The sequence below is a fragment of the Odontesthes bonariensis genome, chromosome 11 (genome assembly GCF_027942865.1).
Source record: "Odontesthes bonariensis isolate fOdoBon6 chromosome 11, fOdoBon6.hap1, whole genome shotgun sequence".
Classification (NCBI taxonomy): domain Eukaryota; kingdom Metazoa; phylum Chordata; class Actinopteri; order Atheriniformes; family Atherinopsidae; genus Odontesthes; species Odontesthes bonariensis.
In genome coordinates this window covers 8,062,172-8,133,425 of record NC_134516.1, presented here as the reverse complement: position 1 = coordinate 8,133,425, position 71,254 = coordinate 8,062,172, and the positions used below count along the sequence as shown (strand labels likewise).

Sequence of the window (71,254 nt, the reverse complement as noted above, 5' to 3'; positions counted from 1 at the left end):
TGTATTTTACTTTTTGTCAGATGAAAAGATTCTTTTGAAATTAATCAAATCTTCCTTCGACCGGTCGCTCTTAAAGGACACACAGCTGGGTCCAGGTTCGGTTTCAGGTTCTGGTTCAGGCTCTGGTTGGTTCCTGTGAATAAAGGTGGTTTGGTGATGTGAGCGCTGAGCTGGGACATGGAGAAGAGTCATGGACAGTTAGAGATGGTCACCTCACCTCTGAGCTTTGCTCTGGCTCTCATGTTCCCCACACAGAGAGGTTTTAGTGTCCTCACTCTGATCCATGCTGCTGAATTCATATCAGCTCACACACACTTTCTACCTTCTTCTGCAGAGGAAACACAGATCATTCATCTGCACATCAACTCACATCCTCCTCTCCACCTTTTCTTCTGTAAAAAGACCAGCTGCTCCTCCACTGATTGGCTTTTATTCTCTGTTTCATATCAGTGTCGGTTTCATGCAGTCAGACAGCAGAGTGAGGCAGAAGAAGCTGCCATCAGCTGCTGTACTTCTACTATCAGTCCACTAGATGGAGGCACGGAGCAGCAGCCCAGCACACATGATCCTGATGATGGAGCAACATTTCCTGATTCAGTCCAGCTGGAAGCTTCAGTCAGCTGAACATTTGAACCATTTCAGCTGATAGATGATGCAGCAGAGGTTCATCAGTGATAAAAGTCTCAGATGGAATCTTCCGGTTTAGTTTCCAGAGGACTTTTTAACAGGAAATACAAACAGTGACAGATGTCAGATCTCAGCTGCTGTCAGGTGACAGGATTCAAAGTATCAGCTGAATTTAATTAAAGGTAAACACAAGAAACTTGTCCTAAAGAAAAAAACGGACCAGACTCAGTGAATAATTCCCTATAATCCCTATAATATAGATCAGTGAGCAGTGCTGACATGTCATTGGGGCCATCAGGTGGGAACCTGCTTTATGTTTATGTTTATGCATTTAGCAGACGCGTTTATCCAAAGCGACTTACAATTGAAAAAATATACAACATTACAGCTAACATCAAAGCTAACAATAAGCTACCGAGAAGGAAACCACCAGTCAGACCCTGTCAGAGGTAACAGTGTAGCGATAGAGAGCAGGCATAGAGGGAAGTACAGGCTAAGTGCTAGGATAGGAGATGCTCTCTGAAGAGCTGGGTCTTCAAGAGTTTCTTGAAGATATTCAGGGACGCCCCTGTTCTGGTAGTGCTCGGTAGGTCATTCCACCATCATGGAATGACACATGAAAAGAGTCCGGATGGTCTTAAGCGTGGTGTAGGCACCGCTCGACGTCACTGCATCAGTGTTTTGTCTAGTTGGGCCCACGACACCTCTAGGAGGCTAGACAGTGATCACTGGTGTCCCACAGTCCATCACAAGCTACCCCAGCCTCTCACCAACTGCACACCAGTCACAGCAGGGTGGGGATTCAAACCCTGGTTTGGGTAGGGGGTAATGAAAGTATAGAGGGTGCATGAGGTGGAGGCAGGACAAGACACACTAGCAGATTCAGCAGACAAACTCACCTAAACAGTCCTACAATCACTAAAAATGCCATCAAAAACAAGGCCATACAGGCCAACTCACCCAAAATGGCCGCCTGGTTTCCAAAGGCTCACATGGGCCACACCCTCCACTTAAAAATCCTGGATTTCTTCTTTGCTTCTTCAAAGAGTCTGTTTACCCTAAGTGCTCCCCCTGCTGGGCCCCAGCTACTATTGCTTCTTTTAATCCAAATCCACTGACTGGACTTTACTGCCTCATCTGACACTTCCTTCACTATTTTCCTCACACTCTGTCCACTTACACCCAGCTCCCTCAACAATGAGACAACAGACTTTGCAACAAATCCTCTGCATCCTACTTCCACTGGACTGATTCTAACTTTCCATCCTCGCTGCTCTGCTTTTGCCCCCAACTCCACATACCTAAGCCTTTTCCTTTCATATGCTTCTGCTACTAATTCCTCCCAAGGAACAGTAATAAATGAATGAAGTGCACATAAACAGCTACACTGTAGATAAGTAGCAGCAGGACTCCATAAATCCATCCTGCAGGATCACTGCAGACTGACAGCAACCACCAGGGGGCGCTCACTGCTCTCTCTTAAATATTATTCACCCGCTGATGAGTCTACATGATCACACTTTGACCCACATGAATTATGATCCTTTATAAAACAGGTTGAGTATCCAACAGGATCAGAGTCCAGGACTAATCTGCATCTCATATCAGGACTCAGAGTTTTACTGTGAGTGTGTTCAGAGAGCAGTGATGAACAGAGTGTGAGTGAACAGCACATTGCAGTCAGAGTTCCTCTGTTGGAGGAGAAAACAGCCGCATAAATCAGGTCAGGAATCATTTATCAACAAATCCTTCTGTAAATATCTTCAGAATACTGCTAAGTGTATAACTGGAAGGTTTGGTGTTAGTAGGTGCTCCATAGGCTGAGATATTGATACTGGAAAAATACAAAATACTGATTTTGAGAAAACGGCATTTAAAAATTTAAATAGGGGAATTCATTTTGGTAAATTTGGGCAAAATGTACCGCCGCGATTAAACAAAATGTGATGAAATAAACATTTTGATTTATGTTTTTAAATAACACATATTGAAGGAATAGACTGGCCCAAAATCTAAAAATTGGCCACTGCATGAAAAATCACTGTTTTTGCCCGCCGTGTCTCGCCTTAAATAAATCAAAGGGTCACTTACTCAGCTTCTTCCACGAACTTCTTCCCTCTGCAGCTCTCTGCTGTGTGGACCAGATATGTGTAGAAGAAGAGGAAATCCTCTGCTTCCTCTCCGACATCAGTCCTCTGTCTGCAGGCTGCCGTCACTCTGAAACTATTCAAACCCTGAAAGAGTCATAAAGTGATCAAAGGTCAGCTGCTTTAGCAGCTTTATATGACTTTAATTCATCAATAATTAACCCGCAGCAGCTTCCTGCTGCCACTCTGAGAAAAGCTGAGAGCAAACAGCTTTATTTTCCTCCTCTCTGGCAGCACCAACAGTTTCTTTAAGTGGAATCTGGAAGTTTCTGCTGCTCACACTCAGATGTTGATGTCATGGAGGCGTTCAGGCGTCAGCTTCCACTCTTCTATATCCAGTCAGAGCATGCAGTGGCAGCCGCTCCAATAATCCAACATGGATCGTGTGGCCTTGTGAGGTCATGATGTGATCACGTGTTCATCATTCTTAATGTGCACACACCTTATGAAAGCTATCTGAATGAAGAACAACTCTTAAACAGACCTGCTTTGAACAAGCCTTCTTCTCCAAATCACGTTGCTTTGAGTGTTTCCATTATTGTGGACATTAATGCAGATCTATCTGATTACAACTAATTCTGACTATTAATCACACATTATCAGTTAAAAGGGCTTTTACCCACAGACTCTTATATTACTGGATTGGACTGGGACTGGATAGTGTAGTGGTAAGATTGCATTTCATCTGGGTTCAAATCCCCTTTATGAAAGGTACCACCTCCAGTAGGGGTCCTGAGGCAAGACCTCCTTACCCTACCCACCTACCAGTGGTTCCAGTGTAGGATAAAAGCGTCGGCCAAATGCATAAACATATTAGTGAGGCCTGGCTCTCTACCTCACAGCTGGAACATTGTATTAGTACAACAAATCTGCATGTTTCATAGAGAGTTTGAGTATTTTATGAGGTGGTGACAGCTGATCATAAACAGCTGCAATGTCAATAAATGCTGAAAATATACCAAAGTTATTCCTAAATGAAAATGTTTTCCATGTAGAGAAAGTGGACGGCCTGCCATGCTCCTACAGATGAACCTTCAGGTGGTGTCTGTTTACCAAGAGATGATGCTGTGTGTACTGAAGAAGACGTGAAGCTCAGACAGGAGATCTGCTTGTTGTATGAGGACAGAGTGTCTGTCTTATATGGAGGTGGGAAGCCTGGTTTAAATATAGAAACAATGTCTTTGAATTGTATTGATTTAAAAGTGTCCTCTCAGTAGCTGTGAAGTTCTGTCCGTGATACTGAGCGGGACTCTGCAGTGATGGAGATGTGTCACCCTCTGGTGGTGAACGGATGAACTGCACGATGTCAGTTTAATGAGCCCAGAAGTGTTCAACTATAAAAACTATCAAGCTGATGTCAGCAGTGAGAATGTTTTTCATCATTCAGTAAAAAATTTGTAGTTCTCCTGTTCATTGTGCAGAATGAAAAGACAGGATGTTCTCTGCTTTGTAGCTTTGATTAAAATATTACAGCCAAGTAAAAACATCCTGCTCACACATGCAAAGACAGAACAAGCTGGAGTGAAGTCAGAGTTAAAGATAAAGTCTGAGTTAATAAAGCTGAACAGCAGCTGATGGGTACTGCACATGTGCTGCCTTTGTTTCTGTCAGTTAGTGACTCACATTTGAAAATGTCTTGTGCTGTTATCAGGAAGTAAAGATGGAGAAGACTGTAAAGCTGCAGCTGCTGGAGACTTTGGAGGATCTGGGAGAGGAGGAAACGGGAGCTTTAACAAATTAGCAAGCCTGGACGATCTTCTCCCACTTCACTTTCAACATCTGAGATGTCTTCTATGTTCTGCTGTGAATAAAATATTAGTTTATGAGATTTACAAATTACTGCATTCTGTTTTTATTTAATGTTACACGGCATCCCAACTTTTTCCCACATTCCTTATTCCGAACCTCACTAATCATCTCCCTCCTCTCTCAGAGTTACACGTCTACCCGGGTCCTCCCTTTGGCTTTCAACACCCACCGCTTTTAAATAAACTCTGTTCCAACTCTGATTCTCCCCGAGTCCTGTGTCTGCTCTTGGGCCAGTTTTTGTGAGGCGGTTCGACACAACAAAAATATTCTAAAAGAAACCCTGATGGCTAAATATGTTCAGAAAAAAAACTATTTAAAAAAGAATCTGAGAAAAGAAATCTGAGATTTTAGAAATGTATATATTTTAATGAACAAAGTGAAAGTAATCAGATAAAACAATGTATACACCAAAAAGTCTGGGACCATTTAAAAATCTAAATGTTCAGATATGAAGAACAAATTTAATACAGTGTCGGACAATGTCGGACTCCGTAGTTTTCTCTGGACCCCTGCCAAATCTGACCAGTGATGACATGTTTAGCCGCATGTCGTCCTACAATCGCTGGTTGTCTAGATGGTGTCCAGCAAACAACGTGGGCTACAGAGATAATTGGCAATCTTTCTGGAGAAAACCTGGTCTGATGAGGAGAGACGGCATCCATCCCACTTTGGAAGGAGCAGCTCTCATTTCTAGAAATATGGATGAATTTATTTGCCACCCTAAAACATGACAACCCAGGGCTCAGACCAGGATGCAGAGTTGTAGTCTTACACACTTCTCTGCAGCTTCCCACCTGCTGCTACCCACCCAATCGATTAACACAAAAGGAGCAAATCCTCTTGTGCAAAAAGAAATTATTAAAACAAAAACTTTAACTGAACAAAAACATCAAACTATTAAATGTGGTTTGCTGAATATCAGATCTCTCCTTTCCAAGTCTCTGTTAGTGAATGAGTTGATGTGTGATCATCATATTGATATATTTAGTCTTACAGAAACCTGGCTGAAACAGGAGGATCATGTTAGCATTAATGAAGCAACTCCCTCTGACTGTTTAAATGTTCACGTTCCTCGAACCACAGGCAGAGGAGGAGGAGTAGCAGCTATCTTCAGATCAGGGTTACTAATCAGTCCCAGACCCAAGATTAGTTTGAGCTCTTTTGAATCTCTGATTCTCAGTTTTTCCCACGCAAAGTGGAAATCCCAGAAACCTCTTGTGTTTGTTGTTGTGTATCGTCCACCTGGCCCTTATTCTGAGTTTCTGTCTGAATTCTCAGAGTTTTTATCCCAGTTAGTGCTGAGTACAGATAAAGTCATTGTAGTGGGTGACTTTAATATTCATGTAGATGTTGAAAATGATAGCCTGAATATGAACTTTAATTCTATATTGGACTCTATTGGATTTTCTCAGAGTGTTCACAGACCGACTCACTGCCTTAATCACACCCTTGATCTTGTGCTGACTTATGGCATTGAGAGTGAACAGTTAACAGTGTTCCCTCATAACCCTGTCTTATCTGACCATTTTCTGATAACCTTTGAGTTTACATTACTTGACTATACAGTTTCTGAGAAGAAATTTACATATAGAAGGTGTCTATCAGAGGATGCTGTAACCAGATTTAAAGAATTAATTCCATCATCCTTTTCTTCACTGCCATGTGCAGATATGACAGAGGACGACTACCTAAACTTTACTCCAGCAGCACTTGACTCTCTTGTTGACAGCACTATAGTTTCAATGCGTACAGCACTGGACAATGTTGCCCCTCTGAAAAGGAAGGTAATCAGTCAGAAGAGGTTGGCTCCTTGGTATAATTCACAGCTGCTTTAAAGCAGACTGCAAGAAAGCTGGAGAGACAGTGGCGTTCCTCTAATTTAGAAGAGTCTCAGTTAGTCTGGAAAGATAGTTTAATAACGTATAAGAAAGCCCTTCGTAAAGCTAGAACTGCTTATTATTCATCATTGATAGAAGAGAATAAGAACAATCCCAGGTTTCTTTTCAGCACTGTAGCCCGTCTGACAAAGAGTCCGAGCTCTGCTGAGCCAGTTATTCCTTTAACTCTCAGCAGTGATGATTTCATGAGCTTCTTTATTAATAAAATTGTTTCTATCAGAGAGAAGATTGATGGAGTCCTTCCCACTATTATCAGTGATGTATCATCAAGTACAGCAGCTTTAGAAGTATCTTTAGAACCTGATTTATATTTAGACGGCTTCTGCCCAGTTGATCTCTCTGAGCTAACAACAGCAATAGTCTCTTCTAAACCATCAACTTGTGTTTTAGACCCAATCCCAACCAGACTGTTCAAGGAGGTTTTCCCATTAATTGACACTTCCATATTGGATTTGATCAATCTGTCTTTGTTGACAGGATATGTACCTCAGACTTTTATGGTTGCTGTAATTAAACCTTTACTTAAAAAACCTACTCTTGATTCAGAAGTGTTGGCTCATTATAGACCTATATCCAATCTCCCTTTTATGTCTAAAGTTCTTGAAAAAATAGTTGCAGCTCAGCTTTGTGATCACTTACACAGAAATAATCTGTTTGAAGAGTTTCAGTCAGGATTCAGAGTGCATCATAGCACAGAAACTGCGCTGCTGAAAGTCACCAATGATCTCCTCTTAGCCTCTGATAGCGGACTTGTGTCTGTGCTTGTCCTGTTGGATCTCAGTGCTGCATTTGATACGGTCGATCACAGTATCTTATTACACAGACTTGAACATGTTATTGGGATTAAAGGAACTGCATTAGGCTGGTTTAAGTCATATTTATCTGATAGATTTCAGTTTGTTCTTGTAAATGAAGAATCTTCCTCACACACCAGAGTAAGTCATGGAGTTCCCCAGGGTTCTGTGCTTGGACCGATTCTTTTTACTTTATACATGCTTCCATTAGGTAACATTATTAGACGGCATAAATTTCCATTGCTATGCTGATGATACTCAGCTGTACTTATCTATAAAACCAGATGAACCCAATAGGTTGGTCAGACTACAAGCATGTCTTAAAGACATAAAGACCTGGATGACTCAGAACTGTCTGCTTCTAAATTCAGACAAAACTGAAGTCGTTATCTTTGGACCTGAGCGTTTCAGGGAGAAATTGTCTAGCTATATAGTTACTCTAGATGGTATTTCCTTGGCTTCTAGTTCTACAGTGAGGAACCTTGGAGTTATTTTTGACCAGAACTTATCATTTGACTCGCATATAAAACAGGTTTCTCGGACTGCCTTCTTTCATCTTCGTAATATTGTTAAAATCAGGAACATCTTGTCTCAGAGTGATGCAGAAAAACTAGTCCATGCATTTGTTTCTTCAAGATTGGACTACTGTAATTCTTTATTATTGGGCTGTCCCACATATTCTCTGAAAAGCCTTCAGTTGATCCAAAATGCTGCAGCCAGAGTTTTGATGAGAACTAACAGGAGAGATCATATTTCTCCAGTTTTAGCTTCTCTTCATTGGCTCCCTGTTAAATTCAGAATAGAATTTAAGATTCTTCTCCTTACATATAAAGCTCTTAATGACCGAGCTCCATCATATCTTAAAGATCTCATTGTAAGATATTTTCCTAACAGAGCACTTCGTTCCCAAACTGCAGGTTTACTTGAGGTTCCCAGAGTTTCTAAAAGTAGAATGGGAGGCAGAGCCTTCAGTTATCAGGCCCCTCTCTTGTGGAATAAGCTGCCAGTAAATGTCCGGGAAGCAGACACCCTTTCCACTTTTAAGACCAGGCTTAAAACTTTCCTTTTTTATAAAGCTTATAGTTAGGTCTGTTGAATCTGATAGTGTGTCTGCTAGTGTGTCTTGTTCTGCCTCCACCTCTGGCACCCTCTATACTTTCATTACCCCCTACCCGAACCAGGGTTTGAATCCCATTCCCGCTTATCTTACCTCTTTTATTTCTCCCCCTACCCGAACCAGGGTTTGCATCCCCACCCCGCTGTGACTGGTGTGCAGTTGGTGAGAGGCTGAGGTAGCTTGTGGCTGTAAAAAGATGGTTGTTGTGGTGTGAGGAGCAGATCTATATAGGGAGTATAGGGAATTACTCACTGAGTCTGGTCCTTTATTTATTTATTTATTTATTTTTTCGTTAGCACAACTTTCTTGTGTTTACCTTGAATAGGGATGGCTCAGGTAATCCTGAAACATCCCATAGTTAAGCTGCTATAGGCCTAGACTGCTGGGGGGCCTCATCTGTCACACCTTTCCTCACTTTACTCTCTTTATGTATATGTGATATTATTGTGGTCATTAACTCGTGTTTCCCTGTTCCAACAGATATCCTTTGAATGGTGTTACAGTGCCGCCGCCGCGGCCCCCTTCCCCCCCCCTCCCCCCCTTTCTGTCTTCTCAAACCCCAGCTGGTCGAGGCGGATGGCCACCCTTCCTGAGTCTGGTTCTGCCAGAGGTTTCTTCCTGTTAAAAGGGAGTCGTTTCTCTCCACAGTCGCCTCAGGCACGCCGCTCAGGCCGGGAGATTGGACCGAAAAACTAAAAGTTTTCAGTGCAATCTGTTGGTTTTCTTAGCTAGGAAATTGTTTTTGAATTGGCTCTATATGAACGAATTTGATTATTTTATGAATTATGATTATTATTAATTAATTGAATTCCAATTGGCTTGAATTGGACTTACTATCTAAGTGCCTTGAGATGACATTTGTTGTATTTGGCGCTATATAAATAAAAATGAATTGAATTGAATTGAATATAGAAGAGAAGTTTTCATCAAAAAAAAATCTGAATGTTGATTAAAAGTCCACATTTCACATGTAAAATATTTGAGACAGAATTAAAAAAAAATGAACATTGTGGTGAATAATGAGGCAAAAAGTCAATTTTCTGAGATGAAAAATCAATAATTCAACATGTAAAAATGTCAGGAAGTCCAAATAAAGACAGAATGAACCAAACAAACGAACAGTGAAATACTGGGAGGATTTTCATGTTGAAAATCAGGAACTTTCAGTCCAAAGCAGATGTTGTTAAAGTCCAAATATTGTTTGTAAATAATCATTTCAGTCCTGTTTGTGAGCGTTCAACAGCAACATTCAGCAACATTGTGCCATCAGGAACCAGCTCCAGTCCAGGTGTCCTTTCATCATCTAACAGGAAGTGAATGTGAGAAACATCAGGATGAACCCCGGCTGCTCACCAGACCTCTGCTCATTGGAGCAGAATCAGTGAACATCTGTCAGCAGGTTTGAATCCATCTGGGCTGATGGCAGCTCAGTGATTCTTCTCTGATGTCACAGTTTGTCACATGTGCAGCAAACTAACTGCAGCTGACTTCAGCTGAATGGTCTCAGTTGAGCTGCAGAGAAACACAACCTGCTGATACTCAGTGTGAAGCTTTGACTGGAAACACACAGAAAAACAACATCCTGGAAGAATGGCAGCTTCCATCTTTAAAGGACTGGAAGAGGAAGAAGTTTCCAAGGAATCATTCAGAAAAGTTTCAAACAGAAACTGACTGAGTCCATGAATCTGAAAAGGTGTTTCTGAGTGAAAGAGACAGACATGAACAGACTGAACTATCTGTTCAGCAGGGATTCTCTGACAGGAGGACACTCTGTATACTCAGCACAGAGACACTGAGGAACCAGGTGAACTGAACCAGAACCCAAATCCAGGATACAGAGTGTCTTCAGTGAATGTGGTGCTGAAGGTGTGGAGGTGGATCAGTGTGTCAGAGGAGACTCTGTAGAAGGACAGAGTGCCAGCAGGACGGTCCACATACACTGCTGCTCTGTTACAGACAGAGGAGGAGGAGGAGGAGGAGGAGGAGATGTGTGTTTCTCTGTTATTGTGACAGACATAGTATTTACCTACACCAGAGCAGCTCAGACTCCAGGACTGATCATTCCATCCAAACAATCTGTCTCCTCCTCTCCTGCTGATTCCTCTGTAACTCACTGATATAACAACTCTTCCTCTCCACTCGACCTCCCAGTAACAGCGACCAGTCAGAACATTTCTACACAGCAGCTGAGGACACCTGTCATCAAATCTGTCTGGATGATCAGGATATGACTGAACCTCCTTCACACGTGTCACCTTCCTGTTGTTGTCAGACAGTTTCAGGTTCCTGCTCACTGTGTTTGTGTCGATTGTGAGTTGACAGGAATCTGAAGGAGAGAACAAACAAAGTCCAGCTGCAGTTATTGATCTATCATCTGTTCACTTTGATCAATGAGTGATGTGACAGTGTGACGATGGCTGGATGTCATGAATCAGATGAAGAACACACTCACACTTCCTCAGCCCTGGTGTCAGCCATCGTTCTCCAGCAGGCTCCACCCTGAAAGGAGGAGGGGGGTCAGAGCAGCACCGTCTCTTTCAGCATCAAACATGGACATTACATGGCTCTCACACACATTGTTCTACACTGAGAAAGGAACAGTCCAACATCTGGACACATCCACTGGAGTGGAGCATCTGGAAACTACAATGAGCAGAATCAACACTGACGCGTACAAAACTGCTTTGTGGAAGTCACAATTTCTTCTTTCAGCCATCTCCTCCTTTTCATCTCTTCACATATGAAGAACTCTGTAAAAACTCCTGATCTGACCCAGAGCTGCAACCTTCTATCTGCCCTAAAGTCTGACTGATCTGCTTCTGACAGGAACATCCTCTGCACAGCAGCCTGCCTCAGATTCTTCACATTGTTTTCACTGTTGCTCTTTTTTCTGACTCAGCTGGGAAATGTTAAAGTGACTTCTTTTCCGTGCACATGAAGCTAAGTGACTGTCAGAGACACAGGGGATCTGTGTGCTCTGTCTGCAAGTCATATATCAAGACAGAGTTTTCACTGGTGGCTTTATCTTTACTATCAGGGTCACATGACCAAAATATGTCTCTTGAAAATGACAGACTGTTCCTTTAATATGCAGCGATCTGTCCAAACTGGATCGACCAACGAAAGTTACGTATGTAACTACGGTTCTATGAATCCCGGATGACCGCCAGAGGCGGTGCTGAAAGCACTGAATGTCCCTTCGCGCATGTGCCGTTCGAGTCACACCTGTGACATGACGGATGATCAAACAGAGGCTATATAGCCTGATGTCATCCGTCACTCTGTTCCTACAGAATCTTCTCGCGGAATGCAAGGATTCTGAGTGACAGAAGCTCTGGCGGTCATCCGGGATTCATAGAACCATAGTTACATACGTAACTTTCGTTCTATTTCATCCCTACTGACCGCCAGAGGCGGTGCTGAAAGCACTGAATGACTAATACCAGCGGCGTCACGAGGAATCCAGAGCAAATACCTCATTGAGAAGGCTCAGAGGACCCTCGCCGCCGAACCTGATCCAGAGGATGAGGGGAGGCCACATTAACCCCGTAAAATCGGGTGAACGTGCTCGGGGAAGCCCATGATGCCACCGCACATATTGCTTCCATCAGACCCCTCTCAAGGCTGCCCAGGAAGTGGCGACGCTCCTGGTAGAGTGCGCCTTCACGCCAACGAGTGGGGAGCAGCGTCCCGCAGCGTAGGTGTGGCAGATGACGCCCACGATCCAATGGGAGAGGCGTTGCTTGGAAGGAGGACAACCCAACCCAGGGCCTCCGTAACACAAGAACAGTTGATCTGAGCGTTGTATAGCAGCAGTGGCTGCAATGTATGCCTCCAGTGCCTTCACTGGGCACAACGACTGAGACCCATCGGCCGTTCCCTCTGACACAGGCTGAAATCGTGCCAATCTCAATGGCCGGTTGCAATGAGAACGAGATAACACTTTAGGCAGGAGTGCAGTGTTTGGCCACAAGGTAACACCAGAGCCAACAGTACCCCATCTGAAACAGGAGGGGCTGACAGAAAGAGCATGTAGCTCGCTGACTCCCTTAGAGAAGACAGCAGCCGACAAAAAGGCAGTCTGACATGAGAGCCACCTGAGGTCTGCCTGTGCCAAAGGCTCGAATGGAGAGTGGCACAGAGCTTTAAGAACCAAGGGCAGATCCAAAACTGGTGCCCGCGGAACCATCGGCGGGTGCAACCTACGCGCACCACGCAAGAAAAGAGAAACTGGAATAGGGCTCCCCATGGCACAGCCCTCAAAGCCAGCATGAGTAGATGATGTCGCCGCTACCTACACCTTAAGTGTTGAAGGAGAGCGGCCCCTATCAAGAAGAGACTGGAGAAACTCCAGGATAGTGGGCACTGCACAGGTGAGTGGATCACCATTGCGGGCAGAACACCACTGGGAAAACAGCCGCCACCTGTCTTCACATCACTGGCGAGTCGAGGGTGCCCAGGCACTCAAAAGGGTGCGTCTACCGGAACCCAAATATCCTGTCAGCAGCTGCACAGGCCGTCCAGCGGCCACACCCACAGTCGGAGGCGTTGAGGACTGGGGTGCCATAGCAGTCCCAACTGGGACAGCAAAATCCCTTCTGGTCGGAAGACACCACGGGCTGCCGTGACAGACCCTGCCGGAGCGGGAACCATGGCCGTGCTGGCCAACACGGAGCCCCTAGCAACCTCTCGTGGCCCTCCACGGCAACCCGCCGAAGAGTAGGCCAATCAGAGACAGGGGTGGAAAAGCATACAGGAGGACCCTTGGCCAGGGATGAGCCAATGCACCTGTAGCCCCCTTAAGGGAATACCATCGAGAACATCGAGTCGATTCCTCTGTGGCGAAGAGGTCCCAGATCCTGAGCACTAAGTCGCTGTGAAGGGACCACTCTTCCCGGAGCAGTCGCCTGGCGGGAAAGAGAGTCTGTGACGTGGTTGTGCCGCCCTGGTAAGAACACTGCCTGCAGGGTGGACAGGCGAGGAGAGGCCCATTCCAGGAGATCTCTGGACACTTCCAGAAGCCGCGCTGACCTGGTGCCACCTCGATGGTTGAGGTGGTAGACCGCAGAGGCGTTGTCTGACCGAATCAGAACATAATTCCCCTTCAGGTGGGCAAAAAGTTGTCAGAGCCAGATGCACAGCACGCAGCTCCAGTACATTTATGTGTTAGGGCGCAGTGACAGCAGACCTAAGGGCACAACCCGAGCGACCGGCACCAGTTGCCCAGTAGCCGCAGGGAGGCGACGTACGGAAACTGCCGGCCCAGCCTGAATCGACTGACCCACCGGAGTATATCGTTCACCCTTGAGCAGATGGGTACGCCCTCATGGAAGGTGAATCCGGAGACACCCCAAGAAAAGTGGTTGTCTGAGATGGGGTCAGGCAGCTCGTCTCCAAGGTGGCCTGGAGGCCCAACTGGGACACATGACCAAGCAGACGACTCGTATCACGAGAAGCATGCGCCCGGGATGGGGTGCAGAAGCCAATCATCGAGGTATGGAAGAGCCTTCATTCCGCAGAGGGGAAAGGACTGCTTTTACACTCCGAGTGAACACCCTCGGGGAGAGAGAGAGGCCAAACGGGGGCATCGGAGAAAAACGGCGATGTTCTGCCGCAAGAGGTACATGAAAAGTACTCGTCCGTCAGGTCTGTTGAGGGAAACCATTTGTCCCTCGTAACAGTCTGAAGAACCTCTGCCGTCGTGAGCCTGTGAAAAGGCAGCACCTTTAGATATCGATTCAGTCCCCCGGGACCCAAAATAGTAGCCTCTGGGTTGCTGCAGAGGATCAATTGTCTCTATTGCATCCTTGGCCAGGAGGGCAGAAAGCTCCTGGTCCAGTGCTTGAGCTTACACCGGGTCTGTGATTATGGTCACCCTGACCCGGCGTGACATGCGAGGCCGCCGTTGGGATTGTAGCCGGTAACCCGAGGTAAGGGTGGGAACCACCCATGGATCCCCAGCATGAGCAGCCCAATACTGAGCTGCTGATTGGAAAAAAATTCGACGATTGGCCTGGTGGCCTCATCGTCCGTCCCCATGGCCCTTGGGCCCAATCCCAATTCTATTTTCTACCCCTTCGCCTACCCCTCGCCCCTACCCCTCGCCCCTTCAAACGTAGGGGTAGGCGAAGGGCTAAGAATGTCACCCCTTCGAATTGGGACAGCACTTCACACTCACGAACGTAATAAGTCCGCGCCGTCAGTTGTTATGTAACCAAAAGCGACAGCTTTAGCCAGAAGTAAACAAACATGCTTGCTGCTGTGGTGTTCGCGCTGTCCTGGGCTACTCGGATATATTTTAGAAATATCTGCGTCGAATCGACGGAGTGCCATCAGGCGAAGGCGTCTTCGACATCTGGGAGCATTGGTGGATCTTGTTACGGTATGTAGAATGATCAATTAATTTAAAGAACGCGTGTGAGTGAGCAGCTGGTAGCTTCCAGAGCCGGCGTGTGAATATGATAATGTATGTGTGTGTATATGAAAGTGCTTCTAACCGTACATTTGTGATATCGTGTAATATAGAAACAATTTGCTTGTCTCGTTGGATTTGCTGATTTATTGACTGGAGTAGTATCCTAACCTGGCTAACCTAGCTGAAAACATAAGCTAACGTTTAGCCTTTGTTACTCGCCTCGTTCCGTTTGGGATAAACATGCACCTCATGCGTTTTTGAAGCGGTTTTCTTTGTACCAGGTTCAGATTTGATGACATAAATAAATGCACTGCATTGTGTGTGCTATCAATGTGTTGGTTTGGGAGGATGAAAGCCTGATCTTTCCATGTTTTTCTTTCCAGCAGACGGGTCATCCTACAAATTATTGCCGATTGGACCCAATAATGTACCCCAATTTTTTTTTTTATCCCTTGTATAATAAATCTCTTCATACCAATATCCGTTCCAGTCGTTAATATGATGTTGATGTGATAATCATGCTCACAAACCTTTTGTCTTTAATTTCTTTTATTAGGCTCACATTACAGACTGGTAAGGCAGCTTATTTTCAGAAATAACAGCTTAAAGTGTCTGCTGTAAAGTGTGGGGTGAAAATATGGACAATAAACAGTATGAATATAAACATTATGAACATAAACGGGCAACAGTGCAATCATCGAGAACGAGATGACCGGAGCAGGAACAGCGAAGGTGCATGGTGCATCGGAGGTGCTGCTCAGTGATGTTCTGGGGGGAACAAGACATGACATTATAGCATGCACCAACATCCATTGTAAAAAAAAAAAAAAAAAGGTGTTTCAGAATGCGGTAGTGGTGGCTGTGTGTACAATAGGTGCATGGCGCATCAACTCACCTTAAAGTTTGTCTATCATGCGCTCAAACAGAGCTAAAAAGCGCTCCGTTTTCTGCTCGTGGCGCTTCTGCTCCTTCAGGCTCTCGTGTATCAGGTAATCCATTATGGGATTGGACTTCCTACTTCTTTTTGGGGATGGGGATGACTTTAGAAACCGATCTTCATTTTCGGCGCTAAACCTGATCAGGCTCTTTGTTTGTGCTTGAGTCCCTGTGAATCAGTCACGTATATGAATACTTGTGATAATAGATAGCGAAATGACGCTCATGTCACTCAAAAGGAACTTCTCTATGGTTAACCAACTACATTGCTTGTAAATACTCGTGTTACAATTTAAAAAAACAACTCTTTCGCAGCACCTTCACATGCATTGACCGATTACTCCATGTAAATAGCGACTTTTCCCATGTGTGTTTATATCAGAAAATAACTACACATTGCCACCATGTTAAACTCACACAATAAACCAGTTATCACAACCTAAAATGATTAAAACAGTTTAATTTTGGCAAAAAAAATAGAAGAACTTACATTTGTGTGGTGCTCTTGCCTCTGCCATTTTTAAAAAGACTCGCGATCTCCCGGTAGTCGCGTTGTACTCTGGGAAATATATCATACCCCTCCAAACGGAGTCTGCCTGGCCGAAGCCCTCCGTTTCAAGGGCTACAACGGAGGGGTAGGGCTAAGGGGTAGGGCTTTGGAAAAGTATTGGGACAACACTACCTCTTCGCGTGAACGCGCAAAACGGAGGGGAAGGGGTAAGGGGTAGGGCCAAGGGGTGAATTGGGATTGGGCCCAAATGGGGCGGCGGGCAGAGTTTGTGGCACATCACGATGCAGAGCCTCATCTGGTGACACCATAGTGTGGCCACCTCAGGTACAACCGCAGGCATAAGATCCGAGCCTGCCTTAACCGACTCATGTAAAGCCGCCGACACACGACCATCTGTGGAGGGGCGTGAAAGGCTCTAGTTCCGCCAACAAGCGCGTAACTCAGAGACAGAAGGGGCCCGTCTGCGCCTGAAAAAGGCACTTCCAGGAGCGGACTCCTCCACCTGCGGGACGTCCAACTGCAGCTGCCTCAATGCCATATGCATGACGTCCCGCATAGAGCTGCCACTCAACCCACCAGCTGCACTATGAGACGAAGAGAGTGAGTCAGTCTCTCACGACTGCGCCCCTTCCTCACTCTTAAAGTGAGGGGCAGAGGCAGCCAAAGACGACACGTCCACCTCCGAAGCCAACTCTGGCATGGGTGGAGAAGAGAATCCAACCAGCGAAGGATCCAGCTGGCGTGCCTGAAGAAGGGATTTCACTTCTGTCAGTTCTGCAGACAAACGCTCAACTCTCGTGGAAAGGCCCTGATCAGACTTGGCTCGACTCTTCTTAGGAGGAGCCACAGAGGCTGTGGCCTCATTCCGGCGCTTCAAACGCCTAGGGAGGGTCACCTTCCCAGAAGGTGGAAGGTCATTGCCAACCTCGGGGCGCAATCAGGCCAGCCGAGTCACCCACACAGCACGGGGCATGTAACCACAGTTCATGCAGGAATTCTCTGATAGGGTCCCCACCAGGTGATCACGTCAAAGGCAGGCAGGGCACAGGTTGCCATCATCTGCCTGAAGCACGGTCCCACAATCCACACAACAGTGGGAGCCATCCTTGTTCGAAACTGACCCGAGTCCAACTGCAGGCAGAAAGAACAGAGGAGCTGACACAGTCAGCTACGTCCAGAACACCGGACGACAATCCAAACTCCAAGACTGGGAGAGGGGGCGAAAACGCAGCCGTCACCAATCAGGGCAGTCAAAACCGAATAGGTGGCTAGCTAAAACTGGGAGAGGGGGCGAAAACGCTGCCTTCACCAGATAAAGCTCAGCGCAAAACAGAGTGAGCCGTCCGCGAAAGTTGGGAGAGGGGGCGACAACGCAGCCTTCACCAAATAACGCTCAATGCCAATCAAAGCAGCCAGAACCGAATAGGCGGCTAGCTAAAATTGGGAGAGGGGGCGAAAACGCTGCCTTCACCAGTTAAAGCAACCAAAACTGAGTAAGCGGCTGGCTAGAACGGGGAGAGGGGGCGAAAACGCAGCCGTCACCAATTAAAGCTCAGCGCAAAATAGTGAGATATTAGCTAAAATCGGGAGAGGGGGCGAAAACGCAGCCGTCACCAATTAACGCAATCAAACTTAGGTGCTACCACAGGTAGCTCAATCTGAGACAGAATAAGCGGCCGGCTAAAATTGGGAGAGGGGGCGAGACGCTGCCTTCACCAATTAAAGCTCAGCACAAAATAATGAGATATAAGCTAAAATCGGGAGAGGGGGCGAAAACGCAGCCGTCACCAATTAAAGCTCAGCACAAAATAATGAGACGTTAGCTAAAATCGGGAGAGGGGGCGAAAACGCAGCCGTCACCAATTAAAGTAATCAAACTTAGATGCCACCACAGGTAGCCCAGTCTAACTGGATAAGCCTTTGGCTAAAATTGGGAGAGGGGGCGAGACGCCACCGTCACCAAATAAGAAATAAAACTGAGAAGCTACAAGAGGTAGCTCAGTTCAGAACCAAATAATCAGCTGTGTAATATAGGGAGAGGGGGCGAGATGCAACCGTCACCAATAAAGAAAACTGAGGAACTGCAACAGGTAGCTCAGTTCAGAACCAAATAAGCAGCTGTTTAGTATCGGGAGAGAGGGGGCGAGACGCCACCGCAACCGATTAAGCAGACAAAGCAAACAAAGCTCAGATGCTACCGCAGTTAGCTCAGTTCAGAGCTAAACAATCGGCTGTTAAATATCGGGAGAGGGGGGGCGAAACGCCACCATCGCCGATTACAGCAAACAGAACTCAGATGCTACCGCAGGCAGCTCCGTTCAGAACTAAACAATCAGCTGTTTCAACTGAAAAAACGGTAGGTTAAGGCGCTACCGTTACAAATCAAAGTGCAACAACAGCCGGAGAGGCTAAGCTTAAGTAGCCAAGCTGAAGTGTGCGTATCATACCACCAACCTGAAGCTGTGAGTCGGGAGGGGGGGCGCAAACGCGACCATCCCCAGCACACAGAAGATCGGTCAAGGATCAACTCGTCGCAGCCCCTAGGAGGGCGAAATATCGCTGCTCCAGCCAACATGCAAATGGGGCGTCAAATGACGGTGAAATGACCAAGAAAGGTTGATGCTATGTAAGCGAACCGCACGCGAGAAGAAAAAGGAACAGAGTGCCGGATGACATCAGGCTATATAGCCTCTGATTGATCACCCGACATGTCACAGGTGTGTATTACTACTCGAACGGCGCATGCGCGAAGGGACATTCAGTGCTTTCAGCACCGCCTCTGGCGGTCAGTAGGGATGAAATAGAACCAACATACTCTTTTTTTTTCCTCCCTCAGACATTGTGAGGCTGCAGCAGGCCTCTCCATACCTGAGTGTGTGTGGATCCTTCAGTGCAGCCCTCAGCAGCTTCTCTCCTGAGGCTCCTGGATGGTTGTAGCTCAGGTCCAGCTCTCTCAGATGGGAGGGGTTGGAGGTCACAGCTTCAGCCAGAGAAGCACAGCCTTCCTCTGTGATCAGACAGCCTGACAGGCTGCAGACACACAGAACAACAGAAACTCTGAGAGAACTGCTCTGAAACTCAAGCTGAATGTCATCCAATGGTAACAACATTCTTAGAGAAAGATTCTTTTCATCATTTTGCTCCAGTAACAGTTTCAGATAAAATATTAACAATCTTCTGTGACAAACAAAGAGGAAACATGGCAGCAGTTAATGAAAAACCTGGATGAAAAGAAAACCTCTGAGAATAAAAACTTTAGATTATTGTGAATATTTCAACATTTCACTCTTCACTGAACTCTGCACACCTCAGACTTCCAGCACACCCCAGAGTCCTGTCATCTCCTCAAATATTCTGATGACTCTGCAGCTGTTGGCTGTATCATGCACAGTTCCTCCACATTTGAGTTGAGCTTTGCTCACAGCCCGACTGGAGCATTAACTGGAACACCTTCCTTATAACTGTTCACATACAGAGGAGCAGAATCCAGTTACTGACTGAAGTCTGTCTGACGCTGCAACTCTGCGGCCTGAGTGAGAACATCTCATTGTTGGATATGTTCCCAACAGAGCACTTTGCTCTCAGGCTGCAGGTTTACTTGTGGTTCCCAGAGTTTCTAAAAGCAGAATGGGAGGCAGAGCCTTCAGTTATCAGGCCCCTCTCTGTGGAACCAGCTGCCAGTTTGGCTTCAGGGTACATGTAAGTACAGCTGAACTCACTGTACACCTGTTGCCTTTAAGTTACTTGAATGGTGATTTTATTACATGCTTTAAGTGACCACCAGCTGACATGTAGTCTTAATGGGCTGATTTTCAGTCGCACTTTCAAACTGTGACAAAAACCCCAGAAAAATCCTTGAATGTGAGCAGCTTTGTTGGGAATTCAGCTGGATTAATATACACCTACACTTTACTGTTTTTGCTAAAAGAAACAACAAGAAGGAACATCCACAGAGCACCTCGGTCCATCTGAGCCCAGCTGAGCGTACACGTGATTTCATCCTCATCTACATTATCTGGAGTGTTAGTGTAGTTTGGAGAAGCTTGTTTTCATACAGTCCTTACCTGAGAGTTTCCAGTCTGCAGTTTGGACTCTTCAGTCCATCAGAAAGCTGCTTCACTCCTGAATCCTGCAGGTTGTTGTTACTCAGGCCCAGTTCTGTCAGGCTGGAGGACTGGGAGCTGAGAGCTGAGGACAGAGCTGCACAGCTTCTCTCTGAGAGGTCACAGCCACTCAGGCTGAGGAGGGAGAAAATACATTAATTAATCAATAAGTCAAATAACCTTTATAGAACTCTTTCCCATTTGGTTTTGTTTATTTGTCCGTGGAAATAAAGTAAAAAATGACAGAATAAAAGAAGTTAAACAGTTTTTTAGAGTTTCTCATCCTCCAACATGACAAAACAGACATTAAAATAAATCCACACTTCAGTTCAGAGTGAAGACATGCAGCTGTCTGTGTGGAGCTGTTTTTCAAGAGCTTCTAGCTGTAAAATGTTATTTTTTGTGCCATATTAAAAGTTAGAGTCAGACTTGGTGAGGAGCTGGGACTTGGAGATCCAGATTGTAGTCACCTAAAGGCATCTATTTATAAAAATCACACTTTTCAATGAGTTCAAACATGTCTTATTTACTTCCAGTAACACTTAAAAGCTGAATTTATTTCCCAAACAGACAGAATCCTTCTGATTTCACTAAAGGATGATGTGGCTTTGTCGCCACACATCTGTCTAATTCACAGTCGCCTTCACAAAGGAGGTTCACCTCAAACTAAATAACCAACCAAATATCATCCCTTTGCCCCAGTGCAGTGCGTCCACATTTAAAGGTTTTATGCACTATTTTAAAGGAAAAAACTGCTCATATAGCTGTAAAGTAGTTTACTTTGGGTATGTGATGGGTCTGTGTTTTAGGACAAATCTACAGGAATGGAAAGGAGTTAAAGTAAAAGAGCAGTTTAGCATTTTTCTTTAAACTGTGTGTGTTATATTTCATTATCAGAGTTATAAGAGTTATTTAAGCCAGATAATCAAAGGGCAGAACAGATCAACCTGTTTCATTGATCAAGGTACCTGGAAGCTGCTTTTTCATCTAATAACCCAGAATTATATCAGCTCTCACCTGGAAAGTTCATGAATCCTTACCTGAGAGTTTCCAGTCTGCAGTTTGGACTCTTCAGTCCATCAGAAAGCTGCTTCACTCCTGAATCCTGCAGGTTGTTGTTACTCAGGCCCAGTTCTGTCAGGCTGGAGGACTGGGAGCTGAGAGCTGAGGACAGAGCTGCACAGCTTCTCTCTGAGAGGTTACAGCCACTCAGGCTGAGGAGGGAATGAGATGGAAGGAAATAACTTGATCCATTAATCAATCAAACTACATTCATATTTGATAAGTGGAAGAATTCTGTTTCCCTGTTTGTTTCTGTTTATTTGTTAAAGACATTAAAGTGTGATGGAAGATGTCTACATGTGCCGTCTTAGCTCAGTAGATGGAGAAACTAAAAGATGTATCTGCTGCTGTTATTGGCTCATCCTGTGATCAGATCAGCTCAGCAAAGAACACCATGTGAGCAAAGCATCTTCTCACACTAACAGTCAGCTGTTTCTCCAGCACCAAAGTGTTATCTGGCCCAGCTCAGCTGTGGCTCTGTAGCTGCAGCCTTTGTCTGTCACTCTGCAGACTGACATGCTTTCTGTAGGACTGACGGACCTTTCTACCAAGAAATTAATACATGAATGACAACATGTTTTTCTCTTTCTTAGACTCAAGACTTAAAACGTTTCCACAGAAGAGTAAGTTAAAAAGCACAAACTGAATTTTGGTTACTTTGTTAAAGTTTCTCATGTTGAAAACAGACAGTAAAACTAAATCTACACTTCAGGACGTACTGAACACATGCAGTCAGTGTGAGTCTGACGAGTCTGGGGAGGAAACATCAGATAAAAACAACATATCCAGAGTCAGAGAAGCTTTATTGACTTATTGTTAGAGTTAGTTAAGCCAGATAACTACTGTAACTAATAAGATGGGAGCAAATAAAATTATTAATTAATCCATTAAATAAACTGAAGTTCATTTGAAACTGAGTTCAACACTGATTCTGCTGTTTTTCTCCAGTTAATAAGTAAACAATGTATTTATAAAGAAATATATCTGTGTTTGTACTCACAGAGCTTTGTTGGAGGCTTTGACCACTGGCAGCAGCCTCAGAAGAGCCTCCTCTGAAGCAGAGTACTTCTTCAGGTCAAACACATCCAGATGTTTTCCTGATGACAGTAAGATGAAGACCAGAGCTGACCACTGAGCAGGAGACAGTTCATCTGTGGAGAGACTTCCTGAACTCAGGGCCTGTTGGATCTCCTCCACCAGAGAACGATCATTCAGTTCATTCAGACAGTGGAACAGATTGATGCTTCTCTCTGCAGAGAGATTCTTACTGATCATATCCTTGATGTAATCGACTGTTTCCTGATTGGTCTGTGAGCTACTTCCTGTCTGTGTCAGCAGGCCTCGTAGGAGCCTCTGATTGGTCTGCAGGGAAAGACCCAGGAGGAAGCGGAGGAACAGGTCCAGGTGTCCATTTGGACTCTCTAAGGCCTTTTTCACAGCACTCTGATGGAGATGTTTTAGTTTTGGTTTCTTAAAAAATGAAGGCCTCTTGGGTCGTTCATCTTCTCCCATCAGGTTGAGTCCAGAGTTGATGAAGGTCAGATGCACATGAAGAGCAGCCAGAAACTCCTGAACACTCAGATGGATGAAGCAGAACACCTTCTCCTGGTACAGCCCTCTCTCCTCTCTAAACATCTGTGTGAACACTCCTGAGTACACTGAGGCTGTTGAGATATCGATGCCACACTCTGTCAGGTCTGATTCATAGAAGATCAGGTTTCCTTTCTCCAGCTGCTCAAAAGCCAGTTTTCCCAGAGACTCAATCATCTTCCTGCTCTCTGGACTCCAGTGTGGATCTGTCGCAGCTCCTCCATCATACTTGAGCTTCTTCACTTTGGCCTGAACCACCAGGAAGTGGATGTACATCTCAGTCAGGGTGCTGGGCAGCTCTGCTCCCTCTCTGGTTTCCAACACATCCTCCAGAACTGTAGCAGTGATCCAGCAGAAGACCGGGATGTGGCACATGATGTGGAGGCTTCGGGATGTGGGAGATGATCCTGCTGGCCTGCTCCTCATCTCTGAATCTCTTCCTGAAGTACTCCTCCTTCTGTGGGTCAGTGAACCCTCTGACCTCTGTCACCATGCCAACACAGCCAGCAGGGATCTGATTGGCTGCTGCAGGTCGTGTGGTTATCCAGAGGCGAGCAGAGGGAAGCAGCTTCCCCCTGATGAGGTTTGTCAGCAGCACATCCACTGAGGTGGGCTCTGTAGCATCAGTCAGGGGCTCCTTGCTGTGGAAGTCCAGAGGAAGTCGACACTCATCCAGACCGTCAAAGATGAACACAACCTGGAACTGTTCAAAGCTGCAGATTCCTGCTGCTTTGGTCTCAGTAAAGAAGTGATGAACAAGTTCCACCAAGCTGAACTTTCTCTCTTTCAGCACATTCAGCTCTCTGAAAGTGAATGGAAACATGAAGTGGATGTCCTGGTTGGCTTTACCTTCAGCCCAGTCCAGAGTGAACTTCTGTGTTAAGACTGTTTTCCCAATGCCAGCCACTCCCTTTGTCATCACTGTTCTGATTGGTTCATCTCTTCCAGGTGGGCCTTTAAAGATGTCTTCTTGTCTGATGGATGTTTCTGCTCTGCCTGCTTTCCTGGATGCTGCTTCAATCTGTCTGACCTCATGTTCATCATTGACCTCTCCGGTCCCTCCCTCTGTGATGTAGAGCTCTGTGTAGATCTGATTCAGAAGGGTTGGCTTTCCTGCTTTAGGAATCCCCTCAAACACACACTGGAACTTCTTCTTCAGAGCACATTTAACTTTACGTCCACAAACTGCAGCAACAAGTTCTGAATGAAGACAAGAAATAACATCAGTAAAGAGACATTTCAACCCTGTAAAGAATGAGTATCTGAACATCTGCTGTTCTGTGTGCTGAGACATCAGTAAATGTGTCATTTATCCAGCAGGTTAAACCTTTAGAGAAATCCTCTTACTGCTCTGCAGACGGTCAGCCAGCTCCTCCTGCTTCATTCTCCTCAGGAAGTGAGCTGTGATCTTCACTAATGCCTCTCTGCTGCTCCTCTGCTCTTCATCCTCACCCTCCCTCTGACTCTCTAAGCATTCTGGGTAATCTGGACTCAGAGCCTTCTGCATCTTCTTCAGCTCCTCCTTCACAAAAGTGAGCATGTTGTCCTCCAGCAGCTGGAACAGAAAACTATATGAATGAGCCGATCAGACTGAAACCATGGAGCCAAACATCAGATCCATGTTGGACACACTGACAACCCACTGGTCTACAGAGTGCAGCATGGAGATGGCTGTGAGCAGAACAGATGGGAAAGTAGTTGTTGTACATGTACAGACCATAAATATGGAGTCCAGCTGTGTTTGATGCTGCTGGGCAGACGGACCACTGGGACCCTCTGAGCTCTGCTGGTCCACTCTGTGGAGGAATCATGAAGAATGAGCTCACATTGTGTCTGTCCACACAGAGAGCAACACAAGGTGAAGGTCCATGAAGGGATGTGTGGATGTGAGCAGTGGGTCAGAGGACTCCCTGTAGTGGGAAAGCTTTACTGGTCCTGCTGATCCCACTGAGAACCAACAGCTCAGTCTGCAGCTGCTTGGAGCTTTCAGCTCACTTTGGTTGGGTCCCAGCAGCTCTCACCAACCCCTTCAGAAAGCTTTCCCTCCCTGCTGAAGTGCCCTGGAGCAAGGCAGCCAGAGCCAGTGTGTGCTGGGATCAGACTGGTTGTACTGGGCAGCTCCCAGTGTGAAGGCCTCAGACGATGACTGTTCAACATCATCTGATGATTATTTCCCAAAGACGGGAGACAAACTTTCATTGCAGCTTCCAAAGCTGTGTTCAGTTAACTGGAAGAAGCAGAGTTCCTGTCTGTTTACCAAGTTTCATTTCAGCCTCTCAGGACAAACTTTAGTTCTGTTGCTCACTAATCTGAACTTGTCAAAGCTTTAAGCAGCTAACCAGCACCCTGCTGACTGTTCCTCTGCTGAACCTGGAACACATCACACCTCCATCAGCTCCATGTGGTTCAGACGTTCAGCTTTGTAATTCTAAATGAATCTGTCTGTCCTCCTCCATCCAGCAGCACCGGCCCCCTGAGGGGAAGCTCCTGCCTCCACCGTGTTAGAGCCAAAGCACAAAGGCGCCCCCTGCTGGACCAGCTGCAGACCCTCAGAAACACCTCCTCCAACATCATTCTGCTGTGATGGTGGAAAACATCCAACACACACCGCTTCACATATGAACATAGAAATGGATGAAGCAGAGCTGAGCTCACATTAAACACATGTTGGAGTAAAAACTGTTCAAACTGACTCTGCTGCATATTACTCTGTTACAGCATTTACACTCAGCTCACCTCTGAGGGGATGGATGTTGGTCTGATTTGAAGTCAAAAGGACGACCCATCGACCGGTCGCTCTTCATGGACACACAGCTGGGTTCAGGCTCAGCTCCAGGTTCAGGTCCAGGTCCGAGTCTCTGATGGATCCTGAAAGAGAAACACTTGTTTCATTCAAACTAAAGTATCAGTGATGGTGTTTGAGTCTGCAGTGAGACGGCCTGTCAGAGAGTCAGTGTGGCTGCTGTGGAACAATGTTACAGCTCCCCCTGGTGGCAGCTCTGTGATCTTACAGAGCTCAATGCTGATAAACACACGCACTCTGAAGCTTTTAACCCTCAGATTCAGACCAGTCACCAGCGACCCTCAGATGCTGCATTTTACTCTGTTACAGCATTTACACTCAGCTCACCTCTTAGAGGATTGATGTGGGGCTGATTTGAAGTCAAAAGGATGACCCATTGACCGGTCGCTCTTAAAGGACACACAGCTGGGTTCAGGTTCTGGTTCAGGTTCTGGTTCAGGTCTCTGGTGGATCCTGATGGGAAAAAAATGCTTTTCAGCCTGCATGCATGATATACTTAATAACCTCTAAATCAATGACCTGATGTTAACTTACTCTGCTTTCGAGGCCTGTAAGTTGAAAAGTGGGAGATCCTTCTGCAGTTCGCTCTGTGAGGACCCCCTCCTGGATCCAGGTCTCTGTCCCTTCCTGTGAATAAAGGTGGTTTGGTGATGTGAGCGCTGAGCTGGGACATGGAGAAGAGTCATGGACAGTTAGAGATGGTCACCTCACCTCTGAGCTTTGCTCTGGCTCTCATGTTCCCCACACAGAGAGGTTTCAGTGTCCTCACTCTGATCCATGCTGCTGAACTCACATCAGCTCACACACACTTTCTACCTTCTTCTGCAGAGGAAACACAGATCATTCATCTGCACAGCAGCTCACATCCTCTCCATCGTTGATGTAAAAAGATCAGCAGCTTATCTGATTGGCTCAGATTCTCTGTTTCACATCAGTCTCTATGTGTGCACGGCGTGTACGGCAATATTTAACCCTTATTCTAAATGAGATGCGTCCTGTATTAATATTCCCTGTTCCAGAGCATAGTCCGTTCAGTGACTCACTCCCAGCATTAGCATCCTCAGGCCAAACCGTTCTAAACCAACAAAACCCTGATCTGTAAAACAAGCTGGAAGCAAGAGATGGCCTTCTTAAAGAAGCCAGAAATGCTTGTGGTGAGCAGACCCGTCCTCTGTGGAGCATTGAGTTAGCTCAGAACGGACCCTAAATAAAACCAGCAGAAGATCATCATTACATTCAGCAATAACCAAATAAAGCTGATCTCATGAACACCATCACACTCCTTCCTACCGGAGCTCTCATGGACTTGTGTGACACGCACGACTGCTTCACAATAAATGATTAGTCTCCACATTCCAGGTCTTTCTTTAGGGTTCGGGTGGTTTGTTTTGGGCCTGTTTCTGTCTCCAGACCTGGAAACACCAGCTCCAGCAGAGGCCAGAAGACACACTTTAGGGCAAAGGAGAACACAGTTTGTAATGCTTCCTGTTTGAAGGGAACAGGATGCAATCAAGATTTTAAATGAGTGAAAACATTACAGTTGCTTCGGGGATGTAACGGCATATCAGACTGCTCTGTAGCATCCAAACACAATATGGATCAGATGTCCTAAAACGGAATATATCCTGATTTAATCTGAGAATAATTCTGCACAGAAACCAAGAGCATGAAAAGGATGAAGGAAGGATGGCAGCGGAAGGCGGGTCAGGAACTGGGAATGGACAAAGAAACCGAGGACTTTCTGAAGCGGGAGAGCTGATGAGCAGAATGGATGCAGGTGAGTGACATCGGACAGGTGAAGCCCAGGTATGGGTAAAGCCAACAGAGACCAACAATACAGGACGCCAACATTCAAGAAACCAAGGAACCAAATCCAAACACACCGAAAGCCACTGACCATCCGGCTGTTACAAGATGACAGTTCGATGGCAAACTCAACGGATTCACAGTTTTACTGTTTCCCTTGAGCCTGTTTTCTTCATCCTCTACATTTCTGATGTGTCGTGATGTCGTGACACATTGAATGTTCCAGAAACCAAAAAAGATCAGGAGTGTCCCTCATTGATCCATGGCTGCCTGAATCCCGTTTAACTCACTCATGCTGCCCAAAGAGAGATTTCTGGCTCTAAACAGCTGTTTGGAAACAGTCCTACAAGTTAATATTTCAATTAATAATCAGTGACAATCATCGTGAATTCTCGTTTGGTTTGACAGACATTACGTAAACAAAGCATACAACACAACCTATTGATAGTATATATATATATATATACATATATACACACACACACACACATACTATTCATTAAAACGATATGACCAAAAACATGAACCTTAAAACAAACAGGAGATGCGTTGAATATGGGTGGTTATATAAAACACTTAGTGAATTGAAAATAAAACATGGGGAATGGAGAGGTACCGTATTTACTCAAATAGTTTAGGTTTGCTTACTATTTGAAGCTAAAGACTGACATCTTGGATTCATTTATCATTCTAACAGTGAAAGTCTGGAGACACCCATCTAACCGTCTGTAAGATGGAAACGGGTCGACCTTACTTTACTGAAGTCCTGTTTAGTCAGCTGGGAACACAGCAGGTGGTGGCCACACAGGGTCCGAGGGGATTTCTCTGGGTTCCACTCTCAGGGCTTTCCTTGGTTGTGGATGACTTCAGCGGACTTTTAAGTTGCCTGGACGGTCGCTTCTTTCCACCAGGAAACGGGAACTGTCAGGTATCGAGGACTTCACCGTACAGAATGACAAAATCGTCCAAGTGTCAGAGTTGGTTGGTTGCTGATTACTCTGATGAGGTGAACTTAGGTTCACAGAATGTTAACAAAAAGTTGCTTGACGCTGGCTTTCTTGGTAGGAAAACTATGTGATGACGTGCAGCAGCGGAGGTTACGTGCAACGTAAAAAGACATGGATGACGATGGAAAAACAGAAAGCGTGTATCTTTAGACTACTTCATTCTGTTTCTATCTTTGTTCGGATTTTCTTCTTCTTCCTCATCTTTCTATCCTGTCTGAGTCCTTTCATCTTCTTCTGCATCGTTCATCCTCTCCGCATCATTCTATTGTTTTCTGTCTCATTTCTCTGGCTCATGGATGCATGGCTTTACTCCATGGTTTACTCTTTCTGCTCTCTCATGTTTCAAAGGGAAGAGTCCAAAGTAGATAAAACTGATTTTAGATCGCGGGTTCCGTGGTTTGACTGGCGGAGGCGGGCGTGACGTAGGCTTACGCTACACTTTCAGCCAATGATATGCCTGGAACTGTTGTGCCGTCTGCCTGGGTGTGTTTGTAAGGCGATCTGTTCTAACGTTTATAGAGATTTAGGATAAAACAAAGAAACTCTATTTCTCCATTCTTTCGTCTCATAAAACATTTGTCTCGAGGATTCTGAAAACACCACAACTTGTTAAGATATGCGGATTAAAGATATAACATAGACTTATGATATAAAGACATCAAATAAAACATAACATGACATAGACGATGATTATGAGTCTCAAATTTCAGATGAATATCTGTAAAGTTATGACATATGAATAGCAAACCAAACAATGTTATTTTCCTGTGTTAACCATGGAGTACAAAAAGATACAGAAGGGACATCGTTTAACAGTTGCATTACTGCATACAACTTTCCAGTTTACTGACTCCGTGCGGATTTAACTATTCAAAACTACAGACCACTAGGGGGCAATGTGGTTCCATAGGCGGGTTAGTCACTTTTCCAACAGGGTTATTTCTTCGTCATATTTTCAGTTACGATCATGAAAATCGTCTTTACATGCACCCTGTGACTTAACTGAGAACCTGAAAGAACTTGTTCAAAGATATCAAACACATTTAACACAGTTTTAAGATTCGGCTGAAAGTGACTCTAAGTAAAGGCATCTGGTTCTCTTATCTGGGGGAATGAGGGTACAATGTCAACTTTGATTTATTGGTCCAGATAAGATAGGGAATGGGTGAGTCTCCCATTTCTTCAAAAATGGTTCTTTGTTTGTTCCATTTAACTTGTCAATGCATCCCTCAACTTTATGGCAAATGTCTGTTGCTAAATCCACTCCCAAAAGCTTTCATAGGCCGAAGGTTGTTGTAAATTAGGCGATTTCAGTCTCTTTCCTTTGTGTAGACTTCCCACATCTGGTCTTTACCCAGAAAAACCTCCCCCACAGGAATGCTTGTATCGTCCAAAGGTTTAAGGTATATTAATTCCACACTGGAGCTTGCTACAATTATTACATGATCAGTGCAGAGGTCAGTTTTTATGATGCTGGGAGGTAAAAACTGACCTTTTCCCATCTTACTGTGACAACTGTGAGCTGTCAGGACCAGCGATCTGATGAATAACTGTACTTTACATTATGTATAAAGTTATATATTATATGTATAATTTCCCCCGAGTCCGGTATCAGAGCCCAGTCAAACATCTGGATCAGAGCTCTAGTTTTCCGGTTTTATTCTGTTCAGAGCGCGGTGATCAACCGAGTGTGACTGAGCACATTACACTCAGAGTTCCTCTGTCAGAAGGGAAAACAGCATCGAATGCTGAAATTAGAATGAATCAAAGTGTAACTTACTCAGCTTCTTCCACAAACTTCTTCCCTCTGCAGCTGTCTGGACCAGGTCTGTGTAGAAGAAGAGGAAATCCTCTGCTTCTTCTCCGACATCAGTCCTCTGTGTGTGCAGGCTGCTGTCACTCTGAAACTCTGCACACCATAAAAGAGTCTTAAAGCGATCAGAGGTCAGCTGCTACAGCTTTATATGACTTTAACATCATCAATAATTAACCTGAGTAAGTTCTGAGTGAACCTGAAAACAAGCAAGTCTCTTTGTGTGGAATCTGTACCTTTTATTTAAATGAGGTTCAGGAATCAGTTTGTCTGTTTCTGAATACTTCAGGAAAGTTCTTCTAATTGTAATAATGTCTGCTGGAAACTCTAAGACAGGGCTATTCAATTACAAATTCAGTTGGGCCAGATTTTAAAACTGAGACCTTAAGCTGGGCCGGACATTTTCAGCGGCAGTAAGGAGGAGGTAATGACAAATTTCATACCAACACAAATATAATGAAATAACATGTGATGTTTATTCATCATTTCCCCTCTTCGTATTTTTGTAAAACACAGCCACTTCAAAAAGTGCATAAAAACACCTTTCAAAACTTTTAAATGAACTGTGAGCAAAGCTCACTGAGGTAGTTGCAATACTCTGACTCCTGAAATAACCCAGGCATTAAAACAAAAAGTGCACATCCATGGCGATGAAACGGTTTTCCCCTATAAAAGCTAACAATTAGACATCCCATAGTCCAACCATTCATCAGCCCTGTTCTGCACTGGATGTTTTCATGAGATCTGCTTTGCTGAGAATTGTTTCGCTGTCACCTCATGAGTCTTTCCACGAACATGTCGTGCTGCCCATCATCCGGGTATTAATGGATCTACTGTATCTACAGCCTCATCACAACAATTCTGTCCCGGTCTGAGCAGTCCAACTATTGAAGGCCCGAAGTTATGTGAACTTTATCAGCTTCGTTCACGACTTACTGACACCGGAAGTGACAACATGGCGGACAGGCCGAGCCGCGCCGAGCCGAGCCGAGCGGCTACCTCCTCCGCCTCCGGACTCACAGCTGGTACCGTGAAGTTTGGAGCGCAGGTTTCTGCCGGAACTGACCTGCCCACCGCTGATGTTAACGCGTCACACATTAAAAACAGCTGGAATTACCTTCAGGAGCTTCACGCGGAGAAAAGCAGCTGCGCCACAACGGGACGGGAAGTGAAAGTAAACTGAGAGGAAACACCCAGAGAGGGAGTTCTGATCCAGTGAGAGATCAGTTCCACTTTATTCTCCCTGTCTGCTCCTCCAGAACAGGATTTATTGAAGTCAGATGAAAAATGTGTTTCCATGTCCAACAGTTTCTCTGGTAGATCTGATGCTGGTGATCAAAGCTCCCTGATGTCAGACTTTAACAGCACGGCACGTGGAACTGAATAAAAAGAGAAGCACAGTGAAGATGCAACACTGAGCAGCACGCATGGAACTGCGGTGTAAAGACTGCCAACAAGACGAAATAAAGAGGAAAAAAGGAGCTTTTTACTGTCTGACTGTGCTGCCAGAAAAGTTCATGAACTCAGAAAAGCAGGAGGCTCCTTCTCTAAACTGAGAGCTTCACTTTTGGGAACATTTCTCCACATTGTGAAGAATCAGAGCTGAATGAGTTCAGGTGTTGATGCTGATCACTGATTGGTCTCACTGAGGTCACATGACGGTCATACAGGGTTAAAGGTGATGAATGAGCGTGCCACAGGTGGCTGTGAGCAGTGTGCACAGCAGGAGACGGTGGGCCGTGTGTTTTTAGAATGTCCCAAATATCAAGCAGAAAGGCAGCCGCTAAAAACTCCAAAAGAGCAACCGGCTGATGGAGAGATGTTACAGAGAAGCTCGGCTGATGGAGGCGATGGAGCTGGTTTTAGATTTGGGAAGAGAGCAGAGATTAATTAGGAGGGCTTGGAGAGAGAGTCGCCATCCTGATGCACACTCCAGTCCGGCAGGTGGCGCTAATGCGCCTACAAGCTGCTGAGTAACCGCCGCTGACAGAGAAGAAGAAGAACAGCAGCCGGCAGTAGTTCAAACGTAACATCGCTCATAACTTTCTCTCTCAGGGAGCATTTTCCATGGGAATGAAGCCGAATTAACCGCACAGACGTGCTTTTTAACGGACTTTGATGTTGATCTTATTGGACAACGTCGCTGCTGTAAAATCAGGATTTTATAGGCCGGTGCAGAGCTGAAGCCGGAAAATGACTTCCTGAAGATTTATTTAGTGTTAACGTGGACGTAACGGACCACATTTGTGTCAGTATGTCAGAGTTGGTCTGGATTCAAACAAGAAAAGCAGAAGAATATTTCAATAAGAGAGAGATTTATTGATAATTCGGTTATATTGCACACAGAGAAGCAATCTGATGTAAAATGCTGACAAAAAACATTCCGTGTTTTACTAAAGGGAAATAAAACGATATAAAAACACAGCGGCTGCATGGAGGGGTTAGTCTGGATCCCTTTACGGCTAAACTTACACTATTTTCACCCATATATTTGTTCATTTAGTGGTTGTGGCCGCGGTTAGCAGACTGTAGAGGAAACCAGCTGTTTCACCTTCCAAAGTTCCGCTTTGGTCGTTGGTCTGCAGCTGCCTCAGTGGGTAGTTTTCCTGCTAATGTGGGACTCTGGAGTTTTACCCAACATGTGAAACACCAGAGTCCCACAAACGGACCAACGACTGCGGTGTCCGGGGAGCTAAAATGAGGGTTTTTCTCAATGGAGTCTGGTGGCTGAGAGCGAAGGCGTCAGTTGCTGCTTTAAGCGGCTGCTCGACACCAAGTACAGCAGAGGAAACATCCCAAATGTAGCGGACACTTGAGTTTCTGTAGGTTGCCTTTTAGGCGTGTTGAATGGGTTTTTTGGGGTTCACTCCTCAGCTGCTGGACTCCTGTCTGCTCCTCCAAAGCGCTGAAACTTTCTGCTGTAGCTAACCCTTAAAAACATGGAGCCTCTTGTGTTGGTTCTTGTGGACAACTTTCCTGTTAGCTGGAACATTTCAGAGTTCTCCTCAGACTGGATTCAGTGGACATAAAGGTGTCTTTAACAGAGGGAACGAGGCTGCTCTGCTCTCTGGATTCATCTCTGTGCTTCAGCCCGGCAGGAGCAGCCAATCAGGAGGCGGGGCTTGTTCCAAACTCTCCCATTGGTTATTGCTTGTGACGTCAGAGACGGACAAAGCTCCTACTGGCTCCTGAAGCCGGAGCAGCGGAAGTGTTTCTGGAGGAATGGCAGCAGAGCCGCTTGTAATGTTCACAGCTTCTGTTTGACACCTCAGACTTTATAAAACTCATACAACACCATCAGAACACATGGTCACCACATGGACCTTTAGAAGTTCAGGCTTTCTAAACACACACATCAGTTCAATCCAGATGTTTTCCACATCTTTTCACGGTTTCCTGCTTTGGCTTCATAACTCAGATGGAATCAGTCAGTGAGAAACACAGCAGGCTGTGAGAGAAAGTAAAGGTGTTCACCGAGGCTGAACCTGAGGGACGCATCACTGAAATGACTGAGTGTTACTCCCTTCAGTTGGAATCACCAACACAAGTCCTTCCTCTCATGCACGGGCATTTATTTGCACATGGCTGTGGTCAGTCATGCTGTGAGAACTAGAGAAATGAAAACAAACAAATCATAAACTGAACTTCACAGGATACAAAGCCTTTCCAAAGAGAATAAACATTAAAGAAACATCTGGAGCACAAACAGCTTCCATAATGCGCTCCATTTGCTTGCAATGTGCCGTGTTTGCATGCAGTGAAACAGGTGATGTGAAAGCGTCGGTGCAGCATCTTAAACACGTGGGAACATCATGTGAACACCACTCTGCAGACCTCATTGGCCGCGTTAACTCAAGGGCAGCAAGAAAGGAAACTTCAAGCGTTGGGTCTCATCCAAATCTCCGAAGCCTTATTCAGCAGCTTCATGACGTCATCTTCTGAGTAACACGCCAGCTGAGGAGCTCTGCTGCTCGTGGGCTGAGTGCGTCTGAATAACGCCCCGCCCCTCTACAACACAACAACACTCCTTCCACTATTGGAACATCTCTCCGGGACGTGGTTTACAACTCAAAAATATAAACTCAACAAGCAAATAACACAGATGTAACTTTTCTTTGTCCTCTGCTGCTTCTCCTGCTCTGGTAAAAAACCACAGGCCCCAGCCCAACCCATCCTGGTCCTATACCAGTCCCTGTACTTACAGGAAATGGACCCACAGTTCTTCCTGTCTAACAAAGAAACAAAGAAACACAAAACAAACAATTATTAACCTACAAATAAACTCTGTCAATAACTCCCCAAAAATACAAAGTAAACTAAGAATACATTTGAACAAAATTCAAAGTAATGAAGATCAGGAATAAATAGCTCCAACAGTATTTATATTTCCATGATTTATTTTACCCGACTCACAGCTCACAGCTCTCTCTCCCTCTCGGCTTTATTTTGAAGGAAGCGGGAGTTCCTTCATTGTGTACATAATTATTTTATTCTAATGGTGCAGTGTTGAATGTTAGAATATTATTACTTTTAGCCTTTTTCACAATGATTTGGGACGTGGTTTGGAACTTGTTTGTACATTCCTGCGCACACTCTGGGTGACTGATTCAAGTGACTCGAGAACCCGATTCACTTTAGTGAGTGACTCGAGTCAGTAAAAGGAATCGAGTATCCCATCACTACATTGAAATGTGGGAAATCTTTATAAAATTAAGTTTTATGATGGAAGAGAGCTGTCATATTAATACTTTAACAACACTGTCATAGATAGATAGATCAGTTTCAAACTAAACTTCTCCTAAAGATTGTTGTACTTTGTCAGTTTGAATGTTTTACTGACAGCATTGTTGTCCCGTTGTGTCTGAAATGGAGGGAAATCTGTTCCAAAGTCATTTTGTTCATGATGCAGGCAGCCAGCTGCAGTCTGCAGATTCAGTCTTTATGCTGTGAGCAGGGCGTTTCTGCCCTCTAGTGGCCACAGATGGTATCTACAGAAAAGGTAAAGCTCAAGATGTTACAACTGACTAGCACTTCCGGTAAGACCTTTCACAATAAAATGCTGTTAACGCTGTGCTGCACCTCACAGACGTAATATAAAGCTGTTTGATCTGTTAACAGCTGAAACTTGTTTTACTCAGGAGTGACTGAATGTAAATAAGTTGGTGGCCTCTTTGTGTGAAAGGCGCAGGTTTCTTCTTCAAGTGTAAACTAAGCTACAGTTAACGCTAGCTAGTAGTTAGCAGCCGTTAGCTAGCATCTTTGTTCGCTCCGGTTATATTTAGTTTAAAAGTTAAGTACAGAATGAGTGAATGTGGTGCTAAAACGTGGCTACTTCATGTGACAGTAAATGTAAACAGAGCAGACTTTATAGTTCTCGCTGTACCATGGTACTGGTGATCTGACTTCCGGTTAAATCATGAAGCATTGATTGATGTAGCTGTGCGGTTTAACCGCTAGAGGGCAGTAATAACGGCCATTTCATTTCCCAGCGCTTCTTCATGGCAGATATGAATGAATAAACACACACAATAAGGTCTGTGGAACACAAACATGATGCATGATGAACTTCTCGACTGTAACATGTGTTTAGGTAGAATTAAGACTCTTCTGAGGCTCCAACAACTTTCTGCTTTCAGCCTTTCTGCTGCTCAGGATGCAGAAGCTGCAAACTCTCCTGAAAAACCTTGTTTTTAAAATGGAATTATGATTTTTCAGTGGTTTTGACAGTTCGGACTCTTTGATTATAAGGTCACTCAGACATATTGCATCATAATCACACCTCTACGTGATGAAGGACACTGCTTGGCCACAGAGTTAGAAACATGGCTGCTGATGGAAACTGAAGTCTCAGCTTTTAACTCAACATGACACTTTTCTTTGGACACATTTCCCCTCCTGTGGGCTCATTCACTCCTTCAGGCACTAAGCTGCTGCGCTGCCAACATCTGGACACAATACAGATGCAGATGACTCTGAGAGCGTGTCCGAGGGCTCAAATGAAAAGTTGATCTGTATGGATGGGGAACACTTTGCTCAGTTTAACTGAACGCTCACATGTAAGGTAGAAACACACAGTCTCATGTGAGGGAAAGTAAATAAGTGTCCCAGTTAGAATTCATTTGGACAAATAAAAATCATGGTATGAATGAATAACCACTAAAGGCGTTGATCTGATACGTGATTGATAACAGTCGAGACTGATGGACAATCCCTGCACTTACACACATCTCAAGTAGTTTGTAAAAGGGGAATGAAAGGAACTTTAATACTTTTCAATTCTCATATTGTTATGTTTCCATGTTGTTGTAGTGGCTCAGGTTTCTAGTATCTAATAATTAAGCTTTTATTTAACTTTATTTCTCCCTGTCTCCAGCCTGTGAGCTTGTATTTGGGCCTTCCTTCATTTCTTACGAGACTCTTGGGCTTCCAACAGAAGAATGGGTCTAACGCTGCCGTGGCCGCCTGTGGTCAACAGGATGCTGAGCTGGATCAGTAACACCAGGAACTTTAACCACTCTGAAGCTGTGAAGGAGCTTTTCTTCTTTTCACACACTGAGTTAGCGACTCCACCAGCTAAAGCTGACATTTTCAGCAGGTTGTTCAGTAAACAGAGGACCAAAGCAGAAGCCACTTTAAATAAACTCCCTCATTTCAGCTCCACATTCAGTCAGTTTGATGTCATCAGAGATTCAAAGTCCCTGTTACTGAGTGGCATCAGAGTGCAGTTACCCAAACGTTTGCTCCATGTGCTCCATCCATCCATCCATCCAAACAGCTGCAGACTGACAAACAGGAAGTGGAAGATTCCAACCACATCTATAGAGGAGGGGTCCAGATTGGACCAAGAGCAGCTTCACTGGCAGCTGGAAAACCAGCTTAAAGGTGGATTGTTGCCTCCAGGTGGACTAGAGTGAGGGACATGAGCTGAGGCAGGAAAAGGAAAAGGAGATTATTTTATCTCCACTTGTCTTCTAAAAGTGATCTAGAAGTAAATATGTCTTCTGATGCTTTTTGCAGTGATGTCAGATTGATTTCTCTCCCCTGTGGTGTCCCACCGATGTGTCTCCTGCTCCAAAAGTCTCTGATCCAGTTAAAAGCTGTTCTCTGACTGCTGCTCAGTATTCTGCTGTGTCCACATGAGGGACTTTAAGCCAACGGCTCTGTAATCTGCAGGATTACCTCTGTCTTTGCCTCCGTTTTATTAGAACAATCAGTGTTTACAGGTTATTAAAGATGGATGCCATCACAAAAGTCTGGAACAACAACTAAAAACAGCCCCTTCCAGTGGTTATTGATGTATAAGTTCACCCACTGGAGTTGGTCTGTACTCATAAACACTCTGTGATCAGACTGTCTCTGCAGTTAGGTGAAAACAGAGATTAAATACACACACCAATAAATACAGAGTAAAAGAACTGAAGCAAAACAACCAGCTGACTGTCACAGGAAGACACGATGAGGGGAGAAGAAGAAAAGCACGAGTTAGCAGCTGTTAGCTGCTGTTTATTTCCATAATGAATATTTTTAATTGAAAAAAACAAAACAACCAAAATCATGACTCAGCATATGTGAACAGGGAATATTTTCAAATACAGAAAATATCAAATTTCTTAAGAAAAATACATTATTATACACATAAATATAGGATTGAATGTACCTTCATTAATAGAAATGTAGAGTATTATGGTAATATATTCTGTTCCAGCACTTAGACTGATCCACTGGAGAAGTTTACTCATATTAAAATAAAACTAAATCATTAAAAATGTATCTGATACTTTGGGAGTCTTTGCTTGTTTGTCTTGACAATTATTTATTTGTGAAGCTTTTATTTTATGTCCTCACCGGAAGTGATATCTAATTGCGTCTCTGCTAACTTAACAACCTCTTTGCATCTGTCTCTACCTCTCTTTTTTTGTATTTATTTAGTAATTTATTATTATTAGTTAGTAGTAGTATTTTTTATTAGAATTTGTATTATTATTGTTGTTGTTAATATACAATAATTGTAAATATTAATATTTTTTTGAGCTACTTGACTAATTTGAATTTCCCCCCATTGGGGTAAAGTATTTTTCTATTCTATTTCTATTTCTTCTATGCATCCCTCTATAAGCTGTAACTACACCCTCAGTCAGGATGAACATTGAAATGTGGGAAATCTTTCTAAAATGAGGTTTTATGATGGGAGAGAGCAGTCATATTAATACTTTAACAACACTGTCATATTTAGTTAATGCTGGAGTTTTACCACAGCTCACATTTCTCATCATAACTCAGTGAAGATGGAAAGGAGGAGCAGTTTCAAACCTGCACAGTAACTGGTAAAAACCTTTAAGGATGAAACTTCTCCTAAAGATTGTTGTACTTTGTCAGTTTGAATGTTTTACTGACAGCATTGTTGTCCCGTTGTGTCTGAAATGGAGGGAAATCTGTTCCAAAGTCATTTTGTTCATATTATGAGAATCAAGAATCAAGAATCTTTATTGTCACTATGCAGGCATAGTGAAATTTAGTTCAGGAGCTCTTGGCTTTGGATACACAAAAGATATAAGGCACACAGTATAAAGATATCTAAATAATATACAAAAGAATACAAATAGTAAGCCAAGGCAAGGCAATTTTATTTGTAGAGCACAATTCATACACAAGGCAATTCAAAGTGCTTTACAGCTACATAAAATCACAAGAAGGCAATGAAATCATTAAAAAAACATAAAAAAAAAAATCATTAATTAATTAATTTAAAAGTGAAGAGAGCAGATAAAATAATTTTCAGGTGTCGTAAAAGTTAAAGTAAAAAGTTACAGTGAAGGCAGCCAGCTGCAGTCTGCAGATTCAGTCTTTATGCTGTGAGCAGGGCGTTTCTGCACTCTAGTGGCCACAGATGGTATCTACAGAAAAGGTCAAGCTGGAGATTTACAAATGACTGACACTTCCGGTGGTACCTTTCACAATAAAATACTATTAACAGACGTAATATAAAGCTGTTTGATCTGATAACAGCGGAAACTTGTTTTACTTAGGAGTGGCTGAATGTAAATAAGTTGGTGGCGTATTTGGTGATCTAACTTCCGGTTAAATCATGAAGCATTGATTGATGTAGCTGTGCGGTTTAACCGCTAGAGGGCAGTAATAACGGCCATCTAATTTTCCAGCGCTTCTTCATGGCAGATATGAATGAATAAACACACTGTAGCGAACCCAGCCTGACAATGGTGAAGCTTACTGATGTTTCCAGAAGAATTTATTGATATTCAGCTGTTCGTTTCTTATTTTGCACAAATGCTTTCCTAACTGGAACACCGTAAGAGCTAAGGACAGACACATTAAACAAAATGAGCTCCTACAAACAAATAAACCATCTTAAATGACATGACTCCAAGGCTCATTTTAGCTTAACATCCCCATCCCCAGTCATTTGTAACTCCAGCTTTACCGTTTCTGTAGATACCATCTGTGGCCACTAGAGGGCAGACACGCCCTGCTCACAGCATAAAGACTGAATCTGCGGACTGCAGCTGGCTGCCTTCATCATATGAACAAAATGACTTTGGAACAGATTTCCCTCCATTTCAGACACAACGGGACAACAATGCTGTCAGTAAAACATTCAAACTGATAAAGTACAACAATCTTTAGGAGAAGTTTCATTCTTAAAGATTTTTACCAGTTACTGTGCAGGTTTGAAACTGCTCCTACTTTCCATCTTCACTGAGTAATGATGAGAAAAGTGAGCTGGTAAAACTCCAGCATTAACTAAATATGACAGTGTTGTTAAAGTATTAATATGACTGCTCTCTTCCATCATAAAACCTCATTTTAGAAAGATTTCCCACATTTCAATGTTCATCCTGACTGATGGTGTAGTTACAGATTATGGCCACTAGAGGGAAGCACAGAGACAGATGCAAAGAGGTTGTTAAGTTAGCAGAGACGCAGTTAGATATCACTTCCGGTGAGGACATAAAATAAAAGCTTCCCAAATAATTGTAAGAGCTTTTTTTATGTTGGTGTTGATCCTATATTTATGTACATAATAACGTACTTTTCTTAAGAAATTTACTGTTTTTGTATGTAAAATATTCCCAGTTCACATATGTGATGTTGCTTGCTTTGTTTTCATCATTTAGAAGACATGAATCTTGAATCTAGTTTTCCTTTTCCTGCCTCAGCTCATGTCCCACCAGGGCTCTCAAGTGTTGAATGCAGGCAAGAGTGACATCCCAGGCCGCAGGAATGGGGTTCTGTCATTAATAATATTATTATTAGTGTTGTTGTTATTAATAACTGCTTAATAACTCAGACTCATGGGAGACGTGCTTGTTTCCTGCCGTTTCCAAGACAGAAAGGACCGCGCGTGACTGTCCCGCCCAGCGCGTGAGCCTTGAGAGCCCCGTGTCCCACACTCCTGACTGCAGTTAAAGCAGAAAGTCCTCTTCAGCTGTATTAATACTAAATCAGTTCCTGTCGCACATCTCTCTGGGTTTAGGGTGTTTTATTCCTACCTGAGACGGTAACCCCTGTGAAACCATCACAGGTTAAAGTTGGACTGTTCAGATTCAGTCCATTCTTGTCCTGATAGCATTTAGCTTTAGACTTTTTCTCATGTTTCATGTCTCATTTGTGTGGCTGTTTTCTCTTTTTGTTAACAACATGGATGCTTCTTTAGAGCAGTCTGAATGTTTGCTTTGGGACCAGTAACAGAAGGATGTACATTGTTTACATTCATACGGACACAAAAGGCGTCTGATTCTGATCATTGTGCCAACACAGTTTCTGCAGTGCAGCACTAACTCTGTGTGGGGGGGTCAGCAGGGACCCCTTCAGGGACATTAGGTCAGACGAGCTCTGATGATGACCACATGAGGATGTCTGTCTCTGTATCTGCTGATGGAGAGGAGGCAAAGAGCCGCCGGCAGCGTTCGTCTTGCTGGATGTTTCTGAGCGGCTGCAGCTTCTTCTTCTTCTCTGGAGCTCATATTCATGACGGCACCCTGTGACCATCATCCTGACGTTCACACTTCTGACTGCTGGCTTCAGCAGGAAATCATTTTGTTGTTGTGTGAAACAAAGAGAAGCCATAACTGTTGCATCAGTGCTGTGAGGAGGCTGATTTATTTCTGCTTCTCTGTATTTATTCTGGAGGTCGTCTCAGAGTAACGATGCAGCAGCTGAACACTCAGGAAAAAACAGGTTAAAAGCACTTTAACTGAAAGAAAGGATCAGAAGGATGAGTTTTAGTTCAGTTTAGTTTCCAGCCGAGTGACTCTGTGGCAGAAACAGAGCTGGATCTCAGAGGCCTTTTCTGTACGAGCCAGTTTACAGCAGAAACACTTTGATCTGCTGCTGAGGAGAAGAAATGTTCCAGCGTGTTCATGAGCAGCTGCTGATGGACTCATTCAGAAAGAGGCAGATCCCTGAAGCTTCCAGCTGTTGGCTTTCACACATCATTTCATCAGCTGTGACACAAGTCACGAGTCAGCTTTTAAACAGCAGCAAACAGGTGTGCACGCTAACATTTAGAAATGCAGAATAACAGAAGATATCAGACATTTCTCAGTGAAACTCTCATTCTGGAAGTTGGTGATTAAACAACACTGAGAGTCTGCAGGCTTGTTGGCAGCTCTCAGCTAAATGCTGACAGCACTCAGTCTGCAGCAGGCCTCCAAAGACCTGAGAGTCCAGGCTCCAGTGCGGATCCTCTGGGACCAGACAGCCTGCAAATGGACAAATCACTCATTTAATATGGTTTCTCTTTCCTTCTGAACAGGAAACCTTTTTCTCCGTCTCAGGAGCCAAATCATGTTTGTTTCTGGCTTTGGACCGACTGACTCCACGATGGTGAGATCAGCACTGAGGCTCAGATCTGTGGCCAAGCAGTGTCCTTCATCACGTAGAGGTCTGATTATGATGCAATATGTCTGAGTGACCTCATATTCAAAGAGTCAAAACTGTCAAAAGCACTGAAAAATAATAGTTCCATTTTAAAAACAAGGTTTTTCAGGAGAGTTTGCAGCTTCTGCATCCTGTGCAGCAGAAAGGCTGAAAGCAGAAAGTTGTTGGAGCCTCAGAAGAGTCTTAATTCTACCTAAACACATGTTACAGTGGAGAAGTTCATCATGCATCATGTTTGTGTTCCACAGACCTTATTGTGTGTGTTTATTCATTCATATCTGCCATGAAGAAGCGCTGGGAAATGAAACGGCCGTTGTTACTGCCCTCTAGCGGTTAAACCGCACAGCTACATCAATCAATGCTTCATGATTTAACCGGAAGTCAGATCAGCAGCACCATGGTACAGCGAGAACTATAAAGTCTGCTCTGTTTAAATTTACTGTCACATGAAGTAGCCACGTTTTAGCACCACATTCATTCTCTACTTAACATTTAAACTAAATATAACCGGAGCTAACAAAGATGCTAGCTAACTGCTGCTAACTAGCTAGCGTTAACTGTAGCTTAGTTTACACTTGAAGAAAAAACCTGCGCCTTTCACACAGAGGCCACCAACTTATTTACATTCAGTCACTCCTGAGTAAAACAAGTTTCAGCTGTTCAAACAGCTTTATATTACGTCTGTGAGGTGCAGCATAGCGTTGATAGCATTTAATTGTGAAAGGTACCACCGAAAGTGTAAATCATTTGTAAATCTCCCGCTTTACCTTTTCTGTAGATACCATCTGTGGCCACTAGAGGGCAGAAACGCCCTGCTCACAGCATAAAGACTGAATCTGCAGACTGCAGCTGGCTGCCTTCATCATATGAACAAAATGACTTTGGAACAGATTTCCCTCCATTTCAGACACAACGGGACAACAATGCTGTCAGTAAAACATTCAACCTGACAAAGTACAACAATCTTTAGGAGAAGTTTCATCCTTAAAGCTTTTTACCAGTTACTGTGCAGGTTTGGAACTGCTCCTACTTTCCATCTTCACTGAGAATTAATTGTCAGACAAACAAGCAAAGACTCCCAAAGTATCAGATACATTTTTACTGATTTCTGTTTGTTAGTTTTATTTTAATACTGTGTCTTCGCCAAGTTGTGCAGATGATGCTCTGCAAAGAACCGCTGATGATAATGCACAACAGTCTCCAGCTGAAGTGGTTGATGCAGTCAAAAAGGATGTTTATGCGGACGACTGTTTAAAATCTGTCTCTACAGAAGAAGATGCACATGGTGAAGAGGCCGCCTGATATCTGCTCTAAAGGAGGACTCAGGCTTTCAGAACGGGTCTGCAGCAGTCGTACAGCGCTCATTACAATTCCAGAGCAAAGCAGAGCAACAGTGTTGGTCAAGCTACTTTAAAAAAGTAATTAGTTACAGTTACTAGTTACTGTTCCCAAAAAGTAACTGAGTTAGTAACTCAGTTACCACATTGTAAAAGTAATTAGTTACTCAGCAAAGTAACTGTGCCATTATTTTTTATGTTCTATAACGCTGTTACGTTCAGAATCAGAAATCAGAATCAGAATCAGAATCAGAAATCAGAATCAGAAAAGGTTTTATTGCCAAGTAATTGTACATCACAAGGAATTTGGCCTGGTCTATTTGGTGCCATAAGAACAAGACAAAAAAATATAATAATAATAGAATAAGGTAATAATAAATGTAAAAGAATTTTTTTTTTTTTTTAAAAATATGTGCAAAGTATTTTTAAGAAGAGTGCGTTAATGTAACGCACTCTGTACTGACAGAAAGACAAGACAGAACGTTAATATAACGTCAATATATAAAGTGTCAGTGGGGATAAGGGGTCATGTCAGTGGGGGGGTACAGCGGGCCTTGTTGGTGAGGCCAACTGCAGAGGGGAAGAAGCTGTTCTTGTGGCGGGAGGTTTTGGTCCTGATGGACCGCAGCCTCCTGCCAGAGGGGAGTGCCTCAAAAAGTTTGTGTCCAGGGTGGGAGGGGTCGGCCACAATCTTGCCTGCACGCCTCAGCGTCCTGGAGGCGTACGTTCTATAACATCTTTAACATCAAATATGTTTATATTAACTGACTGAAGAATAAAAGCACTATATACAGTCATTTAGAACATTCGGTATTTATTTGAGCTCAATAGATTGCAGCATAGAAATAAAAACATAAATATTGAATATAAAATTCAAGTGCAAAATTAAGACACACAAATGTAAACTTGGGTAAAAAGAACCAAAGGAAAATCTGGCCATTAAGTAGTGCAATTCTCTGTAACTGCATTTTAGGCCTACTGCACAATAAACAGAACACTATCCTACTCTTATATGTCATAAAGTAACAAGTATATTATATACTCACACACTTTGCATTCAAGTACAAAACCAAATACCCAAAAAAGTAAACTTGGGTAAAAAGAAACAAAGGAAAATTTAACCTTAACTCTGTTAAACTCTGATAAACTCTGTTAAACTCTGATAATAACTCTGTTAAACTCTGATAAACTCTGTTAAACTCTGATAAACTCTGTTAATAACTCTGATATTTTATTCTCCAAAGATGGACTTTTTGAAGGGAAAACTGTTGCTTTAGTAAGTTTTCATTCACCTGCTTTTTCTTTCCTTTAACTAAGAATGTCGGCCAGAGTTGTGGCTGAAAATATTTCTCTAACAAAGACTGATATTTGGCTTTATTTTACCAAACTTATCTGCTGCTCAAATTACAATCAGTCTAATTAAGATCCAAGCAAAACTATACCACCTGCTTACCCTCCCTTAAAGTGTTGAAAGTGTTGAAACACAACTCATAAATGCACATTTCAGAAACCAAATATGGGATGAAACTGAAATCTTAAGTATGAAAATGGATCAGTTTGTGTTTCTTTATGTTTGGTCCTGTTTATCAGCCATGTATGGTGTGACATGCCTAACTTTAAACGCTAAAGAAGCTCAGCTCATGGCATTACTTACCCACAGGAACTACAGCTCAAAGTTGTTTTCAGTCATTTTGATAATATTCTTCATTGTAGCTTTTATTTTCAGACACTTCGGTTCTATTCATTTGGACGTGCTGCAGCATGGAGATGAAACTATTTCCGGTGCAAATAAAAGCACCCGTTTTCAAACATAGTGTGATTCGTTATTCTTGTGTTTAAATCTCCAGTTTCGGGTTTCCTTGATGCAACGTCGGCCTCTTCTGGACAAAGTGGGAAGAGTCGCAGGAGAAACTATTTCCTTTCGTGTATCAAAACTTTTATTTGTTTGAATATTTTTTAGTTATTAAACCATTTGTTTGTTGTTTTTTGCATTTTTAATCCATTTTTGTCTCCTTTTCCGTCTCTTCTGGGGTGAAAATAAAACAAAAACAAAGACGGCTGAAATACGTCATAGACCTGAGACGATGACGCCATAAACGTGCGCCGCCGGTGCTGCTTTGACGTTTGCGACGCAAGTGACTCCGGTAAAGATGTCGGTGTTTCACGATGAAGTTGAGGTGGAAGACTTTGAGTACGATGAGGAGACGGAGACGTTTTATTTCCCGTGTCCCTGCGGGGACCGCTTCGCTATAACTAAAGTGAGTCCGCTGGGAGCTGATGGCCAACTCCGATTGTGTTCAAACCAAAGTGCACTTTAAAAATCTCTGATTATTACTCTGCTCATCCTTTGGGGAAGTTAAACATTGAGCAGTTAATGTTTTTATCGCTTCCATAAATCTCCAACGTCTTCTGATGCATTCTGCTCAGAATTATTGAGTATTTTTAGATTATATTTACATTTTTTTAATAGTTTTACAGAGTTTTTACCAGAAAGTTGCTTTCAAACATGGCGACAATGATTCAGAATGTTGTTGTTTTACCTTTGATGGTCAGTTTACAGTAAGAAGCCGAATTAAGTTGAGCATTTTCACTGAAAGCAAATAGATATTGAAGGTTTGTTAGTTTGTGAATGAAATGGGTTTAAATGAGTGTGGCATCATGAAGACATGCTGGTGCAGAACTCTCAGGTGAGCTGATGCTGATGGGTGCTGAAAGAAAGCTGAACCTGAGAGCTGTGCTTGTGTTTTTAAGGAGGACCTGGAGAACGGGGAGGAGGTGGCCACATGTCCCAGCTGCTCGCTCATTGTTAAAGTCATCTATGATCAGGTAGCTGCTGAATCCTCAGGTTGCTCACCCTGATCCAGTTGTTAAAAACAGCTTTTAGCAGGAAAACCGGTTCCAGATCAGCTCCTGCTTAAACCTGGATGTGAAAGTCAAAACCGCAGAGGAACAACATTAAGTTCATCTTATTTTCTTAAAAGTTTAATGTTTTCGGGCATCAAGCCAAGTTGGAGATGGCAACCATCCCAAAGTCCATCCACCTAAGTTTAGGCTAAATGACCCGTCTGGGATAAAATGGGCTTCTGGGAAAAGCCACATCAGGGTTTATTCTTGAACAGGACTCTTCTTCTTTGTGCCTTTTTATGGCGGTAAGATGTTGTCACTAGCAGCGCTTTTATTTTGAAAACATGTAAACCATAGTCTTTACGGTTTAAAGCACGGACCACCACCAGTCCAATCAGCGCCGATTTATTTCGCTGATGGTACCTACCTTTTCCGTTTTGGTTAAAGCCATAATGTGTAATATTTCACATATTTCGCTGTTGTGTTTGGCACTTCAGGGCCACCGTAGGTTGATCCCATTTGGAGCTCCGCTGTGAGAGAAAAAGGTTGAGATGTTTAAGGAAATCCAGACTGACCCAAAGCCGTTTGTGTTTCAGGAGTTGTTCGTGTCCGGAGAAATCATCGAGGCGCCGTCGGCCTCGGAGCACAAACTGCAGCCGGCTCAGTCCTGAAGGAGGAAACCAGTTTGTACAAACTTTATTGGAGCAAAGAGACGCTCGGAGTGACGCTGAGCCTCGTGTTTTCCTGTGCTGGCTGGTGGTTTCATGTTAGCTTTCCTGTTGCGTTCATGGGAGGAGCGGCGTGTTTTCCCCTGAGCCAACGTCCTGCTGGAGGCCGGAGACGGCCGGAGCGGCGCCTGGTTCCAGCCGCGTCACGCTGCATTCAATTACGACTGGGAAAACTCAGAGAGAGCTGCACCACTGATCCGGTTTCCTGGTCGGGGACGTGAAGCAGACTTCCATGTTTCACATCCTCTGCTGGAAAGGTCGCCCACAGAGTCTTCCATCTGCTTTTCTTCTTCCAGGGAAACATCGGACGGCGTCCCGGTGGCTAAGCAAAGAGGCGAACTCTTTACCGACAGTAAAAAATGACCTGAGCACCAGTTCAGACTTCCCCTTCGGAGGTCTTTCAGAGCTGCAACAGACTCTCTGCTGGTGTTTTCTGCTAAAACTCGCCCGTTTGAAGCTGAACGCTTTGTCTCCGATTTCAGCCGTTTGTCTGGGATATGGAACTCAGGCTTAAAATCTTGTAAATGTGGCTAAACGGAAGTAAAACCAAGTGCCTGCAGCTGTGAGTCGCCTTCATATGGAAGCTGTGGTTTATCAGCCGACTTCAGACTGTTGGGAGCCATGATGGCGACATAAACCAGAGTTTGTGTGCACGGATCAAATCTACATCTGAGGGCAGCTCGACCCTGCAGGATTAAAGATCTGTCTTTTAAAACTGTTTCATTGTATTTATTAAGATTCAACGGGGTGAAATTTGTCCCTCTCAGGCTACTGTACTTGTGTCTGAAAGTGGACTTTGTGCTGTTTGGGTCAGGAGAGACGTCCCCTGAGGAAATTCTACTAAACAGACATTTAAACCGTTTTTGAACAGTTTGCTTTGATAAAAAGAATAAAAACACAAGTAATAAAGTTGGAATGCTACCGAGTTTTATTGTGAATATTTTATTCATCAGAAAACTCATCCTGAAATATCTTAGCAGTTAGCATTTAATGAAGAATGTGACTAAATTGAATTTTTTTTTAAAAAGACACTCATCAAACATCAAAGGAAGTTGATATAGTTAATATAAAATCTTCTGAGTTTAACTGGAATTGATCTTTAATAATGAAGCAGAAAGTAAGAGCGAAAGATTCTTAACTTCCCAGTTTTAGGTCAAGTGAATGCAGCATGATTTCAAGTTCAAACTGATGGAAGAAGAAGAAGAAGCCATTAAAGGCCATGAAGATGCGTCCCTCTCAGCGGTGGATCCTGCGTTTAAATGAAGGCATCTGCAACATGTCGATGACCAGTGGAGGCGGCGCATTCCACCAGATGTGTCGCAGCGGGAAAAATGTTCGTAGACAAAGTTCGAAATGAGCCGAATCTTTGCCCCGGCGACAGATGTGCTGGAGAGAGGTGGCCAACCGGCCCGGTGCCGATGGCGGGTTTTTTCAATGGTGTGTTCGGAAACGTTGCCATGTCAACAGATTCATAGGGTTAGGGTCAGTCAAATTCAGTTCAGTTTCATTTTTACATGATATTCATAAATCACAACAAACATCATCTTAGGAGGCTTCTAAAGGTAAAGTCCTGAATTACAGCACCGATTGCAAAGCCAAGACATCCACTTATAGTTCAGGGTATCAAGCACATATTTCATAAATATGGTTTCATGTTGACAAGCAAACTGCAAATTATTTAATCTAATTTTTATGATGCCTAATTTGATTTCTAAGTATTAGTTTGTCACATGTGCAGCAAACTAACTGCAGCTGACATCAACTGAATGGGCTCAGTTGAAGTCAGCTGCAGAGAAACACAACTTGCTGATACTCAGTGTGAAGCTTTGACTGGAAACACACAGAAAAACAACATCCTGGAAGAATGGCAGCTTCTATCTTTAAAGGACTGGAAGAGGAAGAAGTTTCCAAGGAATCATTCAGAAGAGTTTCAAACAGAAACTGACTGAGTCCATGAATCTGAAAAGGTGTTTCTGAGTGAAAGAGACAGACATGAACAGACTGAACTATCTGTTCAGCAGGGATTCTCTGACAGGAGGACACTCTGTATACTCAGCACAGAGACAACCAGGAACCAGGAAACCAGACTGCAAATCCAGGATGCAGAGGTTCTTCAGTGAATGTGGTGCTGAAGGTGTGGAGGTGGATCAGTGTGTCAGAGGAGACTCTGTAGAAGGACAGAGTGCCAGCAGGACGGTCCACATACACTGCTGCTTTGTGAGAGACGGAGGAAGAGGAGGAGATGAAGTCTGTTTCTCTTTTATTGTGACAGACAGAGTAACCTCCAGCAGAGCACCTCAGACTCCAGGACTGATCATTAAATCCAAACACACAGTCTATGTTTCCTCCTCCCCTGCTGATTCCTCTGTAACTCACTGATATATAAACCTCTCCTCTCCACTCGACCTCCCAGTAACAGCGACCAGTCAGAACATTTCTACACAGCAGCTGAGGCCAGCCACCAAACCTGTCTGGATGATCAGGATATGACTGATCCTCCTCTTCCACATGTGTCACCTTCCTGTTGTTGTCAGACAGTTTCAGTTCTCTGTTCACTGTGTTTGTGTCGATTGTGAGTTGGCTGGAATCTGAAGGAGAGAACAAACACAGTCCAGCTGCAGTTATTGATCTATCATCTGTTCACTTTGATCAATGAGTGATGTGACAGTGTGACGATGGCTGGATGTCATGAATCAGATGAAGAACACACTCACACTTCCTCAGCCCTGGTGTCAGCCATCGTTCTCCAGCAGGCTCCACCCTGAAAGGAGGAAAATAACTGTCACATTTTTCAGGACTCCAGAAATAGTATCTAGAATGAGCCGGTCACATTCCAGCTGATACTGGAGGAATGGTGGAGCACATGCTGCCAATCATACCCATATATTCTGCTTATGTCCCAAAGTAAAGACACTCTGGGGAGAGGTATCTGATGCTCTATACCTCGGGATGCTACTGTGGCTCTATTAGGAGTGATGCCTAAAGGGCTGAATGGGAGGTCAGAGAAACATCTGTAAATATATTACTCACAGCAGCACTGAGGTGTAGAACTATTAGATGGCTGAACCCCCCCTTCATATAACATCTGGATCCAGAAGGTTTGGGACCTCCATCAGATGTAGCACATTGCAAATCTATGAAGGCTCCTAAAGTCCATCTTTACTAACCACTGGAGTCCTGTCGGCTCTTTATGAACACAATGAGACTGGTTAGCCTTCCTCCTCTGCCACCTGTTTCCCATCATCCACACAGAGCCTCACAATGTTTCAGTGCTGCTTTCCTCAGCACTAATTTCTGTGTGGGCTTGTACATATGAATGTCTGAATGTGTATATTTGATTTAACATATTTAATGTGGCCCTGTGATGGATGGCGACCTGTCCAGGGTGAACCCCGCCTCTGGCCCCATGACCGCTGGGAGGGGCTCCGGCCCCCCCGACGGATTCAGTGGGTGGAGAAGGTGGATGGATGGATGTTTCATGCATTTCATTGGTAGGGGATATTTGTTTTGTTCGTCTCTTGTTTGCTTTTGATCTTAATTTGGATATAATGTGTGTAATTATCATCTCCAGCTGGATAGAGAAAAGTGTAGAAACTGAACGTCGGCGCTGAAAACCCAATAAAAACAAGTTCAAACTAAATGTTTTCTGCAGTCAGATGATGGAGATGATGAAGTTTCTGTCTCTGAATTCAACTCTTCAACTTTGGAAGAATTTTCACTTTGATTTTTCTCTCCTTTCTGAAGCCAAATATGAGCTTTAAACACTCTGCTGAAGTCTCTTCAGTCTCTGACATCATGGTCTCTCCTGATGGTCACATTGTTTCTGCTGACTCCTCCTCTCAGAATGTTTCAGGGCAGCAAAACATCCAGATCCTCTCTCAGGACGCAGGTCTAACCCATATGTACGCATTTCCAGACGCTGAACATGGTTCTAGAAATCTTTGTGCTAAGCTCGGCTAACATGTCCTGGACCCATCTCTGCGTCTGATCCAGGGTCAGAGGACCAACAGACACTTCTCACTGTTGTTCCTGCAGATGTTCTCCTTGGAGACCTCCTCCACAAATATCTGCTGTTCATGTCCAACCAGCGTTGGTGCTGTGAGCAAAGGAAACAGGCTCCTACATGTGTGATTGTTCATGTAACACTCAGCAGGAAGCAGAAGCACAGGGCTGAGTGCAGCACAGAGAACATGTTCCCAGCTCTTCCTCCTCTATCAGACATTGTGAGGCTGCAGCAGGCCTCTCCATACCTGAGTGTGTGTGGATCCTTCAGTGCAGCCCTCAGCAGCTTCTCTCCTGAGGCTCCTGGATGGTTGTAGCTCAGGTCCAGCTCTCTCAGATGGGATTTGGGGTTGGAGGTCACAGCTTCAGCCAGAGAAGCACAGCCTTCCTCTGTGATCAGACAGCCTGACAGGCTGCAGACACACACAACAACACAAACTCTGAGAGAACTGCTCTGAAACTCAAGCTGAATATCATCCAATGGTAACAACATTCTTAGAGAAAGATTCTTTTCATCATTTTGCTCCAGTAACAGTTTCAGATAAAATGAGAAGAAAATATAAACAATCTTCTGTGACAAACAAAGAGGAAACATGGCAGCAGTGAATGAAAAACCTGGATGAAAAGAAAACCTCTGAGAATATAAACTTTAGATTATTGTGAATATTTCAACATTTCACTCTTCACTGAACTCTGCACACCTCAGACTTCCAGCACACCCCAGAGTCCTGTCATCTCCTCAAATATTCTGATGACTCTGCAGCTGCTGGCTGTATCATGCACAGTTCCCCCACATTTGAGTTGAGCTTTGCTCACAGCCTGACTGGAGCATTAACTGGAACACCTTCCTTATAACTGTTCACATGCAGAGGAGCAGAATCCAGTTACTGACTGAAGTCTGTCTGACGCTGCAACTCTGCGGCCTGAGTGAGAACATCTCATTGTTGGATATGTTCCCAACAGAGCACTTTGCTCTCAGGCTGCAGGTTTACTTGTGGTTCCCAGAGTTTCTAAAAGCAGAATGGGAGGCAGAGCCTTCAGTTATCAGGCCCCTCTCTGTGGAACCAGCTGCCAGTTTGGCTTCAGGGTACATGTAAGTACAGCTGAACTCACTGTACACCTGTTGTCTTTAAGTTACTTGAATGGTGATTTTATTACATGCTTTAAGTGACCACCAGCTGACATGTAGTCTTAATGGGCTGATTTTCAGTCACACTTTCAAACTGTGACAAAAACCCCAGAAAAACCCTTGAATGAGAGCAGCTTTATTGGGAATTCAGCTGGATTAATATACACCTACACTTTACTGTTTTTGCTAAAAGAAACAACAAGAAGGAACATCCACAGAGCACCTCGGTCCATCTGAGCCCAGCTGAGCGTACACGTGATTTCATCCTCACCTACATGATCTGGAGTGTTAGTGTAGTTTGGAGAAGCTTGTTTTCATACAGTCCTTACCTGAGAGTTTCCAGTCTGCAGTTTGGACTCTTCAGTCCATCAGAAAGCTGCTTCACTCCTGAATCCTGCAGGTTGTTGTTACTCAGGCCCAGTTCTGTCAGGCTGGAGGACTGGGAGCTGAGAGCTGAGGACAGAGCTGCACAGCTTCTCTCTGAGAGGTCACAGCCACTCAGGCTGAGGAGGGAATGAGATGGAAGGAAATAACTTGATCGATTAATTAATCAAACTACATTCATATTTAATAAGTGGAAGAATTCTGTTTCCCTGTTTGTTTCTGTTTATTTGTTAAAGACATTAAAGTGTGATGGAAGATGTCTACATGTGCCGTCTTAGCTCAGTAGATGGAGAAACTAAAAGATGTATCTGCTGCTGTTATTGGCTCATCCTGTGATCAGATCAGCTCAGCAAAGAACACCATGTGAGCAAAGCATCTTCTCACACTAACAGTCAGCTGTTTCTCCAGCACCAAAGTGTTATCTGGCCCAGCTCAGCTGTGGCTCTGTAGCTGCAGCCTTTGTCTGTCACTCTGCAGACTGACATGCTTTCTGTAGGACTGACGGACCTTTCTACCAAGAAATTAACACATGAATGACAACATGTTTTTCTCTTTCTTAGACTCAAGACTTAAAAAGTTTCCACAGAAGAGTAAGTTAAAAAGCACAAACTGAATTTTGGTTACTTTGTTAAAGTTTCTCATGTTCAAAACAGACAGTAAAACTAAGTCTATACTTCAGGACGTACTGAACACATGCAGTCAGTGTGAGTCTGACGAGTCTGGGGAGGAAAAATCAAATAAAAGCAACATATCCAGAGTCAGAAAAGCTTTATTGACTTATTGTTAGAGTTAGTTAAGCCAGATAACTACTGTAACTAATAAGATGGGAGCAAATAAAATGATTAATTAATCAATTAAACAAATTAATTATAAAATTGATAAATAACTGCCACCAAGTTCTTCCTCAGAGGAACTGATGAGTTTCTATTTCCAACAAAGTATCATCTCACATCACTTGTAAGATGATATTTTGTTGTGAACTGACACTTCATAAATAAAATGAAGTTCATTTGAAACTGAGTTTAACGCTTATTCTGCTGTTTTTCTCCAGTTAATAAGTAAACAATGTATTTATAAAGAAATATATCTGTGTTTGTACTCACAGAGCTTTGTTGGAGGCTTTGACCACTGGCAGCAGCCTCAGAAGAGCCTCCTCTGAAGCAGAGTACTTCTTCAGGTCAAACTCATCCAGATGTTTTCCTGATGACAGTAAGATGAAGACCAGAGCTGACCACTGAGCAGGAGACAGTTTATCTGTGGAGAGACTTCCTGAACTCAGGGACTGTTGGATCTCCTCCACCAGAGAACGATCATTCAGTTCATTCAGACAGTGGAACAGATTGATGCTTCTGTCTGCAGACAGATTCCCACTGATCTTCTTCTTGATGTCATCAACTGTTTTCTGATTGGTCTGTGAGCTACTTCCTGTCTGTGTCAGCAGGCCTCGTAGGAGCCTCTGATTGGTCTGCAGGGAAAGACCCAGGAGGAAGCGGAGGAACAGGTCCAGGTGTCCATTTGGACTCTCTAAGGCCTTGTTCACAGCACTCTGATGGAGATGTTTTAGTTTTGGTTTTTTAAAAGATGAAGATCTCTTGGGTCGTTCATATTTTCCCATCAGGTTGAGTCCAGAGTTGATGAAGGTCAGATGCACATGAAGAGCAGCCAGAAACTCCTGAACACTCAGATGGATGAAGCAGAACACCTTCTCCTGGTACAGCCCTCTCTCCTCTCTAAAGATCTGTGTGAACACTCCTGAGTACACTGAGGCTGCTGAGATATCGATGCCACACTCTGTCAGGTCTGATTCATAGAAGATCAGGTTTCCTTTCTGCAGCTGCTCAAAAGCCAGTTTTCCCAGAGACTCAATCATCTTCCTGCTCTCTGGACTCCAGTGTGGATCTGTCTCAGCTCCTCCATCATACTTGAGCTTCTTCACTTTGGCCTGAACCACCAGGAAGTGGATGTACATCTCAGTCAGGGTGCTGGGCAGCTCTGCTCCCTCTCTGGTTTCCAACACATCCTCCAGAACTGTAGCAGTGATCCAGCAGAAGACTGGGATGTGGCACATGATGTGGAGGCTTCGGGATGTCTGGATGTGGGAGATGATCCTGCTGGCCTGCTCCTCATCTCTGAATCTCTTCCTGAAGTACTCCTCCTTCTGTGGGTCAGTGAACCCTCTGACCTCTGTCACCATGCCAACACAGTCAGGAGGGATCTGATTGGCTGCTGCAGGCCGTGTGGTTATCCAGAGGCGAGCAGAGGGAAGCAGCTTCCCCCTGATGAGGTTTGTCAGCAGCACATCCACTGAGGTGGGCTCTGTAGCATCAGTCAGGGGCTCCTTGCTGTGGAAGTCCAGAGGAAGTCGACACTCATCCAGACCGTCAAAGATGAACACAACCTGGAACTGTTCAAAGCTGCAGATTCCTGCTGCTTTGGTCTCAGTAAAGAAGTTATGAACAAGTTCCACCAAGCTGAACTTTCTCTCTTTCAGCACATTCAGCTCTCTGAAAGTGAATGGAAACATGAACTGGATGTCCTGGTTGGCTTTGCCTTCAGCCCAGTCCAGAGTGAACTTCTGTGTTAAGACTGTTTTCCCAATGCCAGCCACTCCCTTTGTCATCACTGTTCTGATTGGTTCATCTCTTCCAGGTGGGCCTTTAAAGATGTCTTCTTGTCTGATGGATGTTTCTGCTCTGCCTGCTTTCCTGGATGCTGCTTCAATCTGTCTGACCTCATGTTCATCATTGACCTCTCCGGTCCCTCCCTCTGTGATGTAGAGCTCTGTGTAGATCTGATTCAGAAGGGTTGGCTTTCCTGCTTTAGGAATCCCCTCAAACACACACTGGAACTTCTTCTTCAGAGCACATTTAACTTTACGTCCACAAACTGCAGCAACAAGTTCTGAATGAAGACAAGAAATAACATCAGTAAACAGACATTTCAACCCTGTACAGAATGAGTATCTGAACATCTGCTGTTCTGTGTGCTGAGACATCAGTAAATGTGTCATTTATCCAGCAAGTTAAACCTTTAGAGAAATCCTCTTACTGCTCTGCAGACGGTCAGCCAGCTCCTGCTGCTTCATTCTCCTCAGGAAGTGAGCTGTGATCTTCACTAATGCCTCTCTGCTGCTCCAACACTCTTCATCCTCACCCTCCCTCTGACTCTCTAAGCATTCTGGGTAATCTGGACTCAGAGCCTTCTGCATCTTCTTCAGCTCCTCCTTCACAAAAGTGAGCATGTTGTCCTCCAGCAGCTGGAACAGAAAACTATATGAATGAGCCAATCAGACTGAAACCATGGAGCCAAACATCAGATCCATGTTGGACTCACTGACAACCCACTGGTCTACAGAGTGCAGCATGGAGATGGCTGTGAGCAGAACAGATGGGAAAGTAGTTGTTGTACATGTACAGACCATAAATATGGAGTCCAGCTGTGTTTGATGCTGCTGGGCAGACGGACCACTGGGACCCTCTGAGCTCTGCTGGTCCACTCTGTGGAGGAATCATGAAGAATGAGCTCACATTGTGTCTGTCCACACAGAGAGAAACACAAGGTGAAGGTCCATGAAGGGATGTGTGGATGTGAGCAGTGGATCAGAGGACTCCCTGTAGTGGGAAAGCTTTACTGGTCCTGCTGATCCCACTGAGAACCAACAGCTCAGTCTGCAGCTGCTTGGAGCTTTCAGCTCACTTTGGTTGGGTCCCAGCAGCTCTCACCAACCCCTTCAGAAAGCTTTCCCTCCCTGCTGAAGTGCCCTGGAGCAAGGCAGCCAGAGCCAGTGTGTGCTGGGATCAGACTGGTTGTACTGGGCAGCTCCCAGTATGAAGGCCTCAGACGATGACTGTTCAACATCATCTGATGATTGTTTCCCAAAGACAGGAGATAAACTTTCATTGCAGCTTCCAAAGCTGTGTTCAGTTAACTGGAAGAAGCAGAGTTCCTGTCTGTTTACCAAGTTTCATTTCAGCCTCTCAGGACAAACTTTTGTTCTGTTGCTCACTAATCTGAACTTGTCAAAGCTTTAAGCAGCTAACCAGCACCCTGCTGACTGTTCCTCTGCTGAACCTGGAACACATCACACCTCCATCAGCTCCATGTGGTTCAGACGTTCAGCTTTTTAATTCTAAATAAATCTGTCTGTCCTCCTCCATCCAGCAGCACCGGCCCCCTGAGGGGAAGCTCCTGCCTCCACTGTGTTAGAGCCAAAGCACAAAGGCGCCCCCTGCTGGACCAGCTGCTGTCCTGCAGACACTCAGAAACACCTCCTCCAACATCATTCTTTCCTCTCTGACTGCTGCGTTGGTGGAAAACATCCAACACACACCGCTTCACATATGAACATAGAAATGGATGTGAAGCAGAGCTGAGCTCACATTAAACACATGTTGGAGTAAAAACTGTTCAAACTGACTCTGCTGTATTTTACTCTGTTACAACATTTGCACTCAACTCACCTCTGAGGGGATGGATGTTGGTCTGATTTGAATCCAGTAGGAAGATCCTTTGACTCGTCGCTCTTAAAGGACACACAGCTGGTTCCAGGTCTGGGTCTAGATAGATAGATACTTTATTGATCCCGAAGGAAATTAATGAAGTAACTGGGTCTGGGTCTCTGATGGATCCTGACAGAAAAACACTTGTTTCATTCAAACTACAGTCTCGGTGACGGTGTTTGAGTCTGCTGTGAGACGGCCTGTCAGAGAGTCAGTGTGGCTGCTGTGGAACCAGAGCCGTATATAGAGAGAGTTCGGCCAACTCGAATCATGGGCGCCATGTTCGCTACCAACGGCGAAGATTCCACAGCGTAAGCCTATGGGCCGCATATGTCAGAATTGCTGAATCTAAAATACAAATAAGGCTCGATATATCATCAAACTTCGCTTGTAGTATTATCAAGATCCCAACATATGAACTCAAACATTAAGAACATCGTTCGTATACAAGGAGTTTGCTTAAAAGAGGTTCTTGTTAACACAGGACCTAACTCATCAACTCGCGTTCTTAACCAGACATCTCTTATTTCACAAACACATGCATGAATAAAACTCTCATTTCTAAATTGGCAAATACACACAAGTTCAATACATCCAAAATGTTCATGACTAAATACTGAATTCTTCACAAAGTTACAGTTTTTTTGCGAAATACATAAGAAAATGATAAACGCGATTGACAGTATAGGATGAGGCTATGGACGTGAGTTTCAGTAAGATGTAAATCGCAGGGGAAAAGGACCATAACATTAGCCCGAAAGCAATAATAACTTGGTAGTACCCGAGGCAAAGTTATGTGTTTTCACAAGCATAGGATGAGGTTTTAGTCAGATGTCAATCGCGGGAAGAAAGGAGCATAACATTAGCGCGATAGCAGTAATTACTTAGTAACTGAGGCAAAGTTATGTGTTACCGAAATGTGGCTGTCTACATCGACATAAATTAAATGCACACGTCATTTTCACAGTAGGTGTTATATTGCATCCGAGTTACTGATGTTCTGACAGTAGCTGCTAATTTTCTAACTAGCATAAGGTTAGCATAAGGCTTGACTAACTTCAAACTTAATTAATTTCTTAAGCGGTGTCAGGAGTTTTTGAGACCATGGTATATATTAATGCTATTATGACTTTATTTTTTAAAGTAATTGTTAACAAAAGTCAGAGAAAAAAATGACATTTACCTCACACAACACGGAGAAATCTGTCGCTTTCCAGTTCTTCCTTCTGACCTTAATCTCCCATAATTTCCTCCGGTTTTTGTCACGGGGAAACGGTGTAGTTGTTTCCCCTGACCCGGTCTTACACTACAGCCATATGCACTGCAGCTTTGCATTATATTGGCATAACAACTAATAACTAGAAAATTTCTGAAGAAATTTAGAAGGGGCCTGCAAAAGTGTGCGTATCGCTCAACCAATCACGGCTGCTCAGGAATGGTTCGCAAGGCCTAAAGAAGAAGCATTCAAGCCTAAACGGCATCAAAGCCGTTTAAATTTAAAAATTTAAAGCAACGAACTGTCCCTTTAAAGAGGCGAACTGTCCCTTTAAAGCGAGGCGAACTGTCCCTTTAAAGAGGCGAACTGTCCCTTTAAAGAGGCGAACTATCCCTTTAAAGTGGTTAATTGTGCTGTTGAAACTTCAAAGGACTGGCTGGGCCACTAATAGCCTTGTTTCTATGGTAATTGGGGCCTGCCATGGCATTGCATAGGAGAGCACTGCATAGCATTGCGAAGCAATGTTCATCGAGCATGCAGTGCCTCCATGCTCGATGTGCATCCAGGCTCGATGAGTTTTCACGGGCTATTACTTTTATTGAAGATTGGAGTTACCATGGCGACGTAATAAGCAAAAAACAGCACCCCAAAGCCCCCATAGGAATAAACAGGGGGATGACCTGGAAAAATCATTAAAAAAAAACACATTTTGAGCAGTTACTGTGTCATCATACATGTTGGGATTCATAAAATGTTTTCATATTTCATCTAGGGCTGACCGTTTGCTCTCAGAGCCCCTCAGAGGAAAGTGATGTCGGGGCTCAAAGACCTCAAATCCCCATTTTAATTCATCCAATTCTCAATCTCAGCAGCTCCTGCAGTCCTTCTTTCTCTCAGCCGTGCTTTCACTGTGAATGTGCTACAGATCTTAAATGCGGGAATATTGAAGTCCAAAGGCGTACCTAGCTCATTCTGCGAGAATTTTTTCCGTAGCTCTTACGGTTTCCGAATGGGAAGCATCTGTTCGTAGAGGTTTTTTGGCTCTGAGAAGCCTGAGTCTCATATAATTAGTTCTCAGTACTGAGAGCAAACGGTCAGCCCTAGATGAAATATGAAAACATTTTATGAATCCCAACATGCGTGCCTATATTATGACAGTAAATAATGGCATTGGAGCGATATTTGTAGGCGTGAGGGCGATTCGAAAATGAATCTGAGGTCAGAACTCTTGCTCTTACCACACTAATGAAATGGCAGTTGTGCTCTAAAAATTCAAATTTTGCAGATTTTGGCCAAAACTTTGGGTCGCTTGGAGGCATGCTGTGGGAAATCCGTAGCAGGTATCGACATGGCGTCTTCACTTCTGAACACAGCACGGACGTATCTACAAACTGACATTTGAATGGCGTTTCTAGGTTAATGCATGATGATTTTTTTTATGATTTTTCCAGGTCATCCCCCTGTTTATTCCTAGGGGGGCTTTGGGGGGCTGTTTTTTGCATATTACGTCGCCATGGTAACTCCAATCTTCAATAAAAGTAATAGCCCGCGAAAACTCATCGAGCCGGTCGTTTTGATATATATATTGTTGGGATGTGCGGGCCCGTAAGAATAAATATAGCCTATAAATAAATCTATAAAGAGACACGTTTTCAATGTTAAATCCCATAGACTTTTGCCAACGGAATAGTAATAGGTGCCTTGCCATGCATTTGCATGGAGGCACTGCATAGCATTGCTTCTCAATGCTATGCAGTGCTCTCCTATGCAATGCTATGGCAGGCCCCAATAATTTAATAATGTATTTGAAGTATTCTGATATAGCTCACTGTGGGGATCGCTGTATGTAATATGAATATTGGTAGCAAACATGGCGTCCACGAAACACGTGACCAGCCCAGAACCAATCAGCATAGCGGGATAGCTCAAACGTTCGAACCCATAGTTGGCCAAACTCTCTCTATATACGGCTCTGTGTGGAACAATGTTACAGCTCTCCCTGCTGGCAGCTCTGTGATCTTACAGAGCTCAATGCTGATAAACACACACACACTGAAGCTTTTAACCCTCAGATTCAGACCAATCATCAGAGACATCAACAACTGACCAAGTCTCAAGTAATTCAGCTGGAAACTGGTTATCATCTGAAACATGATGCAGCCTCCACTGAATACTGACAGCTACTCACTGTTGGGCTGATGGAACATCAGGATGGAAATCAAGGAAGAAATCCTTTGACCGGTCGCTCTTAAAGGACACACAGCTTGGTTCAGGTTCAGGCTCTGGTTGGTTCCTGTGAATAAAGGAGGTTTGGTGATGTGAGCGCTGAGCTGGGACATGGAGAAGAGTCATGGACAATTAGAGATGGTCACCTCACCTCTGAGCTTTGCTCTGGCTCTCATGTTCCCCACACAGAGAGGTTTTAGTGTCCTCACACTGATCCATGCTGCTGAACTCACATCAGCTCACACACACTTTCTACCTTCTTCTGCAGAGGAGACACACATCATTCATCTGCACAGCAGCTCACATCCTCCTCTCCATGTGTCAGATCTTGTGCTCTGATAATAAAGACTTATTTCAGTATAAACTCATCAGAAATGTGTTGTTTTAACACGCAGTGGACTCATATGTTCAACATTCAGCTTTAAGGGGGAGATGTTAGAGGCTGGGCTGCACGGTGGTGTGGTGGTTAGCACTGTTGCCTCACAGCAAGAAGGTTCCAGGTTCAACACCCAGCTGGGGCCTTTCTGTGTGGAGTTTGCATGTTCTCCCCGTGTATGCGTGGGTTCTCTCCGGGTACTCCGGCTTCCTCCCACTGTCCAAAAAATCATGCATGTTAGGTTGATTGGCATCTCTAAATTGTCCTTAGGAGTGAGTGTGAGCGTGCATGGTTGTTTGTCTCATTTGTCTCTATTCATTTTATTTATATAGCGCCAAATACAACAAATGTCATCTCAAGGCACTTAGATAGTAAGTCCAATTCAAGCCAATTGGAATTCAATTAATTAATCATAATTCATAAAATAATCCAATTCGTTCATATAGAGCCAATTCAAAAACAATTTCCTAGCTAAGAAAACCAACAGATTGCACTGAAAACTTTTTGTTTTTCGGTCCAATCTCCCGGCCTGAGCGGCGTGCCTGAGGCGACTGTGGAGAGAAACGACTCCCTTTTAACAGGAAGAAACCTCTGGCAGAACCAGACTCAGGAAGGGTGGCCATCCGCCTCGACCAGCTGGGGTTTGAGAAGACAGAAAGGGGGGGGGGGGGGGGGGGGCACCGCGACGGCGGCACTGTAACACCATTCAGGATATCTGTTGGAACAGGGAAACACGAGTTAATGACCACAATAATGTCACATATACATAAAGAGAGTAAAGTGAGGAAAGGTGTGACAGATGAGCTCCCCCAGCAGTCTAGGCCTATAGCAGCTTAACTATGGGATGTTTCAGGATTACCTGAGCCATCCCTAACTATAAGCTTTATCAAAAAGGAAAGTTTTAAGCCTGGTCTTAAAAGTGGAAAGGGTGTCTGCTTCCCGGACATTTACTGGCAGCTTATTCCACAATAGAGGGGCCTGATAACTGAAGGCTCTGCCTCCCATTCTACTTTTAGAAACTCTGGGAACCTCAAGTAAACCTGCAGTTTTGGAACGAAGTGCTCTGTTAGGAAAATATCTTATAATGAGATCTTTAAGATATGATGGAGCTCGGTCATTAAGAATTTTATATGTAAGGAGAAGAATCTTAAAATCTATTCTGAATTTAACAGGGAGCCAATGAAGAGAAGCTAAAACTGGAGAAATATGATCTCTCCTGTTAGTTCTCGTCAAAACTCTGGCTGCAGCATTTTGGATCAACTGAAGGCTTTTCAGAGAATATGTGGGACAGCCCAATAATAAAGAATTACAGTAGTCCAATCTTGAAGTAACAAATGCATGAATTAGTTTTTCTGCATCACTCTGAGACAAGATGTTCCTGATTTTAACAATATTACGAAGGTGAAAGAAGGCAGTCCTAGAAACCTGTTTTATATGCGAGTCAAATGATAAGTTCTGGTCAAAAATAACTCCAAGGTTCCTCACTGTAGAACTAGAAGCCAAGGAAATACCATCTAGAGTAACTATATAACTAGACAATTTCTCCCTGAAACGCTCAGGTCCAAAGATAACGACTTCAGTTTTGTCTGAATTTAGCAGCAGACAGTTCTGAGTCATCCAGGTCTTTATGTCTTTAAGACATGCTTGTAGTCTGACCAACCTATTGGTTTCATCTGGCTTTATAGATAAGTACAGCTGAGTATCATCAGCATAGCAATGGAAATTTATGCCATGCTGTCTAATAATGTTACCTAATGGAAGCATGTATAAAGTGAAAAGAATCGGTCCAAGCACAGAACCCTGGGGAACTCCATGACTTACTCTGGTGTGTGAGGAAGATTCTTCATTTACAAGAACAAACTGAAATCTATCAGATAAATATGATTTAAACCAGGCTAATGCAGTTCCTTTAATCCCAATAACATGTTCAAGTCTGTGTAATAAGATACTGTGATCGACCGTATCAAATGCAGCACTGAGATCCAGCAGGACAAGCACAGACACAAGTCCGCTATCAGAGGCTAAGAGGAGATCATTGGTAACTTTCAGCAGTGCAGTTTCTGTGCTATGATGCACTCTGAATCCTGACTGAAACTCTTCAAACAGATTATTTCTGTATAAGTGATCACAAAGCTGAGCTGCAACTATTTTTTCAAGAACTTTAGACATAAAAGGGAGATTGGATATAGGTCTATAATGAGCCAACACTTCTGAATCAAGAGTAGGTTTTTTAAGTAAAGGTTTAATTACAGCAACCTTAAAAGTCTGAGGTACATATCCTGTCAACAAAGACAGATTGATCAAATCCAATATGGAAGTGTCAATTAATGGGAAAACCTCCTTGAACAGTCTGGTTGGGATTGGGTCTAAAACACAAGTTGATGGTTTAGAAGAGACTATTGCTGTTGTTAGTTCAGAGAGATCAACTGGGCAGAAGCCGCCTAAATACAAATCAGGTTCTAAAGATACTTCTAAAGCTGCTGTATTTGATGATACATCACTAATAATAGTGGGAAGGACTCCATCAATCTTCTCTCTGATAGAAACAATTTTATTAATAAAGAAGCTCATGAAATCATCACTGCTGAGAGTTAAAGGAATAACTGGCTCAGCAGAGCTCGGACTCTTTGTCAGACTGGCTACAGCCCTGAGATGGACTGGCCTCTCGCCCATTGACTGCTGGGATAGGCCCCAGCCCGCCCGCGACCCGATCGATGGATTCAGCGGTATAGATAATGGATGTTAGAGGCTGATCCCACAGTCTGAGAGCAGGAAAGTTAGAATTCAGGGTCAGTACACACAGAAGAGCCTCAGAGGAAGCAGGAATCCAACATGGCGGCTAACCAAACCGCTGCAGGGTGTCAGCTTCACATTCTCAGTCTGAAACTTAAAGTTAAAGTCCTGGGGCCTCATGTACAAAGACTTGCGTGGATTTCCTACTGAAACATGGCGTACGCTCAAACCCAAATGCCCTGCAATGTCGGATATATGAATCTGTGCGCACGCATCAATCCAAGCACATTTCGTTTGTACATCCCAATCAACGTGGAACTGAGCGCACATGTCGGAGCACCTGACTCCTCCCTGTCCACGCCCCTACTTAAATACGCAAATTATATTTAAATGAGCCCTGCACCTGCGATTCCCCTCTCTGCACGATCAGAAAATAAAGAAAAAAAGAATGAATAAGACGGGAAAAAAGAAGAACTTTACGGAAAGCGAAATGGAGGTGCTACTTTCTGAAGTGGAGGCGCGCAAAAATGTGTTCTTTGGCAGTGCCACCCTGTAGTCTGTTCCCAACGATGCTGTTACTCAGAATGTATGAATCATGCATTGAACCAGGCACAATGTTGGTTAATTGCATTTACGCATCACATATGATCTATACATGATCGAATGAAAATGTTTCCTGTTAACATACAAATTCATCATGTGATGGCGCTTTTATAGCAATGTGTGCACAGTCGATAGCTCCGATTACAAAACCGGCTCTCGCAGCAAATTGAGCTTTAATGTTGGCCTGTTCAACTTCATTGTGGAGATTTGATATACGTGGCTGAGATGCGGATAATTCTGTCCCACACGGCTGGCATGGCTCGGCTCAGGGTAGACTGGCACAGTCCCAATCGGTTGGCCAGCTCCCTCTGGAATGGTCCGGTTGCTATAGGAACCCCAGTGTGCACATCAGCTGTGAGCACAGGCAGCGCACGGCTCCTCCCTGTGTTACGCTCCAACGCCGGCCGCAGCTCTGCACAGTTCCAGGAGGATTGCCCTCGGGAACCTAAAGCGGCTGATGAGCCAGTCGCCATCATGTTCACACACGCTCTCTTCGAATTGCACCATTTGCAAAGTCTTCTAATACTGCTAAAGCAGCCATTGTTTTTAATGGTGCGCATTGCACCACTTTGCGCATGCTTTTATATCCACTGGTGTAATTGCAGACACATGGGTGTGTTAATTGTTTTAATTCATTAATTATTAATTGTTCATGTATCTCAAATGTGCACATCACAGTCTGAGGACTAATTGTTTTCACATTTATTTATTATAACAGTTTCCCAACATCACCTTAGGTGTCGCCAAAGAATCAACATCTGTAGAAAAGTGCGTACGCCAGCCCTGAAGTTGGCGTGAGGCACCGCACATTTCCACGGTCTTTTCGCTCTTGATACATCTGATCGTTAACGTGAAAAGGTGCGTACGCCACTATTTTGTGCGTATGCACGCTTTGTACACGAGGCCCCTGCTCTGTGAAAACACACATGTTATCAGTGAGATGAACTTCATCTTCCTGTCAAACTGTGTGGATCAAACAATAAAATCATTCCTGCTGACGGATGTCAGCGGCGCTGGAGTTGTCTTCCCATTCAGCAATTAAAGGGATGGGCATAAAGGAACATTTCACTGCTCTTTTTCATGCTGATGGCTCTGCACGAGGTCCTGGATGGAAACTACTGCAGTTAGACGGCTCAGATGGGGGATCAATTAATATTGTTCTCAGTTACACCCTCATGTTTACTCTATGTAGGTTCCTTAATGAAGCTGTTAGCTTGACGCTCTTCTCTCTCGTCATCCACATCTACGACAAAATAAAAACTCCACAAGATCCTCTTTTGTTCCTCAATTTACTTCCAAAAAACATAAAGAATGGTACAGCAATGATCCAATATGAGAGAAAAAAAGAAAGTGACAGAGAGAGAGAGAAAGGTAAAAAAAAAACACTGTGTGGCTCCACTCTAAGCCGCCTGACCATAATGACTCCGGTAACCACACTCTCTGAGATTATCAACAAATCAAAGGCAATGTAGCAATTTTTAACCTTTTTAAATAATGCACACATAAATGACCTGAATTAAACTGTTAACTTATTAAATGAATTATCTGTCTATAAATACTGTAAATAGCTCCTTTTTTATTACAATTAACGTAAATCATATTTCAACATGTAAACTCAAATAGCTATCCAAATATCAGTAAACCCAAATAGGACCCAGGCTGCTACTCTCTACATTCGTGTCTTTTCAGGTACCAGCAGGTGCACGGATGACCCACCAGTGCAGCCCAGTCTGAGGACATATCCGACCACATGAACGGGGGACAGGAGACGCAGCTTCCAGTCAAGCTGCTGTTTAAAGGTTTATTCTGCAGATTTGCAGCAGGTGAAGTCTTTGCTTTCAAATTCGTTTCTATGTTTTATTGTTAAATGTTCAATTAATTTTGTTTGTGCGCCAAATAAATTCACTTCATATCTTCTTTTGTTCTGGGGCCCCATGAAAAACCCCGGCCCCACCCTGGCCCCCCTGATAAATTTGGTCTGCATCCGCCACTGCCCATGACTCGTAGAGACTAAATGCAAGCCTCCGCCTGTTTCCCCTATAAAAGCTAACAATTAGACATCCCATAGTCCAACCATTCATCAGCCCTGTTCTGCACTGGATGTTTTCCTGAGATCTGCTTTGCTGAGAATTGTTTCGCTGTCACCTAATGAGTCTTTGCACGAACATGTCGTGCTGCCCATCATCCGGGTATTAATGAATCTACACAGTGGCGCCACCACGTGGTGGCTAGGAGTGGCTACAGCCACCATCAGATCACTCGCTGCCACCCCGTTAGCCACCACAAGGGAGCGTATTGGATTTGTGTGGATTAGGGAATGTATTAAGTCTAATTTTGGCTTTGGCTTCTCAATACAAATGTAAGACAGATGGTCTTGAACATGAAATCCCACAACTCAAAAGAGTCTTGCAGAGAAAGAAAACTGGTGGTGTTGACACACCATCCAGTTTATTAGACCTTACTGTTTTCCTGGAACCATATGCGGAGGTATTCCCTGAGATGTTCAAAATCTGCAAGATTGCACTTGCATTACCTGTGAGCACTGTAGCCTGTGAGCGCAGTTTCTCAGTTTTAAAATTGATAAAAACAGAGCTGCGAAACTCAATGTCTGACGAACGTCTAAGCAATTTAGTATTGAATCCAGGCGGTCAAAGGCCATAAATTTGGATGAATTTGTGGATGTTTTTGCGAAAAAGCACAAGAACCGAAGGATAATCCTGCTCTGATTTGTACATAGAATGTCCTACGCTGATTACCTCCACCAAGGAGGTTTTCTGTCGCGTTGGTTTGTCTGTCTGTTTGTCTGTCAGCAGGATAACTCCACAAAAACAAGTCAGAAAGACTTGAAAAAACAATTAGGGTGTAACATAGTCAAATGTTCTATCAAACAGCAAAGTTGAGTGTTGATCGGATGTGGATTCCAGATCTGGTTGTAAGTTATATGATAGGCACAGTGTGTAGATGTTATGGCGTCAGTGACCCCATGGCCTTGGCGGAGGTTTGCACTGTGCTTGTAGTTTGTATTAAAATAATCCTGTTCTGATTTGTACATATAATATCCTGCTCTCATTTGTATTACAATAATCCTGCTATGATTTGTACTTAAAATATCCTGCTTTTATTTGTATAAAAATGCAGAAATGCAGAAATGGTTTAGAACATGAGGTGAAATTTGTGCACCGTACAATAAAGGAGTAATGAAAACAATTTTGGGTGTGTTCAAATGCATTGATTTTCATTTAAACATTAAGTGAAGTGATTTTCAAGGCAAAGACCAGTAATTTAATGTAGGTACTAATTGCACTAATAAATCTTAAACTGCTAGAACTCTGTGCCCAATGTTTTTGTGCAATGGCGCCATCTTGTGGTGGTATAGGGTACCTCCCATACCTGGCCTGTTAGTCTGAAGGAAGCAATTAGTCTTGTCAAATTTGTGTCAGTCATTGTATTCTATGAGGGGCCGTTTAGGACTTAACTATTGAGACACTCTTACACTCACTACTGAGAGACTCTCACACATACTATTGAAACACTCACACATACATACATACTCTGTAAACCTATGCACGCTCATACATAAAACATTATACACACTCGTCTGAAAAACTTACACATACATATGAGAAACACACACGCATACATATATATTTCATATACACATATGAAATGCTTGCATGCATACAAGTGAAACATTTATACGTATCTATCTGAAACACTCATGCATTCACATATGAAAATGTTATATATACATATATTGTTGAACACTTATACCTTCATAAGTGAATCTCTTGCATATGATTACAAAGATATAAAAAGTTTAGTTACATGTGCAAGTGTTTCACATATATTTGTATAAATGTTTCAAATGTGTATGTATACGTTTTTCAGTTATAAGTGTGTATGCTCTTACATGAGGATGTGCAAGTGTTTCACATGTATTCATACAAGTAATTTCAGTAGAGACTGTGAGAGGACAGACCACGGTTTCGGCTACAACCCCCTCTCTATTCACGGCTGCTGTCCTCTCCCAACATCCAGGCACTCATGCCCTGCACACAGACACACATCCAGGCCTAGTTTCAGCACCTCTCCTCAGTCCAGCATTCATCCCTGCTCCCCCTGTCCAAACATCCAGGCACTCTTGCCTAGGTTTACAGAGTATGTATGTATGCATGTATGTGTAAGTGTTTCAATAGTATGTGTGAGAGTGTCTCAGAGTGTCTCAATAGTTAAGTCCTAAACGGCCCTCATAGTATTCTGTCATGTTGAATAACCTAAATATATTAAGTTTTAATATATGAATATACTGTAAATTCAGTAAATCAATAAATAGGTGTTTTTTTTTTTTGGGGGGGGGGGGGGGGGGGGGGGGGGGTTTGGTCGGGTATGCCACCCGAAGATTTTGCCTTGCCCCCACCAGCCACCCTTAGGATTTATTTCTGCTGGCGCCACTAGATCTACAGCCTCATCACAACAATTCTGTCCCGATCTGAGCAGTCCAACTATTGAAGGCCCGAAGTTATGTCAACTTTAAAAGCTTCGTTCAGGACTTACTGACACCGGAAGTGACAACATGGCGGACAGGCCGAGCCGAGCCGAGCGGCTGCCTCCTCCGCCCCGACGGTACCGGACTCACAGCTGGTACCGTGAAGTTTGGAGCGCAGGTTTCTGCCGGAACTGAGCCGCCCACAGCTAATGTTAACGCGTCACACATTAAAAACAGCTGGAATTACCTTCAGGAGCTTCACGCGGAGAAAAGCAGCTGCGCCACAACGGGATGGAAAGTGAAAGTAAAGTGAGAGGAAACACCCAGAGAGGGAGTTCTGATCCAGTGAGAGATCAGTGCGTCACACTCGGTTCAGCTGGACTTTAACTGGGTCATTACAGCCACTAATGAGGCTCTTTGTTCACTGATTTCCACTTTATTCTCCCTGTCGGCTCCTCCAGAACAGGATTTATTGAAGTCAGATGAAAAATGTGTTTCCATGTCCAACAGTTTCTCTGGTAGATCTGATGCTGGTGATCAAAGCTCCCTGATGTCAGACTTTAACAGCACGGCACGTGGAACTGAATAAAAGGAGAACCACAGTGAAGATGCAACACAGAGGAAACATCCCAAATGTTGGTTGGTTGTGTTGGTTTTTGTGGACAACTTTCCTGTTAGCTGGAACATTTCAGAGTTCTCCTCAGACTGGATTCAGTGGACATAAAGGTGTCTTTAACAGAGGGAACGAGGCTGCTCTGCTCTCTGGATTCATCTCTGTGTTTCAGCCCGGCAGGAGCAGCCAATCAGGGGGCGGGGCTTGTTCCAAAATCTCCCATTGGTTATTGCTTGTGACGTCAGAGACGGACAGAGCTCCTACTGGCTCCTGAAGCCGGAGCAGCGGAAGTGTTTCTGGAGGAATGGCAGCAGAGCCGCTTGTAATGTTCACAGCTTCTGTTTGACACCTCAGAGTTTATAAAACTCATACAACACCATCAGAACACATGGTCACCACATGGACCTTTAGAAGTTCAGGCTTTCTAAACACACACATCAGTTCAATCCAGATGTTTTTCACATCTTTTCACGGTTTCCTGCTTTGGCTTCATAACTCAGATGGAATCAGTCAGTGAGAAACACAGCAGGCTGTGAGAGAAAGTAAAGGTGTTCACCGAGGCTGAACCTGAGGGACGCATCACTGAAATGACTGAGTGTTACTCCCTTCAGTTGGAATCACCAACACAAGTCCTTCCTCTCATGCACGGGCATTTATTTGCACATGGCTGTGGTCAGTCATGCTGTGAGAACTAGAGAAATGAAAACAAACAAATCATAAACTGAACTTCACAGGATACAAAGCCTTTCCAAAGAGAATAAACATTAAAGAAACATCTCCAGCACAAACAGCTTCCATAATGCGCTCCATTTGCTTGCAATGTGCCGTGTTTGCATGCAGTGAAACAGGTGATGTGAAAGCGTCGGTGCAGCATCTTAAACACGTGGGAACATCATGTGAACACCACTCTGCAGACCTCATTGGCCGCGTTAACTCAAGGGCAGCAAGAAAGGAAACTTCCAGCGTTGGGTCTCATCCAAACCTCCGAAGCCTTATTCAGCAGCTTCATGACGTCATCTTCTGAGTAACACGCCAGCTGAGGAGCTCTGCTGCTCGTGGGCTGAGTGCGTCTGACTAATGCCCCGCCCCTCTACAACACAACAACACTCCTTCCACTATTGGAACATCTCTCCGGGACGTGGTTTACAACTCAAACATATAAACTAAACAAGCAAACAGCACAGATGTAACTTTTCTTTGTCCTCTGCTGCTTCTCCTGCTCTGGTAAAAACCCACAGGCCCCAGCCCAACCCATCCTGGTCCTATACCAGTCCCTGTGCTTATAGGAAATGGACCCACAGTTCTTCCTGTCTAACAAAGAAACAAAGAAACACAAAAAAACTATTATTAACCTACAAATAAACTCTGTCAATAACTCCCCAAAAATATAAAGTAAACTAAGAATACATTTGAACAAAATTCAAAGAAATGAAGATCAGGAATAAATAGCTCCAACAGTGTTTATATTTCCATGATTTATTTTACCCGACTCACAGCTCACAGCTCTCTCTCCCTCTCGGCTTTATTTTGAAGGAAGCGGGAGTTCCTTCATTCTGTACATAATTATTTTATTCTAATGGTGCAGTGTTGAATGTTAGAATATTATTACTTTGCACTATAGTTCAGCTTATTTAAATGTTCTATTTGTGCACAGTTTCATACATTTTATTATAATTTTGCACTGTTTCGCACTGAATGTTTATTTATTGGCTGTTTGGGGTTTTAGAATTTATTTAGAGAGA

At 43.9% G+C, this 71,254-nt stretch overlaps 3 protein-coding genes across 3 annotated transcripts; 1 reads left to right on the top strand and 2 right to left on the bottom strand.

Annotated features, from left to right (window-relative positions):
- Positions 1 to 16,867: 16,867 nt before the first annotated feature.
- Positions 16,868 to 31,914, bottom strand: LOC142391190 (uncharacterized). The gene is made up of 10 exons (XM_075476966.1): positions 31,375 to 31,914; positions 30,406 to 30,534; positions 26,524 to 26,634; positions 26,347 to 26,439; positions 26,140 to 26,265; positions 25,746 to 25,877; positions 24,727 to 24,805; positions 24,357 to 24,564; positions 17,376 to 17,461; positions 16,868 to 17,179 (listed from the first exon to the last, which is right to left on the bottom strand). Exons 3-10 carry the CDS (start codon positions 26,589 to 26,591, stop codon positions 16,868 to 16,870), a joined length of 1,104 nt encoding a protein of 367 aa, XP_075333081.1. The 5' UTR covers positions 26,592 to 26,634; positions 30,406 to 30,534; positions 31,375 to 31,914.
- Positions 31,915 to 45,781: 13,867 nt separating this feature from the next.
- Positions 45,782 to 48,161, top strand: LOC142391559 (diphthamide biosynthesis protein 3-like). Its single transcript, XM_075477412.1, has 3 exons — positions 45,782 to 45,931; positions 46,425 to 46,499; positions 47,114 to 48,161. Exons 1-3 carry the CDS (start codon positions 45,824 to 45,826, stop codon positions 47,186 to 47,188), a joined length of 258 nt encoding a protein of 85 aa, XP_075333527.1. The 5' UTR covers positions 45,782 to 45,823; the 3' UTR covers positions 47,189 to 48,161.
- LOC142391189 (protein NLRC3-like) lies at positions 48,157 to 69,669 on the bottom strand. Its single transcript, XM_075476965.1, has 10 exons — positions 69,147 to 69,669; positions 60,853 to 61,293; positions 60,664 to 60,768; positions 57,221 to 57,316; positions 56,179 to 56,257; positions 55,809 to 56,016; positions 53,864 to 55,661; positions 51,496 to 51,660; positions 49,960 to 50,006; positions 48,157 to 49,833 (listed from the first exon to the last, which is right to left on the bottom strand). Exons 2-10 carry the CDS (start codon positions 60,918 to 60,920, stop codon positions 49,298 to 49,300), a joined length of 3,102 nt encoding a protein of 1,033 aa, XP_075333080.1. The 5' UTR covers positions 60,921 to 61,293; positions 69,147 to 69,669; the 3' UTR covers positions 48,157 to 49,297.
- Between the last annotated feature and the right edge of the window lie 1,585 nt (positions 69,670 to 71,254).

What these genes read in the sequence shown, in the direction of transcription:
- LOC142391189 (XM_075476965.1), bottom strand. Translation starts at nt 60,920, where the DNA reads ATGGATCAGTGTGAGGACACTAAAACCTCTCTGTGTGGGGAACATGAG. An exon ending in AGCTGGACTCCATATTTATG is followed by an intron (nt 56,017 to 56,178) that starts GTCTGTACATGT and finishes TTTCTGTTCCAG; the next exon opens with CTGCTGGAGGACAACATGCT. An exon ending in AAAGCCTCCAACAAAGCTCT is followed by an intron (nt 51,661 to 53,863) that starts GTGAGTACAAAC and finishes GTGTGTCTGCAG; the next exon opens with CCTGTCAGGCTGTCTGATCA.
- LOC142391559 (XM_075477412.1), top strand. Translation starts at nt 45,824, where the DNA reads ATGTCGGTGTTTCACGATGAAGTTGAGGTGGAAGACTTTGAGTACGAT. An exon ending in ACCGCTTCGCTATAACTAAA is followed by an intron (nt 45,932 to 46,424) that starts GTGAGTCCGCTG and finishes TGTGTTTTTAAG; the next exon opens with GAGGACCTGGAGAACGGGGA. An exon ending in TTAAAGTCATCTATGATCAG is followed by an intron (nt 46,500 to 47,113) that starts GTAGCTGCTGAA and finishes TTTGTGTTTCAG; the next exon opens with GAGTTGTTCGTGTCCGGAGA.
- LOC142391190 (XM_075476966.1), bottom strand. Translation starts at nt 26,591, where the DNA reads ATGGATCAGAGTGAGGACACTGAAACCTCTCTGTGTGGGGAACATGAG. An exon ending in TTACAGGCCTCGAAAGCAGA is followed by an intron (nt 26,266 to 26,346) that starts GTAAGTTAACAT and finishes TTTTCCCATCAG; the next exon opens with GATCCACCAGAGACCTGAAC. An exon ending in CAACATCCATCCCCTCAGAG is followed by an intron (nt 24,806 to 25,745) that starts GTGAGCTGAGTG and finishes ATTCCTCCACAG; the next exon opens with AGTGGACCAGCAGAGCTCAG.